The sequence below is a fragment of the Pelophylax lessonae genome (assembly GCF_965119305.1).
Source record: "Pelophylax lessonae genome assembly, chromosome: 11".
Taxonomy (NCBI): Eukaryota; Metazoa; Chordata; class Amphibia; order Anura; family Ranidae; genus Pelophylax; species Pelophylax lessonae.
The window spans coordinates 44,990,304-45,061,846 of record NC_138778.1 but is presented as its reverse complement, the minus strand read 5'-3'; the positions used below and the strand labels follow the sequence as shown (position 1 = coordinate 45,061,846).

Below are 71,543 nucleotides of genomic sequence, written 5' to 3'. Positions count from 1 at the left end.
CCTTGACATTTTTACAAAACGCGCTGAGAGATCATTTTCCAGCAATACGTTAAATTTGGAACTCATTCAGGTTTACACACCTTTTTGCATGTCGTTATTATTAATAATTTTTTTTTTTTTTTAAATTGGCCGCTAGTTGGCCTTATCGGTTTTCCGTTTGCGTGGTACAAATTGAAGACAAACCTTTTAAGGGGCAAATTTTAATGGTTTTGTACAGGTTCAGAATCCCCAACCTTTTTGCTTGTTCTGTTGAAATGTATGAATTTTATGTAGCATTTTTAATTTTTTTTTTTTTCTTGCGATTCTTACAGGTTATTTTACATTTACTAAAATGTACTGTGTGTATCTATAACCAGGCACCCCTCTCAAAATCTGAAAAATGTAAAAAAAAAAAGTATATATGTGTATAAAAGCTGATGTGTATATACAGAGGGATGTTCAATGTGTATAAAGATTAAAAAAAATTATGTGGCAAACTTCTTGTGAGTCTTATTTATAAACCTATTATAAATTTCACAATTTGCAAACTTTTGGCTGAAAACTTTGCAGGTGCATTGCTAGAAATAAGGAACAACCCATAATGTAGTGCAGAAGCCTTAGCCTTGGTCAGCTGAGTTACACCAGCCAGTATCTTAAAGTAGAGATCGACCGATTATCGGCAAAGCCGACATATCAAGGGCCGATATGCACTTTTCCCACGGTGGCCGATATTACCGATATTTCGGAAAGTGCTTGTACCGGAGTGATGCCTGCAGCTAGAGGAATCACCCCGGTACCGGCATCCATAGCCGACAGTCGGCTGTCTTGTAATGACAACCGATGCGGCTGAGAAGCTGCTCGGCTGTCATTACAAGGAGCGGGAGGGGACATCCCCCCCCCCCCCCGCCGCGGCTCGCCTGCGTCTCCCGTCCCACCTTTAGATTAGAAGGCAGGCTCTGTGAAATGTGTCACACAGCTGTGCCTACTCAATGGGTATAGTGAATACATGTCACAGAATTCAAGGAGGTAAATATGTGGAGAGCTTCACAAAGTAATTTTACGAACTTCAACTTGCTTACGCCCCCAGGAGTGCTCTCGCAAACCGCCGTGGGCAGCTGAGCCAGCCTGCTGCAGTATATCTGCGGCGGTCGTTCGCCAAGTACTTAAACTCGTAGGTTGAACCGTTTTTCATTCTTTTTTTTTTTTTTTAGGTTTTCGTGCTTTTGGATTTTCGTTCTTTCTGACAATTTTGTTTTCGTATACATTCGTCAAGAGTCTTTCTTTCATTCTGATTCTCCCGAATGAACGAATATGCCAAAATTCATCTGAAAACTAATTTGTAACTGAACTGATTGCACATGTCTACACTTTGCTGTACCACATTTCAATAATTATTTGTAGGATAACCCCCTCCAGTGCCTGGCTTTATTTCACCGCAATCACTCCCCAGTCAACAGCTGCTGAAATAAAATCTCATCCATATAAGCACAGCATTGTTTACAAGGACTAAGTTCTGACGGGCAGATCTATTCTGAGAGTGGAACAGAAAAAAATAACCTTTGTACAGTGCTAAGCAGGACTGCATGCTATAAACATTGCCCCGGGTGCGTACAATGGTTTCTTCTTATTTCAATTGTTTTAGATCTTAAAAAAATGTTGCTGAACTGCTTTTTACAAAGTAGCACTATGGCTGCACCTAATTCCAAACGCAATAATTTAGACCACCCCTAAGTTGGCGTACAGAGACAGACAGAGTGCCTGTCTCTGTACATGGTTCAGCAGAAGGCATGTTTGCCACTGCTACCCCCTTCTCTCACTAGTTGTCAAGGATGGTGTTGGTGTCACAGCTGACAGGGTCCTAGCAACCAGTGATGCTGACAGTGGGCAGAGCTCAGCTCTGGGGAAGCTGAGGGACTAGTTTCTCCATCAGGTCTCTTTTGTCACTTTTCCACTGCAAGTACCGGCTCGGCTCTACTCGGCCCTGCTTGCCTTTCCACTGCATGGTACCGCATGATATGGTGTTGGAACGGTTTGGTACGGTTTGCTTTTCCACTAAAGTAAGTGGGTGGGATAACAACGATTATCTGACCAATCAGCGGCTAGTAGTGACAAACAGTCAAGGCTGCATGCAAAGGATTGTGGGATATGGTACTGGTACGTCCCTCTTGGAACCACAACCGAGGTGGTACTGTTTAAGCGAGCCGTACCGTTCGGTTCCATGTAGTGGAAAAGCGCCGCCGTACCGTACCGAACCGTTCTTACACCGTACCATGCAGTGGAAAAGCACAAAAGCGAGCCGAACCGTTCGGTTCCATGCAGTGGAAAAGTGCCATTTGTGGCTGATGGTATGCAGTGGTTGGATTCATTAGCCAATCCAGGCTGTCTATTGACTAAGGAATCTGCCTACAGCCTGCTGTCAATCATAAGAGCAGCGGATCTGATGGGACACTAGTGTCTCTGAATCCCCAAATGGTTCTGCCCACTCAGCTACAAGTGTATGTAAACCCTACTACTATTTTTTATTATTGACTACTTACCCATTTTCTTGGTTGATTTTTTTCACCAGCTTCTTCTTCGAGATATACCACTGTGGTCACCACCCTAATTGCTGAAAAAGTGACCAGCTATTACCTCAAATGCAAGTGGAAGGTCTGCTTTAAGAACGAAAACATTTAAAAATATAAAATGTTAATTAAAAATGAAAATGTATTTAATTTTTTTTATTTTATTTTAGAATAGGAGGGTTCTAATAACTTTCTGCACTTTTTTTTTTAACTATTCAAAGACAAATTACCTCACTTTTCTACTTTGACCTTTCTCTGCAATGCATTTTTCCCAGCATCATACCACTTTTTATTGCGATCAGCAAAACTCCTCCTGCCCTCACCGTTTCCAACAAAAATATAAAAGTGCAGAAACTTTTTGAAGACCCCTCGTAATTTTATTTTATAATTACAGGCAGTCCCCGGGATACAAACATCCAACTTGCAAACAACTCCAACTTGCAAACGGAGGGAGACAACAGGAAGTGAGAGGAAATCTACCCCTAAGAAGGGAAATTCACTGCTGTAAGAGTTCTCATGGGAAAAAAAATGTCTCCACTGAAGCTTTAAGCCCCACACACACGCGTCGAAAATTGGCAGGGAATTTTCGTCCGACGACCGATCTGCCAATTTTCGGCTTGTTAGTATGATGCTTCCGACAACCAACTCTGACTTTTCGGCCGTAAAAAATCTGGTGTGCAGACTATAAAATTTGTGTTGGCCGTCAACACAACGGCCGATTTTCGTGCAGTCAGTACAGATTTCGACAGGGAAAAATCTGATGAGCAAGTCTGGGCATGCTCAGTGAAGAAAGAACACAAAGAAAGCAAACCAACACATGACATCACTTCTGAAGTAGAATTTTGTTGGGTGAGAAAATTCGTGTGCAGTCTAGGCACATTCCAACCAACAAAACACAACTCTGGACAAAAGACGGACGATCGGTCGGCCGATAATCGTTGCGTGTGTACGGGGCTTTATCACCAATCCTTGTTTCCACAACAACCCAAATTTTTTAAAATCCAGTTGTCATAGGGACAGAAAGTGAGGTGAAATCTTCTGAACAGGGGTACAGACAGCAAAACAAATGGTAAGGGGTGTTAACCCTTCCTTATGCTATCCAAAAATTCTCTTTTGGCTGGGGCTACCCTTAAAAAGTGTACCTGTTCCGACTTACAAATTCCACTTGAGAACAAACCTACAGTCCCTATCTTGTTTGTAACCCGGGGACCGCCTGTATATTAGAAATGAAAATGTAAATAGAAAATTTTAACAGAAAAAAAAAAATATATATATATATACATAATTTTTGGTGACATATCAAATAGGACAGCCAAAATATCACCTTCTGTTAAGCATGGGTTTTACTGACATAGTGTAATGTAGTTAAGAACATCATGTTTTGTGACCCTTACACTCAGGGATCGCTTTCATGTTGGACGCCGTCTCCACAGAACTCTAACAGGTCAAGTGACTGAATGAGCCTATCCCTGTAATTTTATACATGTTCTGTTACTAGAGATCATTAACCTTTCTGTAGCCCTTACCTTCACAAGCCTACTTTAACCATTGCTGTACCACACCTGTCAAAGGCCTATATGTAACAACATATGACAAAGACCAACAACGCACATTATGTCAATTATATAAATCCAGCTGTCTAGTGCAGTCACTTGCAATTAGTTGCTGTGGCTCTCCCAGGGTCCTCACACTGCCACCTGAGGAAGTCTGCCTACCAATTATCTATGCATGTATTATTATCTACCCATTTACACAGCACATAAGACTAGAAGATGAAGTTCTGACCAGGACAGGATCCAATCTGCCACTCTTGCTGTGGTAAGACCACTGATTCCTCCGTAATGGTTGATGTACATTGTGGTACTGTCTGACTGAATCTGGATCAGATGATCCTCCAGTAAGGTTGTCCAACACTAAAGAGTCAGCAAAATCATTCGGAGCTTCAGGATGTTGATCAGAAGACGTGACACAGACAAGCATGTCCTTTTTACTGATAGGATGATTGAGACTCCTCCCTAACTTGATAGGCTGGTATTGGTTGTGAGGATCCTCCAAAGATAGGATAGAAGAACTTTATAAATGCAGAGTTGGATTCCTGAGCCACCAAGCCAAGGACAAACCCGTCCTTGGCAGAAAGCAATTTGGTCTGTCCATGGACCAGAATGACTTGTCATATGATGACACAATGTTTAGTTGCAAAGGTCTAGTCTAGAGTAAAACTGAGCAAATGGGACTTGCTTTAAAGAAGGCTATCATCAGACCTAGGACTTTTATGCAAAGGTAGAGAGTTGGATGACTCCTAGACTTGATAGCTCAAATCTAAGGCCAGAAAGTCTGGGCTTTGCTGTGCCCAGGGTGAAACTCAGATACTCCAAACAATGAGTTGGTTCCATTGATAATTTCTGAAGGACCAGGATCCATTCATACCTCTGTAACATCGGGGAAGTTAAAGCCAAATTGTCCCACAGAGCTTGCAACTGTTCCTTGTCCCAGTAAACCAAATAGGGAATGTCAAAAGAGAGCAGCAGTGCTAACTAATAAGGTTTTCAGAACACCCAACGTGCAGAAAAGAGGGCAGTAAAGTGGTCGAAGAACTGGTAGTATAGGGACCCCATAGAAAAAGATGAGGACACAAAGGCACCCATCCTTAATATCTATAGGAAAGTCTCTCTGGTAGCAGATTCAAGATGGAGAGGATGCCCCCCCCCCCCTTTAGGGTGTGGAATAGTGAACAGATTTCAGTAAAATCCTTTAAATTGGTCTGTCAGAGGAACTGGGGTAATGAGACCTTGATCCAGAAGACTCAGTAGGCTCAATGGAGATCTAATCTGTGTGCTGAAACAGAAAGGTTGGAGGTGAGAAACTAAAGAGGGGACAGGAAGCAGGCCTCTAGTATGTAGCCTTGAAATACCACCTCCTGAACCCAAGAGTCACAAATGCAAGTTGGCCAGTCATTCACAAAAGTTACTAAATGTTCCTCCACTCTAGAAAGTGGAAGACTTGTCTTAGGCAAGCTTTGAATGCCAGACCTTATGGGTAGACTGGGATACAGGCTTGGAGGGCATTGACAAGAAGGTCAAGGGAGTGGAGAACAAAAGAAACATATCTTAACAGTCAGAGGAGAAGACGTTGCAGCTTGCTTCCTAGGCATCTTCTACTGAGGACGTAAGATGCTCTTGCTGCCAGTAGCACCCTATCTAATTTAGAGATGGCCCTTGAAGGCCATGCGGATTAAACACTTTTTGCATGAAGGTTCCGCAATCCAGCACTACACTTGTTCCGCCACGAGAACCATGAGAGAAAAAGCTTGCAGTAGACCATCACAAGTGAAAGTGGTTCGAAAGCCTCAAGGTTTCTTACCTAAATGCATTCTATGAATTAAGGTAAAAATATTGTGTGCTGCCAGAGCTCCCCCCCTTTATTCTTACCTGAGCCCGATCAGATCTAGCGATGTGCACAAGAGAAGCGGCTCTCCCCACTGTCTCCCTCCTCATTGGGCAGATTGATAGCAGCGGCAGCCATTGGCTCCTGCTGCTGTCAATCAAATGCTGTGGCTACCCTGGGGCTACTCACTGAAGAGAAGGGGCCTGGAGCGCTGGCAAGGGATCCCAGAAAAGGAGGATCTAGAAAGAGGATGGATCTGGAAAAAGGAGGATCTGTGCAAAACGATTGCAGAGAGCAGGTAAGTATACCATGTTTGTGTTTTTTAGTTTAAGAAAGCAAAGGCTGGATTCACAGTGGGGACAGACAACTGCTGCACAAAATCCAAACGTATAAGGCTAAAAAGCACAAAGTGTGGCCTTAGGAGTTTTAACTGATCCAAAGCTGTAAACAGCACTGGTAGAAACAACAGGTGAATATTCTAGTCTTAAGCCCTGTACACACGCTACGAATTTCCGCCGACCGGTCCTCCGTTTTTTTTGTGGCATGCTAGTCTGATGTGGAAAGTGAAGAGGTTATTTTCATACAAATTTTCCCGTACGACAGAATTCTACTTCAGAAGTGATGTCGTGTTGTATTGCTTTGTATGTGTTCTTTCGATTCTGAGCATGCCTAGTCTTGCACTTAAAATTTTTTTCCGTCGAAATCTGTACTAATGAGACGAAAATCGGACGTTGTATTATGGAAAACAAAAATTTTATAGCCTGCACATTAGGATTTTGTCAGCCGAAAAATCGGAGTCGGCTGTTGAAAGCACCATACTAACAATCCGAAAATCGACAGATCGGTCGTCGGACGAAATTTCCCTTCCGAATTTCTTATCGTGTGTACGGGGCTTAAGAGTGGTGCGCACTCCATCAATAAGAGCCATAACGGTCTTTAACGATCCCTCAATTTGGGATAACAGTACAATGTGACTCCTTAAGGGTAAGCTCAATGGTCACGACGTGAAGCAACTCTGCTGCCAATAGCTCAGAAGCTGCTAAATCATATATAAAATCTGCAAGAGAGGGTGAAAGAACCAGCTTGTTGCATTTGCTCTCAGAGTCAGCAAATAAATAGGCAATACGAGTCATAAAGTCTTGTTGGACTATAGTCAACACCAGTAGTAGGTGAGCTGCAAGCGGCTGACGAACCTTAACATGCTTTGACTACATGATGGTAGAGCAATATATAGATGTATGGCTTCGGAGTAAGAGGCATTGCCTTAGGTGGTCACAAAACCAGAACAACTGGTAGAAGGTGAGGGGCGAATAGTCAGAAGTGACCAATTTCACCCAGCAGGAATGGATCAAAAATTGAAGTTCCACAAAGCTCTTTGCAAGTAGTAGCAGGGTGATGCTTCCTCCACAGCTGGATAGGGGAGCATGTACAACACCTCCACCCAGCCTCTTATGTCAGCATTCAATTCTACTCCATTCACCCCTTCCATGGTAGAAACCCACTGGAACAGAGAATAAAGGCACAGCAACCGATAGCTCTGGATGCTCGGCCTGACTTGCCTACTTACCGAGTCTTTAAAGACAGGGCAAGTGCTGAGTCAATGCCAATGGCAGTGGCTCTGGACATAGAAAAGCGCTATATACTGAACCCAATGCCTAAAGGTCACTTCCAGCGGATCTGGGTGCAGTATTCCAAAATCCAAACTGGGGTTAACCGTGCTGGATAGTTAATTGAAGAGACCAAATTGAAGAGACCAAACTTCAGCTGCAACGTAGAGAAGAGTCTTGGCTGAAAAAAAAGAATTAAAAAAAAAAAAAAAGACCAAATTGGTTGGTCTTTCAATTCAGTGCATGGTGGTTATCCTGGGCTGGCCTAGTGTCCAATCCTCCTGTAGGCAACAGTATAAACAGAAGGTTAATGCAGAGCTCCACCCAAAAGCAGAAGCTCCACTTGTTCGCACCCTCCCCCCCTCCACTGCCACATTTGGCTCTTTTTTTTAGGGGGGGCAGGTATCTGGTTTTGACAGGTACCCGCTCCCACTTCTGGGTAAGATCGCCACTGCCAGTTTCCTTTGCTTACAATGCCGGCGCCTGCACCCGAAACCAGGTGCCGACATCAGGGGATCCCTGGAAGTGTCCTTATAATAACAGCTCCTCTTTAAAGAATTCCTGTGGCCCTTAAAGGACGAGGAATAAACAAAGCTTTTCTATACAGTAAACATTTGCCTACTGAGACGAGTTTTGCTGGGTCATAAATCTGGGTATTACTCACTCTAGTATTGATTGGTACATTGATGTAGACATCTTCAACTGCTGCTCAGGTTACCGTGGTAACATTTGTCCACAAGCATGGGAAAGTGGCACAGAAGAGACAATACTGAATCACAGCTCTTTCTCCGGGTAATTGTTTAAAGGGACACACTGACTGCTACTAAAAGGCACAGGACACAACAGGGAAAAAAACTAAACAAATCTCTGCTTAATTAAAGTAGATCTAAACACAATCACTAACATTTCACGTAGGCTTTAAAAGGTTAGTTCACATTTACCAAAAAAACTGCCTATCCAAAACTGTACGGCTTTGACTAAAGTTGGATAATGCCCTTCCTATTATAAGTGTAGGCCGTCTACTTACACTATATTGCCAAAAGTATTGGGACGCCTGCCTTTACACACATGAAATTTAATGGCATCCCAGTCTTAGTCCGTAGGGTTCAATATTGAGTTGGCACACCCTTTGGGCACTGGGCAGCATAGTACAGGAGATGCTCCCTCCCCGACAAAATTTTTTAGCTCATGCTATCTCATGTGTTGGAGAACTTGTCAGAAGTGACTAACGCTGATAACAGAGGAACGAAGCACCAGATAGAAACAACGCTTAGAGCTTTAGAGAGGGATAAGTATACACTACAGATACACTATATTACCAAACGTATTGGGATGCCTGCCTTTACACGCACATGAACTTAAAATGGCATCCCAGTCTTAGTCCGTAGGGTTCAATAATGAGTTGGCCCACCCTTTGCAGCTATAACAGCTTCAACTCTTCTGGAAAGGTTGTCCACAAGGTTTAGAAGTGTCTATGGGAATGTTTGACCATTCTTCCAGAAGCACATTTGTGAGGTCAGGCACTGACATTGGATGAGAAGGCCTGGCTCGCAGTCTCCAGTCTAATTAATCCCAAAGATGTTCTATTGAGTTGAGGTCAGGACTATGTGCAGGCCAGTCAAGTTTCTCCATCCCAAACTGGTTAATCCATGGACCTTGTTTTGTGCACTGGTGCGCAGCCATATTGGAACAGGAAGGAGCCATCCCCAAACTGTTCCCACAACGCTGGGAGCATGAAATGGTGCAAAATGTCTTGGTATGCTGACGCCTTAAGAGTTCCCGTTAATGGAACTAAGAAACCAAGCCCAACCCCTGAAGAACAACCCCACACCACAATCCCCCTCCACCAAATGATTTGGACCAGTGGTCAAAGCAAGATCTATAAAGTAATGGATGACTGAGTTTGTGGTGGAGGAACTTGACTGGCCTGACCTCAACCCGAAAGAACACATTTGGGATGATTTAGAGCGGAAACTACGAGCCAGGACTTCTTTTACAACATCAGTGCCTGACCTCACAAATACGCTTCCGAAAGCATGGTCAAACATTCCCATAGACACACTCCTAAACCTTGTGGACAGCCTTCCTAGAAGAGTTGAAGCTGTTATAGCTGCAAAGGGTGGGCTAACTAAATAATAAACTCTGCGGACTAATGCCCCATACACACGTGCAGATTATCTGCAGACTTTTGTCTGCAGACTTACCTTTTCTATGTAGTACAAGGGCCTGCCGGATTGCATACAAATTGAAAGTGTTTAGGTTTGACCTCATATTATATGGTTTTGGTAAGTCTGCAGACAAAAGTCTGCAGATAATCTGCACGTGTGTATGGGGCATAAGACTAGGATGGTATTAAAGTTCATGTTCGTGTAAAGGCGTCCCAATACTTTTGGCAATATAGTGTACCTTCTGAAGCCTGGCCAAAAACTCCCAGAAATGGCATCATCTTGTCCTGCCTTGTTGCTGGGAAGTTGCTAAGAAACTCCCAGCTGTTAATACTCACGCTCACTATTGCAGGAGAGAGCTCTCAAACTCCCACACATGCGTGGTCCTTTTATCTCCTCCTTTGCAGCATCACTGAGATCAGAGCCACTGCAACAGGGAAGATAGATTGCATGCAAGGGGGTTTGAATGAGAGAAAATATTGCTCCTGTGATAGTGGGGTAAGCAGTAACTACTGGGAGTGCCTAAGCAACATCCTAGCAACAAGGCAGAATGGGATAATGTCATCTCTAGTTTTTTTGGCTAAGCTTCAGAAGGTACAGAAATGGCCTACAGCAATAGCAAGTTCAGAGAGATAGGTGTTGGGCGCTTCTAACCAAGAAAGAAGAGGGGAGATCCACCACAACAGAAGAGCACAGGGAATGTCCCCAAGTTCTTAAAATGCACTGTCCAAATGGCCGGGTACAAGGCAGCACTGGCAGTAAACTTTGGGAATTCCGCCGGCAGGAGTAAGAGGAAAAACAGGCGCCACTGTGTTAAGCCAAAAGATTTATTGCACACAATTACAGTAGTGACTTACATTAAGGTAAAAGCCAGTCCATGTAGGAGCATCTGTTGCCGCACTATCCGGCCGTCCACCAGCCCGGAAGTGACGTTGTAGGAAGCTAGTCCGAGGAGCTGGTTTCGCCGGAAGCCGCAGTGGAACGCAGGCTACCAGAAATGACGCAACGCGTTTCAGAGCATGCGCACTCGGCTCCTTCTTCAAGCGTAAGTGGCCGCCACCTACAGTCGGGTTTATGTAGGGCAGCCTACGATCGGTTGTCATAGGGATGGTAAACAAGGCGGAGTGATACACACCGGAGATGGCTACGGAACCAGCCCATCCAATGTATACACACGGTGCTCACGATCATACAAATGGGCTGTTTAAACTGGGGCTTCTTCTTTTAAAAAAAACATACTTTAAAACTCACTATTCTACAAACATTTTCTAAGAACATACATATATATGTGTATGTATGTGCGCCATCCATGGCAGATGCTTTTTTGACATAAACATAGGAGAAATTTCCATATATATATATATATATATATATATATATATATATATATATATATATATATATATAAAAGGACTTAGTGGTGGGGGGGAACAGGTATGGGATCAATGAATTCCATACCTGTTCCTCAGACTTCGTAGTATACTGCTTGGTATGCCCATGTGGCCTGCACTACGTGGGCAGATCTATACGGGCCTTAAGAGCACGTTTTGGTCAGCATCGACGCTACATCCAGGAAGGCAAAGACCATCATAGTGTCCCCAGACAGGCCTATTTCTGACAATTGTTGTTTACAAGTTAAAATCTGCATTTTTTTTGCTAGAAAATTACATGGAACCCCCAAACATTATATACATATATTTTTATAGCAGAGACCCTAGAGAATAAAATGGAGATAGTTGTAATACTTTGTCACACCGTATATACATATATTTTTTTTAGCAGAGACCCTAGAGAATAAAATGGAGATTGTTGTAATACTTTGTCACACTGTATTTGTGCAGCGGTCTTAAAGACGAAATGTTTTTGAAAAAAATACACTTTTTTTAATTAAAAAATAAGAAAACAGTAAAGTCAGCACAATTTTTTTTCTATAATGTGAAAGATGTTACGCCGAGTAAATAGATACCCAACATGTCATGCTTCAAAATTGCGCACGCTCGTGGAATGGTGACAAACATCGGTACCGAAAAATCTCCATAGGTGACGCTTTATTAATTTCTACAGGTTACCAGTTTAGAGGTCTAGGGCTGGAATTATTGCTCTCGCTCTAACGATCGCGGCAATTTCTCAAGTGTGGTTTGAACACTTTACATATGTGGGCGCGACTTGCTTCTGCGCACGGGCTCGGAGGGGCAGGGCACTCTAAAAAATTTTTTTCTGATATATTTTACCTTTTTTATTTTAATCACTTTTATTCCTATTACAAGGAATGTAAACATCCCTTAATAGAAATAAGCAGGAAAGGGTCTCTTTAATGTGAAAAAAATGGGCCCTTTAAGGCCGTTGGGAGGAAGCGACGTAGGACGCCGCTCCGGTCCTCCACCCATAAAAGTGATTCCGGTGCTGGGACTACTTTTTTGAGAAAGAGGACCGCCCGCCCTGTAAAAAAAATACTGGGGTTATGGCAGCTATGTGCTGCCATAACCCCAGTATTTAACATCAAAAAACAAAGCAAAACTGCGGCTGGCGGTCTGTAAGTGGTTAAAGATTAACTAAGACTGGCCATAGACGGTTTGAATCTTTTCTTATATGAAACTTTTATTTAAAAAATGTAAGATGATTCTGCCATGAAGTTCCGTGTTCAGGCACTTCCCGTTGTGGCTTGATGGCTGTCTCTTGTGTTCCTGCATTGTCACCCTGTACCATGCACCCCTGGTAGAGACTACAAGTGACCTGAACTGACATACATTTCCTAGGTATGGTCCACCATTGTCAACATCAGGAATCCAGTATAGAGCAATGATGCGCAGTCAACACTGAAGTGTGAGCATGTAAACAAGAAGTGGTTGTAAAATGTTAGAGGAGATCAGTAGCACCAAGATACAAAAAGTGAAAGTCGTGTATTATGAGAAACAAAACGTGGCAATTCTTTAACATACATATTCCTTACGCAAACCAGCATCTAATTAGGATTTATTCACATTTTTAACATGAAAGTTATTTCTGCAAAGTTATTATGTGCGCCTCCCTCTTGCACATCTTCCTGAGCTCCACTGGGAGTGTTGGATATCTTCTCCCCTGCCAGCAGTGGTGTATTTAGGTTTTGTGCAGCCCTAGGCCTGGCTAAACTTGTGCACCCCCTAATTTACATATGACCCACCCCTTCCTGTAAAGGCCATGCCCTTTACTGTTTACGACCCACCCTGTCATCTGTGGACCGCAGACCACAAGTCTATCAGTGCCCATCAGCATAGCCTCATCAGTTCCCATAAGTTCAGCCTCATCAGTGCAGCCTTATCAGTGCCGCCTCATTACTGCCCATCAGTGCAGCCTCTTCACTGACCGCTTTATGGGGGTGCCAGACCAATTTGCCTCCTGGACTCTGCCCTTTGGCCCAATTCACCCCATAAGACTGGCGCTATATTAAAAAGTGTAGCGCAAGGCGGCGGAGACGCTTTTCATGCGGGAACCAGGAGGAGGCTGTTTTTTTTTTTTGCTGCCCCCCTGCAAAGTGCCGCCCTAGACCTGGGCCTTGTTGGTCTAGGCCAAGATACAGCACTGTCACAGATCAGCAGAAAGGGCAAAAGAACCGCTCCAGTGATAAGGTAATCCCAACCATCAAAATAAGGTGCAGCAAGGATCTGCAGTCCAGGCAACTGTAATGTATAGAGAGAAATAGCCGCACTCCAACTTGAAGGTGAAAAATAAAAAATCGGTTTTATTCGTATCTAAAAGATAAAATCAATTCAAAGTGTATCCATAATACAGTCATAGACAAGAGATGAACGCATAGTAGTTGACGCGTTTCACGGATAAACGTCCGCTTAGTCGTAACCATTCATCTCTTGTCTCTGACTGTATTATGGATACACTTTGAATTGATTTTATCTTTTGGATACGAATAAAACAGATTTTATATTTTTCACCTTCAAGTTGGAGTGCGGCTATTTCTATCTATACATTACAAGATACAGCACTGCCTGCTAGGCACTGTGGTTCATTCCTCTGGCCACATCGCTACTGCGCCCTCTAATGACATAGGGGGTCAGAGGAAGAAACCACACCATGCAGAGGGGGGGACCAACCATTCGGAGTAGAAGCAACAGCACATTAAGCTTCCCAGTGAATGGCGGTGCAGTGTGGGAGAGTCAGGACAAGTCTAATCATCAGAGGAGAGCACACAGAGTTCCCAGCATAGCTAGAGAACTGACCACGGTATGGTTTTCTGCTTAGTGTGGTCAGTATTTAGTAGGAAAGCAGAAGGACTGGCAGGAACACCGGGGATTTATCACACAGAGGAAGCAATACAAAGAGAACAGGAGACTTTCTCATACAAGTACATGGTACAGCAGGCACATATCAGGAATATGAAATGTTGGGGTAACAAACACTTTAAGCTGGATGGGCAGAATTACCAATCCTTTGCTGAGTAAAACAACTTCCTTATGTGAATTCCAACTTAGTATTTAGCGGTTTGCTTGTAGTTCACCTTTAACAGCAAACTAAAAAAGAAACCACTTGCAAAGACGGAATTTTTGAACCTATTTGCGAAATATGTAGCATCATCATGACTATCCACTCAAAATAATGTAAGAGAAAATAACGAGTCTCTGGTTTGCCCTCACAAATGTCTTTATTCAGGTCCCACATCCCACAAATAAATAAAATGGAGAATTTTAAACCAAATGTAAAAAAAACATTACAGTGCATACAGATACTTCTCTTAAAAAAAAAAAAAAAAGTAAGAAAAAGTATGAGGCATTTTTCAGCGGCAATGCTACTCACAGCATGTCAAAAATCCAGCAGCAGAACTAGACACTCCAGACACTGAGGGGCAATGTCACATGCCCTTATCAACCAATCACGCTCAACTCCAGCCCCCTAGGTCCCCCAATCACTGGACAGACATATCCTAATTTTTTATTCAGCTTTCTTCATCTCTAAGATTTGGGATTCCTGTAAAACAAAATCCTGTGCTCCTCCTTCATATGCCCTAAATATATGAAATTAAATATAACCGCGCTTCGGTAATCAGCTACTGTGGGGTAAATTTACTAAAACTCCCAAGTGCAAAATCTGGTGTAGCTCTGCATGGTAGCCAATCAGCTTCTAACTTCAACTTGTTTAATTAATCTTTGACAAAAAAAAAAATGGAAGCCGATTGGTTTCTATGCAGAGCTGCACCAGATTTTGCCCTCTACAGTTTTAGTAAATCAACTCCTGTGTCTCCAAACCAATACAAAATATGAAATACTAACCTCAAACCAGTGTAAATTTTCACTAAGGCCCCTTTCACACACGAAGTCCGTCAGGTAGACTCTGTTTTTCTCAGCGGGGGAATCGATCCGCCGATCACCCGCTGAGCAGGTAGATGGCAGCTGTGTCTCCGCGCTGTGTGCGGAGACACAGCTGTCAGGTCCCACTGTTCTCTATGGGGGAATCGGATGGGAATGGACCGTCTGTCCGTTCTCATCCAATCTGATCCGCTGGATGGATGGAAAATAGGGTTTCCATCCGTCCAGATTTGACAGATCGGATGTCAGCGGACATGTCTCCGCTGACATCCGATGCCCCATAGAGATACATGGGGCATCGGTTCAGATTCGCCCAAAAACCGGACAGGCGGATCTGAACGGTCCTACTGTGTGAAAGGGGCCTAAGACTCTTCAATGCTCAAATGCTATTGATCCCACATGGTGGAGGTGTTTAAAAAAGAAGAATAAATGGACTACAAGCTGCAAACATGGATGGGCAGATGATCAGTGGATGGACTCTCATTTATTGGCATTTTGGTGTTATTCAAAGTGGGATCAATAACATCCGAGTATAGTAGACCGCATTGGAAATTAGGGCAACTTCAAATTTACATTTAGATCTTCAACTACTCCTATGACCTGCCAGGTCTTTCAGGGGGCATTCACATCTCTGCATGTCAATTTGCAGCAACCTTGGTGCAGTTTGCTGCAAAACACAACTTCAACAGGGATAAGGTGTTCTACACCAAAGTCTATGGCGCCCATTCCTAAAGCAGCAGTACGACAATCAACCCCCCCCCCCACCAGGAAAACACAATAGTTCCATGGGAGGGATCCCCCCATTGACACAGACTGTGCTGATGCAACCAGTGGTTGCAAGAAAAGAAATCGCATCGTCTATGGCTGGCTTAACATCTGCTGAGGATCTTTTACGAGTACTGTGAGGATTAGCATGCCCTTGAGATCCGACAGCGGAGAATGCAATTGTTCTTTCGGCAAATCAATGCAGTACATGTTTTATCATCAAACACACCAATACTGTTAGTATAGGATGTTCCAGAGCAGGGGTGTCAAACTCAATTTCATCGCAGGCGGCATCAGTAGTACGGCTGCCCTCAAAGGGCCGGTTCTATCTGAGGTGCACTTTGTACAGAGTGCAGGGTTGCGGAGTGTGTAACATACAGAGTTTAGGATTATGCTACATGTGCAGAGTTTAGGGGTGCACTGTGTACAGTGTAGGGTTTAGGGGTGCGCTGTGCAGTGTGCAACCCCCCCAACGACCACAGGTCTTCTGTTTGACATAGGTTTTCTAGAACCAGGGAAGGGATCTTAAATGATCTATTGTTTAATGTTCCACTCTACCCAAAACTGAGATCTTGGGTATAAGAAATCCTGGTGGACCGAGACACCCACTAGCTCTTTATAAGTTCCATCATCTTTAGTAATGAGATCTTTTTGGCTCCGACAGATAAAAGCAAGTGGGTGAGTCTTTCGCCACCTGCCCAAAATGATGAAATAGAATAGACGTGTATTAACCTTTTAAAACCAAAATATATCAAAGCATGGGTAAAAATACATGGAAGCATTTGTTCATGATGAATAAAATGTAGCTAGAACTGCTTGTCCTTTTTTTTTTTAAATCTACAGGCACCGATCCAATCAGGATCCACAGCTGACCAGTTTGTGCCTACTGTTCCTCAAAATATTGTATTGCCTTTTATTCAACACTGGCTTTGAAGGACAGCTTACAGGCGATATGTAGTTTGATCAGTTGTCGTACCAGCCAAGAACATTTCAGCCACTCCTTGTACAGACATAACCTGGGCACACAGTGACTGTACAGTACCTTAGGTAAATTATTGTTTAGTCCACAATGGCAGACAGCAAAGCCATAGGCAGCAGAGCAAAAATATAATTTTAGTTATCACGGTTTGTTTATATTCTATTTTTAGCCTTTTGGCGATTTAAAGGTAAGTCCACCCTCCGGCATATAAGCAGATAAATTATGTGGCCAAGAGTTTGTAGTCCTCTATAACACCCATTCCTTGGTATTCCCCATAAGAGCCTTCACTGCTCTGGGAAGGTTTTCCATCTGTGTGAAATTGTGTCTATTTAGCCGAAGAGCACTTGTGAAGTCAGCTACTGATGATGGAAGAGAAAACCCGACTCAAAACTGATGTTCCAACTAATTCTAAGGGTATTCAATAGAGTTGAGGTCAGGGCTCTGCAGGCCACTTGAGTTTCTTCATCCCAAACTTAAACTATAGCCTCGTACACCCGTCCCGAATGTCGGCTGAACGATCGGCTGTCTTTTGTCCGGTGCTGTCCTGTCGGCAGAAAAGTGCTAAAGACTGCACAAGAATTTTGTCGGCCAACAACAGCCGACTGCAGAAGTGATGTCATGTGATGGTTAACTTTCCGTGTGTTTTTTCTTTTCTGAGCATGCCCAGTCTTGCTAATCTGCTGTTTGTCGGCCGAATTCTGTACTGACTGGCGAACAATCGGCCGTTCTGGTGATGGCCAACAAAAATTTTAAAGTCTGCACAACAGATTCTGTTCGGCCGAAAATGCGCTGTCAGCAGCATCATACTAACAAGCCTACAATCGGCCGATCGGTCGTCGGCCGAATATTTACGGCCGACAATCGGTACGTGTGTACGGGGATTATGTCTTCATGAAGTTGGCTTTGTGCACAGAGGCATAAGCATGCTGGAACCATAAAGGGCCTTCCCCAAACTTTTACAAGGGTGGAGGTGCACAATCATCTAAAATAACTTTATATGCTGTGGTATTAAAAGCAACCTGGACGTGAACTCCATTATTTGGAGGGTGTCTACATACTTTCAGTTATAGAGGTAGGTTTGATAGCCATATAGTGTAGATTTTTGCACTAGAATTTCCATCCACCTGTAGCATTTTACAAAACAGAGTGAGAAGAGTTATCTACACAAAGCTGCACTTTGTACAGTTTTAGGCAGACGGTCCTTTTCCACTGTATAGCTCTAGATCATAACAGGCTGTAAGTTTACCAATCTGATTACTAGTGACTAGCTTCTGGACCTGCAACTAGCATTAAAGCAGGGTTGGACAAGTTAATTTTGTCACATAATTTAGATACCAATTAATTTTAACAGGACTAAGCTGTATGTACACTAAAATGAAATAGCAAATGAAGAGATAAAAATTTATATTAGATTGCTGGGGTGCCTGAAAATACTTTTATCCCTATCCTTGTGTGCCTTAGAAGGCACCAGACATGGTGCTGGACTCTAAATATATAAAATTTGGCAGAGGTCTAAAGTCAGTGTTCTGGCATGTTCCTCTGTAACTGAAGTCCCTACTGATTACAATAGCCAGCGCATTCTGCAACCCTAGAGAGACCCTGTATTTATGGGCATACAGAAGGCAGAATAACCACTTAAGCCCCGGAGGATTTGGCTGCTAAACGACCAGGGGGTATTTTGCGATTCGGCACTGCGTGACTTTAACGGACAATTGCGCGGTCGTGCAACGCTGTACCTAAACAAATTTGACGTCCTTTTTTTCCCACAAACAGAGCTTTCTTTTGGTGGTATTTGATCACCTGTGCGCTTTTTACTTTTTGCGCTATAAACAAAAAAAGAGCTTAAATTTTGCAAAAATAATATTTTTCACATTTTTTTTATAGGAAATTCCCCCCCAAAAAAAAATGTAAAAATCAAAATTTTTTAACATTTTCGGCCAATTTGTTTTATGCTACATATGTTTGGGGGAAAAAAAAAAAAAAAAAAAAAAAAAAAAAAAATCGCAAAAAGCGTATTTTTATTGGTTTGCGCAAAAGTTATCGCGTTTACTAACAAAAGGGAAAGATTTTTGTCATTTTTGATGTTTTTTTTTTAACGCGTAATTAGCGGCGATCTGCAATTTTTTTTGCGGTACTGCGACATTGGGGCGGACAGATCGGACCCTTGACTGACATTTTTGGGGTTACCATTGACATTTCTACAGTAATCAGTGCTATAAATATGCACTGTTACTGTAAAAATACACTGGTAGTGAAGGGGTTAACTTTATTTGAGAGGGAGGGGCTGTGTGTGTCCCTAGGGGCGTGATTCTAACTGTGATTGGCTGTGACTTGAGGTGTAAGGACACTGATCAACGGTTCTACATAGTAGATCCGTCTGATCAGTGTTTTTACACCGAGGAGAATGACAGGCAGCTTGTTTACACAAGCCGCCTGACTTTCTCCCTCTCCCCCGACGATCGCCGAGTGACCTCACTTTGCCTGTGAGGGGCTGACCGCCGCAGTAAATTTACTTGCGGCGGTCGGCAAGCGGATAAAGTTAACCTCTATTTGCTTGTATTTAAAGTGATTCTAAAGGTGGTCTTTTTTTTTTTTTTTAAATAACAAAAATGTTATGCTTACCTGCTCTGTACAAGGGTTTTGCACAGAACAGAACCAAGCCTCTTCTGCCGACAGTCATGGGGGCCCTCCATCCCCCCCATTCACACACAGAGCGTGGCTCGGCCCCGCACCATCCGCTCTCTCCTCATTGACTCACTGGCTGTGATTGACAGCAACAGCAGCCAATGAGGAGAGAGAGAGACCCGCTGCTCTCCTGCACATCGCTGGATCGAGGTGGGGTTTAGTTAAAGCGGAGTTCTACCCAACAGTGGAACTTATTCTCTTTTGCTTCCTCCCCCCCTCTGGTGCCACATTTGGCACCTTTCAGGGGGGAGGGGGGAATGGGTACCTGTTTTTGACAGGTACCCTTCCCCACTTCCGGCATATGGCACCGTCCCTCGGAAGTTTGGCCCACTCCTCCTTCCCCCGCCACCGAGCCAATAGGATTGCGCAGCTTGCTTTGCGCATGCAAAGTAGGGACCTGCCCGTGAAGCCGCAAGGCTTCACTGCCGGGTTCCCTTATCGGTTATTGCAGCGGCAGCACACGACAGCCGGTGGAAACATCGGCTGCGGTGCCGACATCACTGGACTCCAGGACAGGTAAGTGTCCTAATATTAAAAGTCAGCAGCTACATTATGTGGACAGTATGTGTAGCTGCTGACTTTTAATTTTTGGAGGGGGTGAAGGGGAAGGCGGAACTCTGCTTTAAGTATAAAGAGGGGCTAGATGAAAGCATGCAGAAGGTTTTTTACCTTAATGCATTAGGCCCCTTTCACACATGCAGACCATTCATTTCAGCAGTTCAGTCATATCAAAATGGATGAAGTATTTATCCGTTTTTTAACAGGTTTTCATTAATGCTCATCAGTTTTTCATCCTTTTTTAATCAGTGCTCATCGGTTCTTTCCTTTACATCCACTACCAATGCAAAAAATGGATGAAAACTGACCATGTATCCATTTATCAGTTTTTTTTGTCCGCTCCCTTTTTTAACAGAAGAAAAATAGAGCTTTGATCAGTTTAAAAAAAAAAAAAAAAAAAAAAAAAAAATGGATGATGGTGGCAAATGTAAACTGATGTAAAATAGATGGTCATCCATTTACATATGTTTTTGCATAGAGATGCATTGATGTCCGTTTTTCATTCAACGGATTAATGAAAAAACAGACAGCATGTGTAAAAGGGAATTTAAATTAAAAAAAACCTTTTGCATTTAGAACCGCTTTAACTGGTATATATTTTTTAATCCCAATGCGGTTTTGTGTTCATGGGGAAACCGTTTCCAATACTCAACAAAACTGCCTATAGAGATAGATTTCAGATGCAGACATCCTACTCCTACAGTCAGCTCAGGTTAGTGCCTAGGGGTCCATTCAGACTTCTGCATTGTGGTAACATGTATTTTTGCCTCCAAGTTCACGGTCATTCATTAAAAATGGCACCCAAACATACTATAGAGTAGCAGGCAACACACCTGCACATCTATGCATTGTAGGGTAGGAAGGGGTCATAAGTGTTTCTGGCTGCACTGGCAGCCCATGAAAATAAACTTCCTTAACAGAAACATTTTAAACCCAAACACATTGGTCAGTAATGAACAATAGTGTGTAAATCTGCACTTAATGTCATGCATGTGGCAGGCCCAGCTGTAACGACAATGGCTCCCAGAATACAAATGCAATGCAATACATCAGAACACCACTGGCTCTAAGGGATGTAATTCTTTTGGCAGATTTGAGAAGGAAGGAGAGGGATATTGGGATATTAGTTGTTTTGCCAAATAAAAATTTATCATTTGACGTAAACCTGTGTTTTGCAAATGCAAGGGAAAGCAGCAGATTTACCTAATGGCAGGCCAGCAGCTGCTTCCTTCACCATGCCTTTGCTAGAAGCAAAGAAAAACATCCGCTACTTCTTCTAGATATGAAAATCATGTGGTTCGCTCCACTTCTGATCATGCGCTGGTGAATGGCTGTTCATAATGTCACATGGGGGGCAGATTGAGTCCCTAGCCTTGTGGTAAGCTCCAAGCCATGGCTCACACAGGGCTTTCTCCGGATCTTCCAGGTGGCAAGGGAAAGGTAGGAAGGCAATTACGATCAGCTGGTAAGGCCACCACAGGTGTACCTATTCTTCTCTGCATAGGCAAAGCACAGGCTCACTTTAAGAAGAAAAAAAAAGGGCTGTAACTTTCCAGAAGCATTCTCTACACCCAACTTGGTATTTGCCCATCCCTGCAATAATGCTGAGTTACCATTTCAGAGAGCATTAAATGACCAAAAAAAAAACGGGTAGTGCTGGTCTCCCCTTGGTAACAAAACTGAAATGAAAGATGGTAATCTGGCTTAGAAAAAAATCTGACGATGACATCACCAGGTGCCTCATTGCAGCAACAACTGTCCATCGGCCTTCACCCCAAACACGCTGCACTGTATTGTATCTGTAGGAATTTTCATTCATAAGCAATTTGGTACTGGGCTACACAAAACAGGCTTCATACCAGACAAAATGGAGTTGTCTGCTTTTCGACTGCCTACTTGCCCTTTTCCAATAATACCAGCTTTTTATTTATTTTTTTTCTTCATCAGTGCTTCATGCTCACCACACAATCATATTGCAACATGTTTGTTAGAAGGGGACAGGGTGAGATCCATGCTGAATAACCTTGTCAAAAATCACTGTACTGTTAAAAAGTAGTAATAAAGAGTCCTCTTGCTTGTCCTTTAAAATGTTGCGGAGGGACAGGCTTTAGCTGTGCCTCTCTGCTCCACAGGAGGGCGCTGCCCTCCATCAAGCCACTTCCCTGATCTTAACGTACAAAGTCCCTCCATGGCTTTATTTTAAGATGAGCGTGGCTTCAGTTCCATCCTTCTTGGTTAGGTAGAGGCCGTGATGGAGGTGGTATTCTCGCCGAAGGAAGGCGTAAAAGTAATCGGACACCAGGAGAATCTGAAGAGGGGGGGAAAAAAAAAAAAAAAAAAAAGTGAAAAATATTTTTTACTCCATGGTCAATGAAATTAAAGTTGAGGTGTAATCTGCCCATAGTTTGCCTTCCCTAGTTCGTCGTTCTTTCCCCCTTCGACAACATGCTAATGAAATATTAAATAAAACCCTTTCATTTAACATACAAGTCAGGACTGCACACTGAAAAAACCTGTACCTGCTGAACACTTATAGATCCATTCACATCAATCGTATTTAAACAAAGAGTAAGGCCTCTTTCACACGATTGATCCGATCAGATCCGCCTGTCAGTTTTTTAGGTGGATCTGATTGGATCCTCCATGCATCCCTATGGGGCAGCGGGTGTCAGCGGAGACATCTCTGCTGACACCCGCATCCGATCCTGTCCGTGAAATCCGGATGGATGGTAACCCTATTTTCCATCCGTCCAGGGGATCGGATTGGATGGGATCGGATGAGAGCGGACAGGCGGTCCACTCTCATCCAATTCCCCCATAGAGCGCAGCGGGGCTCTGACACCTCCCTCTCCGCACACAGCAGAGCGATCCCCGCTGAGCAGAGAACGGTCCGCACCGGACAGCGGAACGCGAGAAAGGCCCCTAAAGCCCCGTACACACGATCAGATTATCGAACGATCTGTTGTCCGTTTTTTTGTGGCATGCTAGTCTGATGTGGAAAGTGAAGAGGTTATTTTCATATGAATTTTCCCGTACGGCAGAAATTCTACTTCAGAAGTGATGTCATGTGTTGGATTGCTTTGTATGTGTTCTTTCTCTCTGAGCATGCCTAGTCTTGCTCTTAAGATTTTTTTCCGTCTAAATCTGTACTAATGAGACGAAAATCGGATGTTGTATTACGGACAACAAAAATTTTATAGCCGCACATCAGGATTTTGTCAGCCGAAAAGTCGGAGTCGGCTGTCGAAAGCACCATACTAACAATCCAAAAATCGGCAGATCGGTCGTCGGACGAATTTTCCCTACACATTTTTCTTATCGTGTGTATGGGCCTTTAGGCCCCTTACACACGAACGTTTAAAATTCAACTTTTAGCTGCAGAAAGAGGAACTTCTTTACCGCAGCTAAATGCAGACAATGCATCCCTATGGCCCTGTTCACACACCGAGTTTAGCAACATTTTCACAACATAAAGTTTTGTGCATTTAAGAAAAAAAAAGTTGACAGCGTCCAGGAGCGATGTATCGCAGCCATCTGTATATAAACGCAGATAATTGCAGTACAAAGAAAAAGTAAATATTTGCTATACAAAAGGCAAGAACTTACTACCGCAGTTAAACGCAGCCACATGTAAACGCAAGTAATCAAACATAATCGCAATGTATAAATGTGAATAATCTTTGGTGCCAGGAGTAATGGAATTTCAAAATGACAAAACATGCTTTTACCAGCGGCACAACAACCACCCATGTGAAAGGGGCCGAATAGTGCAGCGCTATGTGTGAGACTACTCAAAAATCCCAAACGTGCAAAATTTTTACCAAAGAGAAAGTGTTAAAAAGAGTCTAAAGATAGAACAAATAAATAAGGACTACTCAGCAGAAAAAAAAAAAACACACCAATTTATACTAAGCAGCTAAATCATTGGGGGCTAAGCTGGGCAATCAACATTTTTAGAAGGTGAGCAATGGAAGCCACTATTCTTTCATGTCAGGAGTAATTTAAAGAGGCGCTCCAGGCTCCTTCAGAAATGTTTAAAAAAGAAAAGAAAAAAAGAACATCTGCTAATGCTGTAGCTGCTGATTTTTAAATTTTAGGAAACGTACCTGTCCAGGAATCCAGTGGTGTTGTCACCCGAGCTAATTTTTCAATCGGCTATCGGGTGCTGCTTCCGCCATCACCACTAAGGCCCCTTTCACACATGTGGGCCGTTCATTTCATCAGCTCAGTCATGTCAAAATGGATTAAGTATTCATCTGTTTTTCATCAGTTTTTTTACTTTTACATCCACTACCAATGCAAAAACGGATGAAAAACTGACCATTCGTCAGTTTACATCCGTTCTTCATCTGATCAAAATACATCCGTTTTTTATCTGATCCTTTTTTTGACAGAAGAAAAATAAAGCTCTATTCAGCTTAAAAAAAAAATAAACACACCAAAAAAAAAACAAAACAAAAAAAAAAACAAACAGATGACGGATGCGGATGTAAACTGATGCACATGGATGATCATCCTTTTACATTCAGTTTTCCATAGAGATGCATTGATGTCCGTGTTTCAGCCATAAACAAATGAATGAAAAACTGAAAAACAGATGTGTGAAAGGGGCCTTAGGGAAACCGGCAGTGAAGCCTTGTGGATTCACAGCTGGCTCCCTACTGCGCTTGCCCGAAGCACGCTGTGCTCTGTGAATAGGCTGGCTGCAGGGGAAGGAGGAGGGGGCCGGAAGTGGGAGCGGGTACCTGTCAAAACCAGGTACCAACTCCCCCCCCCCCCCCCAAAAAGGTGTCAAATATGGCGCGGGGGGGGGGTGTAAGACAAGCAGGGCTTCCCCTGTTGGGTGGAGCCCTGCTTTAACAAACTAGGAGAATGGGGTTATAGGTAGCAATTAAATCCAGTGGGCTCTGAGAAAATCTAAGTAGTTCATTATCTGGTTTGTAAAAGATTTTTACTGGATGGGTAGAAGACATCGTCATATGGGTTCTATATCCGCTGATGAAGCATTGTGTTCTAAACCAATCTGAAACTATGAAACTTTGCTCCATGACAAGACTTACCTGGCCCACGTTAAATGAGAGTGTGATGGCATAGAAGAAGTTTGAGTTGGCACTGCCCGCATATATCCACAAGTGCCAAAGAACTGGAAAGAGTAGTGAACACACCACCAACATGCAGGAGACTATGAAGATGTTCCGCAGGACTGAGAGAAAAAAAAAAAAAACGGTACAACATTGAGATAAAACATTTATACACAATATAAACGGTTCTTTGCTCTGCAGCTGATGCATATCTTTGACAAGTGAATGTGTATAGACAGTAAGTGGGAGGATGAAGGAGATCAGCAGCACTGAAATACAACGAAGGATAAAAAGGTAGCAGTAGTAATAAAAAAAAGGTGGCCAGTGTTTTTAGGATACACAGTAATTTAACAAATTAAAGGAGTTGTAAAGTCAGAAGAAGGTTTTTTATCTTAATGAATTCTATACATTAGGATAAAAAGCCTTCTATGTGTAGCAGCCTCCCCAGCACCCCCTAATACTTACCCCGAGTCCCCTCTCTGTCCAGCGATGTTCACTAGTCCCTCAGCTGTCCTGGGACTCTCCCTGCTGATTGGCTGAGATACAGCTGCGGCGCCATTGGCTCCCGCAGATGTCAAAGTCAGTGAGCCAAATCAGGAGAGAGGGGGCAGGGCCGAACGGCAGCTCCAGGTCTTAATGGATACACGGAACTGCAGCTCGGCTTGGGTGCCCCCATAGCAAGCTGCTTGCTGTGGGGGCACTCAATAGGAGGGAGGGGCCAGGAGCAGCAACAAGGGACTCAAGAAGAGGGGAATCCGGGCTGCTCTGTGCAAAACCAACTGCACAGAGGAGGTAGGTATAACATGTTTGTTATAAAAAAAAAAAAAAAAAAAAAACTAGACTTTACAATCACTTTAATAATCACATCCAGTTAGGCTAGGTTCGCAACTGTTCCTGCGGCCACAATCACCTGCACAGAAAAACATGCTGCCGCCCAGGAGATGCAAATGGCACCCTCACGCACTGGAAAACGCAACACAGTTTCCCTGCACTGGGAACTGTACTGCACTTGTGGTTTCTGTACAGGTCGTGTTTTCAGGAAAAGGTGCAGGGACCCTTTCCCTGTTTTCTCTGGAGGCATAGCAGCCCATTCAAATGAATAGGCAGCCATACCTGCGCAAAATGTGGCACAAGTGTGAACCTAAATTGGAACTAAAGGCAAAACCTTTTTCCCTATTTTGGATAAAGGAGGGTTATAACCCCTGTCCGTTTCATTTTTTTGCCATCTGTGCATCATCAAATAGGTATCCCAGTCAGAATGAAAACTGGACATGAAAGGAAATCTTTCCAAAAAGTGAGGGAATCCCTGGTTGTCACCAGGATCGCCCAAATGAATGTCTCCATTGGAAGATTTTCCCTCTATTCCTGTTTTGGTGAAAACCCAGAATTTGAATTTTCTTTTACTTTTGGTATGAATGGTACACAGGGCGAATAGACGGGGACACAGACAGCATAAAAACCTGACAGGTGTTCTAATCCCTCTCCCCTCACAAACTAAAACAAAAACTTTTGCCTGTAGTTATACTTTAACCGCCTCCCTCCCTCTGTGTAGACAAATGACGTCAGAGCGTAGTGGCTCTTGTTCTGGGACAACATCATATGACTGCGCCCAGTGCTGCTGCGGGTGCACCACACTCCTGGGACACGGCGCGACCCCGATTTCGGCAAAGAGCCATGGCCCTTTACCCATGTGATCGATGTGTCCAATCACAGCCGATCACATGTAAACAATTGCCGTTTATAGGTGTAAGGCGAGGAGAGCTGATCAGCGGCAACTCGACGTATAAAGGTAATCGGATCACAATGCAGCCCCAACTGTGCCCCATCAGTGACGCCACTCTGTGCTGCATGCATAAGTGCCTCCTCATCAGTGCCCATCAATGTAAAAAAGAGGTGTGTGTGATCCCTGCGCTGAGGTGGCAAGAGAATCCCTGCTGCAGCACCACTGGGACTGATACTAAAACAGTAAAAAATATTGTTGTGGAAGTAGTGGTGCGCTTCAGGGGTTGACTCTTATAGATCTCTATTTAGGTTGATGAGTTAATTGTGTACAGATCTTGATCTAAAGGTGCTCGGTATGGTAAATGTGTGTATGTTTATGTATTCCAAAAAAATGTTGATAAAGGTGCAGGTGCGTAGTGCTAATCAAAGCGATATGTGTATCAATAGATAAATATTGAATAAAATATCAAAATACTTCTTTGCACATAAAAGCGTATCAATAAAATATAATATATAAATACAGTGTTAATCTTCAATCCAGTTCATAAAGGTAAATAAAATAAATGTGCTCAAATAAAGTGCTGCATGCTGGTTATAACAAACCGGTGTAGAAAAAAGCAATCTGTGAACTGCTCTGTTGCAGTCTTTAAACTAAACAATATCGTCTCAGATAGTCCAAAAATCAATAAATTTCAAAGAAAACTTGTGTAAAAGACTCTTCTTTGTGACCGTGCTTGAATAATTAAATCCAGTGACTGTGATCTCCTTCACCTTGTGTGTCACCTCTATGTGCTCTAGCCTCTCACCTTATAGGCAAGACAAATATGCCTTTCGTGTCTATCCAGATTTTTCAATGGACTCTATTTGCCTCACTCCGGATCCTTGATCCCTTTTTGGAACAGGCTTCTTGGATTCCTATGGATGTTTGTCCGGTTCGTTTTCCTAATCCCATCCTCCTTATCCGGTCTTATTGTGCCTCAGAAACAAAGATTTTTTATGGTGCAGTATATCAAGCTATTTATTTGAAGTATACAGGTTTGCACTTACATTGTAGCGAAGTAAAATCAGCATGTATTGGAAAACAACCGCCGCTGTGGAGATCGGGCTCCGTCGTAAAGTCACTTCCGGGTATAGGGCTCCTCCTACGAGTTACGTCACGAGGTCACGTGACTTCCTTACGTCGTGACCTCGTGACGTAACGCGTAGGAGGAGCCATATACCCGGAAGTGACGTTACGACGGAGCCCGATCTCCACAGCGGCGGTTGTTTTCCAATACATGCTGATTTTACTTCGCTACAATCTAAGTGGGAACCTGTATACTTCAAATAAATAGCTTGATATACTGCACCATAAAAAGTCTTTGTTTCTGAGGCACAATAAGACCGGAAAAGGAGGATAGGATTAGGAAAACGAACCGGACAAACATCCATAGGAATCCAAGAAGCCTGTTCCAAAAAGGGATCAAGGATCCGGAGTGAGGCAAATAGAGTCCATTGAAAAATCTGGATAGACACGAAAGGCATATTTGTCTTGCCTATAAGGTGAGAGGCTAGAGCACATAGAGGTGACACACAAGGTGAAGGAGATCACAGTCACTGGATTTAATTATTCAAGCACGGTCACAAAGAAGAGTCTTTTACACAAGTTTTCTTTGAAATTTATTGATTTTTGGACTATCTGAGACGATATTGTTTAGTTTAAAGACTGCAACAGAGCAGTTCACAGATTGCTTTTTTCTACACCGGTTTATTATAACCAGCATGCAGCACTTTATTTGAGCACATTTATTTTATTTACCTTTATGAACTGGATTGAAGATTAACACTGTATTTATATATTATATTATTTTATTGATACGCTTTTATGTGCAAAGAAGAAGTATTTTGATATTTTATTCAATATTTATTTATCTATTGATACACATATCGCTTTGATTAGCACTACGCACCTGCACCTTTATCAACATTTTTTTGGAATACATAAACATACACACATTTACCATACCGAGCACCTTTAGATCAAGATCTGTACACAATTAACTCATCAACCTAAATAGAGATCTATAAGTCAACCCCTGAAGCGCACCACTACTTCCACAACAGTGCCCATCAATGAGACCCCATCAGCGCAGGAGAAAAATTACTTATTTGCAAAATTTTCTGACAAACTAGGAAAAAAAATATTTTTTCTTCTTTCAAATTTTTGGTCTTTTTTTGTTTTGTTTTTTTGCAAAAAAAAAAAAAAATAAACCCAGTGGTGATTAAATGCCAAAAAAAAAAAAAATGGATTTTTGTAAGAACTTACCGTAAAATCCTTTTCTCTTAAGCTCATTGACAGACGTAGTCTTCTTGATTCTCAAGAGCTGGGTTATGTTGTCTCCGCAGGAGTAGGACTAGGCAGAATGACAAAAACGTTCTGGCTCCACCCTAGGGGGCAGTCCCTGAGGGTATATCCTCCCTCTCTCTGCTACAGGGAATCAGTTCTGTTTAAAGCAGTACAGAGAAATTAACCCAACCCAACTCAATGATAGAGGGGCGGGTACTACGTCTGTCAATGAGCTTAAGAGAAAAGGATTTTACGGTAAGTTCTTACAAAAATCCATTTTTCTCTATCGCTCATTGACAGACGTAGTCTTCTTGATTCTCAAGAGCTGGGACATCCAGAAGCAGTGCCACAAATGAGGGGTGGGATTGACAAAATCAAATCCAATCTAGTAGGCCCAACCGGTGCCAAACTAGAAGTTTTAAAGGCTCATTATAAACAAAGAATGAGACTAAAGAAAAATTTTCCAACGGAAAAAAACCCTCGAGGTAGACCACTGGTCTCCTCAAATTGCGGCCTGCAAAACCTTGCGGCCAAATGAGGCATCAGACGATGCCATTACATCAATTTTATAATGTTTGGAGAAGGTATGCACCGACGACCAGGTAGCCGCCTTGCACACCTGGACCACTGACGCCTGATGGCGAAAGGCCCATGACGCACTAAGTGCCCGAGTGGAGTGCGCCTTAACAGGGAACGGGGGCTCCCGACCCTTAATAGAATAAGCCTGCACTATCGTCTGTCTGATCCATCTGGAAATGGTCGCGGCAGATGCAGGCAACCCCTTTTTGGGTCCATCTGGGATCACAAAAAGTGAATCCGTCTTGCGAAACGAGTCTGTCGTTTTCAAGTATACCCTGATCGCCCGGACCACATCCAAGGAGTGCAAAGCAAATTCCCGAGGATGACTGGGCTTAGGACACAGGGAAGGTAATACAATTTCTTCATTCAGATGAAATTCTGAAACTACTTTTGGTAGGAAGGATGGATTCGGACGAAGAACCACCTTATCTCTATGAACCACCAGATATGGTGAACGACAAGATAATGCGGCCAGTTCTGACACCCTGCGTGCAGAAGTAATAGCCACCAAGAAGGCCACCTTCTGGGACAACGTGGGTAGAGGAATCTCCCTAATATCTTCAAAGGGAGGTTTCTGAAGAACCGACAACACTAAATTAAGATCCCAGGGGGGTAACGGCGTGCGCACTGGCGGAGCCAGATGTCGCACCCCCTGGATGAAATTCCGCACCAAGGAATGAGTAGCCAAAGGCTTCTGAAAGAAGATGGCTAATGCTGAGACCTGACCCTTGATAGTACTCAAGGCCAGTTTCTGCTCAACCCCTTGTTGCAGAAAAGCCAATATTCGACTAATCGAATAAGACCGAGGACGGAACCCCAAAGGTTCACACCATGCAATGTAGGACTTCCATGTGCGATGATAAATCTTTCTGGAAGTCGCTTTCCTTGCTTCAACTAGAGTAGGAATAACTGAAGCTGACAAACCTTTGTCTTTCAGCACCTGGGTCTCAATAGCCAGGCCGTTAAAGCCAGCGATCGTAAAGCAGGATGGAAGATCGGTCCCTGAGACAGTAGATCCTCTCTGAGAGGAAGTCTCCACGGGACGTCCGCCACCAGTCTGACCATGTCGGCGTACCAAGCTCGACGAGGCCAGTCCGGAGCTACCAGGATTACTGGGATTCCTTCCTCCTCTACCCTGCGAAGAAGTCTTGGCAGTAACGCGAGAGGAGGGAAGGCATATATTAGCTGGTATTGCCCCCACGGGGCGATCAGTGCGTCTGCGGTTTCTGCTAGAGGATCGCGGGAGCGAGCCACGAATCTCTGAACTTTCCTGTTGAATCGTGATGCCAACAGATCCACATCCGGGGTGCCCCACCGTAGGCACAACTGGTGGAAAACGTCTGGATGGAGGGACCATTCCCCCTGATCCAGGGTCTGACGGCTGAGATAATCTGCCTGCCAATTCTCCACCCCCGGAATGAACACCGCAGAGATTGCTGGAACAAATCGTTCCGCCCAGCGAAGAATGCAAGCCACTTCTTTGGCCGCTCGGACACTCTTGGTGCCCCCCTGGTGATTGACATAAGCCACGGCCGTGGCATTGTCCGACTGGATCCGAACCGGGCTGCCCTGGAGCTGCTCGGTCCAGTGAATCAGACAAAGTCTGATCGCTCTCAGTTCCAATACATTTATCGGTAATCTGGATTCTTCCGGGGACCAAAGTCCCTGGACAGATAATTGACCGAGAATTCCTCCCCATCCGGATAGACTGGCATCCGTGGTCACTATCGTCCAATATATTGGCAGAAATGACTTTCCCTGGCTGAGCATTGGAGACCGAAGCCACCAAACCAGAGACTCTCTGGTCTGTTTGCTCAATCGTATCTGATTGTCCAGGGATTCCGGATTCCGATTCCATCTGAGGAGAATCTCTTGCTGAAGAATTCGGGTATGGGACTGGGCAAATGGGACTGCTTCGAATGAAGCCACCATCAACCCCAGAACCCTCATGCAAGTCCGAAGGGAAGACCAGCTGTTGGACAGTAACAACTGGACTGCTGATTGAATCTTTCGAAGTTTCCCTACCGGAAGAAACACTCTTGTCCTGACTGTGTCTAGAATTAGACCCAGATATTCGAGCCTCTGGGTGGGAACCAGAAAGGACTTTTGCTGGTTCACCAGCCACCCGAATTCCTGTAAAGAAATCATAGTAATTTCTATGTTTTGTAGCAAGGTCTGAGGAGACTCTGCATGAAGCAGAAGATCGTCTAGGTAACCTAGAATCGATATACCTTTTTGGCGCAGAAGTGCCAACATTGGGGCCAACACTTTTGTGAAGACCCGCGGAGCCGTGGCGAGACCGAAAGGTAACGCCACAAACTGATAGTGGTTCTCCTCTACGGAAAAGCGTAGAAAACGCTGATGTCCTGCGAAAATGGGAATGTGAAGATAGGCGTCCTTGATGTCTATGGACGCTAGGACATCCCCTGGATGCAGGAAGGCTGCTACCGTGCGAATGGACTCCATTCTGAATCTTCTTATGTTGACGAAAGAATTGAGTGCTCTTAAGTCCAGAATTGGACGCACTTTGCCCTCTTTCCTGGGTATTGTAAACAGGTTTGAATAAAACCCTTGAAACCGTTCTGTCCAAGGAACGTGGACTACCACTCCTTGTTGTAGTAGATCTGTGACTGCTCTCCGCAGATCTTCTAGACGATCCGGAGATAGTCGGATATTGGAAGGGAAGAATCGCGCCGGTGGGAGAGATCGAAACTCGATCTTGTACCCTGACTTTATGACTTCGCAAACCCATTTGTCCGGGATTCTGGAAAGCCATGGATCCGGGAACCGGCGAAGACGTCCCCCCACCCCAGTTATGGGTGGGGGCGCACCTTCAGGCTTTGGATGGTTTATCTTCAGGTCTGGGGGGGGCGGGCTTTTGCTTGCCCGACCAACGACCCCTGATGCCTCCTGCAGGAGGCTTGGAGGACTTAGTTTTTTCACCCGCTGGACGAAAAAACCTCTTGTGAGCAGAAAAAGAAGGCCCTCGTCTTTGACGAGTTCCTCTACCTTTAAAATTTTGCGGTAAAAAAGGTGCTTTTTCCGCCGGTGAGATCCTTAATGATCTCATCTAAGTTGGCTCCAAATAGACGTTCTCCTGAAAAGGGGATATTAGCCAATGCTTTCTTGGAACCTTGGTCGGCTATCCAACCTTTTAGCCACAGTGTGCGCCTGAGAACCACTGCTGAGACTGATGCTCGCGCCATTAATGGAGTGGCGTCTAACGCCGCATCACATACAAACTGTAACCCCTGTATCATTTGTTCCAACAAATCTGATACCGCCTGAGGGACTTCTTCTAAGTCCCGGCGTAACCACTTGGTCCATTCAGTTACAGCCTGCGAAACCAGACCAATAGCAATTATTGGCCTGAAAGCTGATCCAATCAATGAAAACATGGTGCGAGACATAGCTTCTATCTTGCGATCCACTGGATCTTTAAAAGACGGAGCGTCTTCCAAAGGAATAACCGTGGCTTTATTCAATCTAGCAATTGGTGAATCCACCACAGGTGGTTCTGTCCATTTCTTAATAAGGGTTTCCTCAAACGGATAACGCCTGTCAATGCGTTTGGAAATATTAAAAGTGCGTTTTGGCAGACGCCATTCTTCATCGATTGGATTGCCAAAACATTTGGGCAATGGAAAAACCTTTGCCACTTTGATGCGCTTTTTAGTCCCAAAAGGGATCTCAGTTTCAGCTATTTCTGATGGAATACCCTGTAACCTTAAAGTCTCTTGAACAGATACAATGAGTGCGTTTACCAACGCTTCCTCTCGGGCTATGGCTGATGCCGAAACATCCTCCTCACTGTCTGAAGAGACAGGACCCGAGACACCAATACCAGATGAAGTACCTGCAACTGCAGAAATAGGCTCAGAGTCTGAATCCGAGGTTTCAGATAATAAGGGGTTAGGCGGGGGTCGCTTTCTTGCGCCCTGTCCCTGACAAGCCACTTCCACCCGGGACACAAAAGTTTCCATAATGGCTGACAAAGATTCAATTGTCAATGGGGTGCTGGAGGATCCCGCAGACCCCTCGAGGGGATCCGGAGGAGATACATGAGTGGCAGGGTCCATGTTAATACAGAACACTTTTGCCAGCAATAAACAAAAAACTTCTTTTTTTTTTTTTTTTTTTTGTGTGTCTCCCCCTAGCGCAATAGCGCCCCTCAGAGTACCTGCTTCTCGATCCCAGAGAGAGAGAGAGGGACCCCCAAGGCTCACCAACCGATGCAGAGCAGTTTCCAACAAATTGCAGCCAGCGTCTGTCTTACACAGACTGGAAGGAGCTGTTTGCTTTTTCCCGGGCAGAAGGCGTGGCTCCGCCCCCTGTGTACGCCTTCCGGCGTTCCCAGCCCTCCACGAGGACGCTGGGCTCACAAAACATGGCCGCCCCCATAGAAGAGACATAAGACTCCAAAAACATGGCGGCCGGCGTGACCTGAGGACATACATGCATTCGGTCTACGGCAAAATGGCGGCGGACCGCCGATATCGTCTTCCCAGCACATCCACCTGCACTCTGCTGAGAGGTGACATATGGATCTACAGAGATACACTGCACATAAGGTAGTATTATACCTCCTATGTTTGCTGTAATGTTACAGTCTGCTGGGTAGAGTGCTAGCTCTTGAACCAAGTCCACTTCCCACAAACACATGCTGTATTACAAGGGGGACTTGTAAGTGTCAGATATATACTGACCATATATGGAGGGGCCCATAATATATACTGCCTCATAAATGAGGAAAAAAGGGAACGTTTTACTCACCATACCGAACCGACAGGCACCCTCTCTTCATAATACCCTCTCCACCGAGGTGGGGGTTTGTGGACGCCTCGACTCTCTGGTCCTGGCGTCCAAGCGAGCTTTTAACTCGCAAAGTCAGTCCCTTAACTGGGACTCTGTCGCGGCCGACTCAGCGCACTGGTCTGCACGCGCTTTTTAGGCAGAGACCGGGGTGACCACTGGATCTCACATCCAGCCCGTCGCCCGGCCCCGCATACTTACTTGAATATGTCGCGGCCGACCAAGCGCAATGCCTGGTCTGCACGCGCTCGTAGGCCGGCTGGGGTGACCACAAGTGTCGCCCAGTCCGGCATCTTTGCTTGAAGATCTCACAGGAAAAAAACACTGGAGAAAAACTACCTAAAAAATGTCTTTTTCTTAAAGAAAAAAAGTCTTGCCAGGACCAAAAGATCCCAGCAAGGAACTTAGGTCCTTACTCCTGACTAGACAGAAAAAAACTGATTCCCTGTAGCAGAGAGAGGGAGGATATACCCTCAGGGACTGCCCCCTAGGGTGGAGCCAGAACGTTTTTGTCATTCTGCCTAGTCCTACTCCTGCGGAGACAACATAACCCAGCTCTTGAGAATCAAGAAGACTACGTCTGTCAATGAGCGATAGAGAAAAAAGCTCTATTTGTGTGAAGAAAAGTGTTGCATGACTGCGAAATTGTCAAAGTGCAACAGCAATGAAAGCTGAAAATTGGCCTGTGCAAGATGGGGGTTAAAGTAGAATGTTTGCTAGAACAAATTGATATTTTGTTGCAGCTGCAAGAAGATTCTCATTTGATGTAGTGTCGAAATTTGTGATTTAGGCTTTGCGTCAAGGTTTGCTGGGCCCTGGTGTTCAAGAAAAACATCTTTGTTGGTCTACTACTACTACTACTAAACAGATTTAAAGCTGAACTCCAATTGATTACTACTAGCGGTTATAGCCACTGGCAATAATCTCAGGCTAGAAACCAACATGCTGGTTGTACCAAAGTTGATCGGATGGATCGACTTGAGTACATTCAGCCTGCCCATAGATGGATCGAATCTCAGCCGGCTCTAGCTGGCTTTAGCAGACAGACAAAAATATTTTCCCCTGCCAAACAGGGCTGTGTTGTGTGTGAGAGTTGTGAAAATCTCAGGAAAGAGATGGAAAGAAATACAAAATCTCCTGCAGGTAAAACTACCATATATGCATTTTATCAGTGTATTTAGTAGTTTGCCTGGAGTTAAACTTTAAAGTGGAACTTCACCCCCTAAAGGGAAGCTCCGCTTTTCAACACTTTATTTGGGTGGGGGTACCTGGTTTCAACAGATACCAGCTCCCACGGCTGCCTTGATTGTCTAGTTTACACCCCCCTGACAGCAGCCTCTTAGGACACATCACAGGTCCAAGAAGGCTGCAGGATTATGCCTTCTCCCTCACTGCTGTTTTGAACACTTTATTTTCTTGGGTGGGGGTACCTGGTTTCAACAGGTACCCATTCCCACTGCTGCCTAGATTGTCTAGCTCACGCCCCCCTGACAGCAGCCTGGTTTCAACAGGTACCCACCACTCCCACTGCTGCCTAGATTGTCTAGTTCGCACCCTCCTGACAGCAGCCTCTTAGGACACATCACAGGTCCAAGGAGGCTGCAGGATCATTCACAGGGTGCAGCACGACCGGCGCTTGTGCAGTGGGGAGCCAGCTATGAAATGACAAGGAGTCACAGCCGGCTTCCCACAGTTAGCAAGCTAGTGCCGGGGACAGGAAGAACATAAAAAAAAAACAATCCAAGTGAGGACAGAGCTGGATCCATGGACAGGTATTTGTAGCTGCTGACTTTTTTTTTTTTTGGGATAGAACATTGCAACAACAAGCTTGTAAGAGACTTACATCTGGACAGGTGGGCCCACATAGGAAGCAGAGACATGTAGAGTGCCACATCTCCCACTGTAGGGTATGACTTGAAGATGCAGATAATGGCCAGCTGTACAAATATCAGGAACATGGGATGCTCTCTAAAAAAAAAAAAAAAAAAAAAACAATTGTAAAAAATCAATTTGCAAAGTTGTAAATAGTCTACATCGACCACTCAAGAGGTCATGAAAGAGACTGTGTTCTAATTGAACAAGATTCAAAATGTTTGTGGTGAGCAAACCGGGTTTACCTTGGCTCTAAACTGTCAAAAATTAGTAATTTGTCAGCAACTTACTTTAACTTGATGGTCAGAGGCACAGTGTAAAAGAACACATTGATCTGGAAGACACATACGAAGAACAAGCTGAAGTGTTCAAACATCTCTGCGACAAAGTACCAAAACAAGCCAATATTTGGAGTCAAATCTGGGACAGAAAGTCTAAAAAGGTAGACAGAAGAGACAAAGATCACATGTAAAAGGTCTCCTGTATTTGCCATCGTTCTCTACAACAAGCTGACCATGAACACTATATGGTGGTCAGATGTACAGACAAGATTAGACCACACTAGGTCATCTATACCTTTAACTCTAAACATTCATGGTTATATCCTGTGCACAATTTTGCATGTATGCCATTGCAAATTCTAAATTCAGAATCTCCTAAAGCAGAACAAAACCCTCCTATCCTTCAGCTAAGTTATCATTCACAGCATGCCTTGGATTTAATGGCTTTTTGAAACTGTTAAATTGATGGGTTTAGTTCCGCTTTAAACAACACCTGTACTGTTAGAAAAACATAAATTCATAAAAAGGGAACTAAACCCTCCTATCGTTTTCAGCCAAGGAAGCGGCCATCTTGGCTTCTGTTTGATCTGCAACTGCCATGATTCTGCACATGTGATCAGTTATGACACCAACCATCTGATGGTTTGACAGTTTGGTTGAGAGCACAAGCAAATGTGACAGTAAGCAATCCCGACATGCCGGGAATGTAAATTTTGAAACAGATAAATGAGTTCCACTTTACCCGTTTCCCAAAACAGTTAAATTCAAGGCATACTGTGAGAGATAATTGTTAGATTTGCCTTCAACTGTTTTGTCCAGTCAGACTGGTTTCAAAACTGATCACATTTGCAGCACCATGGCAGCAGCAGACCAAACAGAGGCCTTGGTGGCAGCCTCCATGTCAGTCAAGTATAGAAGGGTTTCTTGCCTCTTTTAGTACAGTAAATATTGCATAGACAAACAAAAATATGATGCTCACATGAAGCCATAAATGGAGTGGATGAAGTCCCAAGAGTTTAACAAGAAGAAGGAATGGCAAACTAAAACCGTAAGGCAGCCCAGGTACAGCGATGAATACTGAAAAGTAAAAAGCCAGAAATCCCTACAGGACATCTTCACTGGAATGAACTGTCTCTAAAATAAAACAAACATGTTAGTACCAGCTTAATCTGCTTGTGTTACTATGGGTATAAAAATATTAGTGGGTACCTGCAGTAGATAGAGGAGTGCTGGAGTAAACAGTGTGATTGGGTACAGGGACTGGTATGTAGCCAATGATAGGAACACAGCGCTGAGAAGCGGACTACCTAATGAAAACCAGACAAAAAAGTTAGTAACCTTTTAGCGCATAAAGAAAATTAAAGTAGTAAAATCTAAACACTAAAATGTAGTATAGACTGCCCCGGTCTACCTTTGTGACGATGTTTTATTGTACATCCATATTTAGGGAGTATTAATAAATATGGTCACATTCCCCAACTTTCAAAACTGCCCCCCACTTACCTGAATAGCAAGGTGCCTCTCATACAACCTTTTTTGAGTTTAAATTTGGTAGGGGTGGCTCCACCCACAGTCGCACCGTCTATTTAGAAATTCATTCACAGGAATATGGGAATGGAAAGACTACAAGTCCCATCTTCTACTGTAGCAGAGAGACTCACAGATCTCAATGGAACACAAGTGCGGGGATGTCACCACACTAGCCGTCCACTAATTACTTCCACCAGCCCAAAAAATAGTAGGTCTGTACCACCATACAGACCTGGGGTTAGGATGTAAACAATGCAAAAGCCTGTGCAATCCACCTACGATGATCTGTAGATCTTCTATGAAAATATTTTATTTAACAAATGCACATTTTTCTTTTGTTTTTTTAACCTGGAAAAGGTTTATTACAAACTCAGCATACAATGCAAACATACACTACAATACAGAGAGTCAGTTCACAGAAAAAACTGTAAGCATGTTTAACATCAATACGCATATCTACAAAGTATATCAAAAGTATATATATATTTATATTACACACACACACACACACACACATAACTGCGCTGCTGCACCCACAACCCACGTGTTCAAAATATAATGCAGACTAAGCAGCCCTCAAATTTTCCACTCTCCTGCTCGCATTTTGCGAGTGGAAAATAATTGAGGGAAAGTGTGGGGCTGCCTCGGGAGCTGTTCTTCCAGCGATTGCCCAGGGGAAGAGAGAGGAGAGGAAAGCCAGGCCGGATCATCACAGAGCGGGGATCGCCCCACTGTAACACCTTTCATTTGAATTGCCGGGCGCTCGCCGTCACACACAGCACTGCTTCATGGCCTGGTTCTTTTGATAGACAGAACACAAGTCCAATGCCGGGACATGTGACGTCTATCATAGGAGCCAATCCAAGAGGCAGGACTGTGTGTGACAGCGAGCGCCCGGCAATTCAAATGTAAGCTGTTACAGAAGGGTGATCCCCACTCGGATGAGCCGGCTGGCTTTCCTCTTTCTTCCCCTGCACTGGGGAGGCGGCATTGATGGGCACTGGCGAGGTGGCACTGATAAAGTTATTAAATATTAATTTTTGTAACTTCTGCATTCATGCGGTGTCATTTTATGAGAGAATTTATGAGGGCATGTTTAGGGGCAGAATTAAGGGCGGGGCAGGGATTGGGTGGGGCAACTGGTGGCGAGTAACCCTTAAGGCCTGGCTAGTAGCTAAGGACTAGAAATTTTGAGCCCCGATTATAGGATAACTCTCACCTGCACCGCCTCCCCATAGTACAAGATTTCACTTCTATGAACCCCTTGAAGTTACAGTAGTAATCTGCCCAGTATTAAATCTACTGGAGCAAAACCTGGTGTGGCCAACCAATCTCCCCACACGGTTTCAAATTTAGATGGGTTACCCCTGTGTTGATATATCAAATGCTCATATTCTAAGCATTACTCCCGTATGGTCAATCCACATCTAAGATGTGGGAGAGGACTGCGAAATCCAATTCAGTAGGAAAAGTTTATAGGCCTGGAAAATGGCTCTTGACTAGACACTGCCTCTCCGACATAAATGTCCTGCACTACATCATCAAGAATGCTAGGAACACATGGTTTGGGATCAGCAGGTACAGTCACTCGAAAAATACTATTAATGGTAGTAACAATGAAATCCCAGTACCTGTGGAGCTTTGGGCACCTCCACAGTAAATATATGAGATCACCCATGCCTCTGCAACACCATGCACATAATGGGTCAGGACGTAGACCAAAGAGAATAATTTAAAAAGGAGTGCAATATACTCTCAATAATGTATAGAGTTGTGATCATCTTTGTGTCACATTCAGAGAACAGCACATTATGTGAAACTTGCCTGAAAACAAAGCCCTGGTTGTCACTGCTGGAGACTTCATCCATCTTTGCCCATCTCCCTTCTGGGTCCACGGACTACGGCTGTGTGACTGGCCCAAGCAGCATGATGTCACTCCCGCGTATGCACGCAGTCATGGCACAGGGCTCTGAAGAAACGGCAGAGCCCTGTGCCTTCAGAGTGCATGCGCCGATGAGGTCATCAGCTGGATATGCAGTAAATAGCTCCTAAACAGTCGCGTTTAGGAGATATTTACAGTACCTATAGGTAAGCCTTATTATAGGCTTACCTATACGTACAAACAAATCAATTGAAGTTTACTTCCACTTTGAGAGTAGCTTTGTCTTGCAGCTAAAAGGTCTCATACAGTGCCTTGAAAGTATTCATACCCCTTGAAATTTTCCACATGTTACAACCAAAAACTTAAATGTATTTTATTGGATATATGATAGACCAACACAAAGTGGCACAAAATTGTGAAGTGGAAGGAAAATTATAAATGGTTTTTAACATTTCTTTTTACAAATATCTGAAAAGTGCGATGTGCATTTGTATTCAGCCCCCGAGTCAATACTTTGTAGAACCAACTTTCACTGCAATTACAGCTGCAAGTCCTTTTGGGGATGTCTCCACATCTAGAGAGTGACATTTTGCCCATTATTCTTTGTAAAATAGCTCAAGCTCTGTCAGATTGGATGTAGAGCATCTGAGAACAGCAATCTTTAAGTCTTGCCACAGATTGTCAATTGGATTTAGGTCTCGACTTTGACTGAGCCATTCTAACACATGAATAGGCTTTGATCTAAACCATTCCATTGTAGCTCTAGCAGTATATTTATGGTCGCCCTGCTGAAAGGTGAACCTCCAGCCTGATCTCAAGTCTTTTGCAGACTCAAATAGGTTTTCTTCTAAGATTGCCCTGTATTTGGCTCCATCCATTTTCCCATCAACTTCATGTTACTAAAGCTGGCCAGAGACAGATTGACATTCAGCCAGTTTTAGCAGGGGACCGGCTAAATTTCAATCCATCTATGGCTCTTCCCACTGATGAGAAGTTAATCTATTGATTACTTTCTCATAAACGTGCTTGATGGAAAATTGTGCTTTGATCAGCTGCAGCACTGATCAGTGTAGTCCTGCTATTAAAATACAATGACACAGCAGTATAGATTCCCCCATCCACCTTGAATGTCTGAATGAGGGAAATCAGTTCCATCTTTTGTTATTTTTGTTCAGTCTGCTGGCTGAACAAAAAAAACAGAGCCATGTATGGTCAGCTTAGTAGTAGCCAACTACCCCCCTGTAGTATTTTTTATTACAATATATATATATATATATATATATATATATATATATATATATATACACACACATACACTAAACAGTGCAGAAAGAGAGACTCCTACTGTTATATTATGAAGAATGAGACTTTCTTGTAAGGTGGGGGGGGGGGGGATCTACAATGGGAGAGCCTGTAAAAGGAGTCCCCAAAAAAATAAAATAGTGATTTAATAGGTCTACATCAAGAAGTACAATTATGTTTTAGTGGCTTGACACTTTGAAAATCAAGGTGTGGGTTATGGCTTAGCTAAAAATATAACCTATGAACAATTATTCAACCGTCATGTAGGCAGTTCAGATTTGTAAAAGGAAAACAGATTCTAAAAAGTTTTTATTCCAACATCAGCCCTCAAAGTTAAATCTATACAAAAACGAGACTCACCTTTCACGGTAGCCAAGATAAACAAGGCAATGATTGCATTATTGATGGCACAGGTAGATTTGGCCACGCAGGATAAAATAGTATATGGATTCAACAAATAGCTGCAAGAAAACAAAACTTGTATTAACTTTGTTTCATCTTTTTCACTGGTAAAGCTTTCAAAATAGATACAGGGCAACCTCACGAACCTCTGGCCTCTACCCCCATGGTAGCCACATTTTCTTTTACAAAGATATTTATTAAGGTTTTTCAAATATTTTAAACAGCACAAGATAACAGTGCAAAAAAACGGGAGTACAAATGAGGAGGTGAAAATGGAGTGGACAAGTAGGCCAGAGATATCGAAGGCAAATCAAAATAAGGAAGTCACTGTCACAATAATATCAGATAGACTGAGTATAGCCAGATTGTAGGAATGCATATGCCAAGGGAACAGCCCTACTACACAGGGTCTGTGCCTCCAATTTAACAAGGACAGCCCACAATCAAGGGGAGGAGAGGACTTAAGCACCACTTATCGAGCAAGCAAACAAAAGTGACTGAAGGAGCTGAAAGATGAAAAGGAGAACAGAGCAAATAGAGAAAAGGAAGGAGGGGAAGTGAACAGGATACATCAACATGTCCACAGCTGAAAGCTGCATGAAGTTCATCAAGTCATAAGTAAGAAGTGGTCCAGGTTCAAACTGTCATTATAATGGCACTTTTCCACTGCAAGTACTGGCTCGGCTCTACTCGGCCCGGTTTGCTTTTCCACTGCTGGTACCGCATGGTACGGTGTTGGAACGGTTCGGTATGGTTTGCTTTTCCACTAAAGTAGTACTAAAGTTAAGTGGGTGGGATAACAACAGGGTGGTTTTCTCTGACCAATCAGTGGCTAGTAGTGACTGCATGCAAGGGCTTGTGGGATATGGTACCTCTTGGAACCACAATCGAGGTGGTACTGTTTTAGAGAGCCGTACCGTTCGGTTCCACGCAGTGGAAAAGCGCCGCCGTACCGTACCGAACCGTTCCTACACCGTACCATGCAGTACCAGCAGTGGAAAAGCACAAAAGCGAGCAGAACCGTTCAGTTCCATGCAGTGGAAAAGCGCCATAAGTGATCCATGGTTCCCATGCCCTCACAAATTTAGCATGTGTGTCATTCAGAATAGAGAAGAGCTTCTCATGCACCATAGTCCCCTTGAGTCGTCATTTAACCTCAGCTAGGTTGAGAAAATGTTGCCAGGCCTTGGCCAGTGTCTGCCGATCCCCCAAGAAAACAAAACTCACTAATCTCCTTTGGTTCCTAGAGCTATGATAGGTTGTGTATGGGTTACAGGTTAGGGATATGCTCAGTACAGCTCTAATCATAGTGTACACCTGGGTCCAAAAGCGTTAATGCCTTAAGGCAGGTCCACCAAATGTGGAGTAAAGTACAACGTTTTCTATAGCTCCGAAAGCAAATTAGAGGGTGGTCAAATGTTCTAAAAAGGTTGCCAGGCCTTGACAAGTGTCTGGCGAGCCGCCAAGAAAACAAAATCCACTAATCGCCCCTGGTTCTTAGAAAGAGCTGTGATAAGCTTGTGTATGGGCTAGGGATATGCTCAGTACAGTTCTAATCATAGCTGTGTCCAAAAGGGGATCACCTTGGGGTAGGTCCAAATGTAGAGTAAGGAACCATGCGCTCTACAGCCCTAAAAGCACATTAGAGGGTAGTCAAATGTTCTAAAAAGGAATTACCTAGCAAAAACAGGTATGTGAGAACTCATAGACCACCTATACGCAGGGGTGTCCAAACTTTTTTTAAAGAGGGCCAGATTTGATGAAGTGAACATGCGTGAGGGCCGACCATTTTGCCAGACATTCTTTGGACCATTAAAACTAAATGCAAATTAACTATTTTATGCAAAGTTTATTGCAAACGGCATACTTTTCCATTTCGTCACATAGATGACAAATCTAAACAGGTGTTATGCCAGTTATCATGGAGAGGGCGCTGGTTCTGTTATACTAGCGCCAAATTTATTTGAGTTTTTTAGTGCTCCCTTATCAGGTTAAGTCTGAGGCCATATTGAGCAAGGGATATAAAGCTAGTGGTGACGGGCGGTGGGTGTTAACAACAGTGTATTCAAAAGTAAGATGGGCGTTGAAAAACCCAGAGATCCCAGTGGTCCTGAGCAGCACTCGGGGTTTTACAGGGGCCACAACAAAAGATTTTTCAAAATTACCTGTGGGGCCGTATTAAAGCAGCCTTGGGGGCCGCAATTGGCCTGCGGGCCGGACTTTAGACATGCCTGACCTATAGCTAGAAAAATTATAATAATGGTCATTATCTGATCCTTCCTAGGCTCTGCTGCTCAACTATATAAACAGGCTGAAGGTGTCTCTTCCAATTAGGCTATAACAGACAACCCTAGACAAAAGTATTTCCTTACCTTTTAACTATTGGACTGGATATATTAGTGGGTAGAGCAGGATTCACCTTTTAAATAAACCAGATTTCCAAAATTTAAAGATAACCTATCATTTTAAAAAGATTTCGGTCAGGATACATGAATATAATCAGCTAAATCAGAACTAAGCCCTCCTAACCTTTACAGCCAAGGAAGATGCAATCTTGGCCTCTGTTTTATCTGCAGCTGCTATGGTGCTGCACGTGAATAGTTATGACACCAGCCATTTGATGGCTTGACAATTCTTTTGATAGCCCAAACAGCTGTGACCTTTATCGTTCACAGCATGCCTTGGATTTAATGGCTTTGTGAATGCGTTAAATTAATGGGTTTAGTTATGCTTTAAACAAGACCTGTTCTGTTAGGAAAACAAATTCAAATAAAGGGGAACTAAACCCTCCTATCGTTTTTAGCCAAGGAAGCTGCCATCTTGAGAGAGGGCCCAATTAGGAAGGTTTTTAAGGCAAAGTCTGGAGGATTGTCACTAGTCAGAAACCTCACTTGCTTTTAATGTGTAGTTAGAGTTTGTTTAGCGGTCTTAGCAGTGTAGATGCATTTCCCTTTTGTAGTAGAGCTTCTACTACTGCCCAGCTATATTAAAAATTTACCCCGGTATGCCTAAGGCCCCTTTCACACTTGTGCGACTCGGGACTGCAAAGTCGCATGGCAAGTTGTACTCCATGATTTCCAATGAGTATCGTTCATATCTGTGTCACTTCATGTCGCAGCGACTTCAAAGTAGTCCCTGCACTACTTTGGTCCAACTTGGATGAGTTTTGAGGTCCATCGATCTCAAGATTACACAGGCATTGCTTTAAGTCCAGTCAAAATCATGGCAAAAAGAAGCGGCTAGGCCGCACAAGTGTGAAAGGGACCTTATACAGTCTACCTGACTTAAAAAATAAAAATAAAATACCTGCCCACAATGTACTGCAGACAAGCAAGCAAAGTGACATACCCATACGTCACTGCCTGCTTCCAGGTTTAGGGTGCGCTCATGGTGATGTCAGTCAGTTGCCCCCCATCGTCAGATTGCCCACCACAGTATTGCAGTCTCATTGTATGTCACTGATCACCGCAATTAGTAGTATGCAGAAAAGTACATGAAAATTCTAATATACAGGTGCATCTCATCAAAAAGTTATTTTAAGTAATTCAATTTAAAAAAAAATTAAACTCATATTTTATATAGATGGATTACACAGTGATATTTCAAGCATTTTTTTTCTTTTACTTTTGAGGATTATGGCTTACAGCTAGTAATAACCCAAAATTCAGTATCTCAGAAAATTAGATTACATAAGGCCAATAAAAAAAATAAATAAAAAAAAAAAAAAAAAAGTGATTTGTAAATACAGAAATGTTGGCTAACTGAAAAGTATGTCCATGTACAGTATAGTATGCACTCAATACTTGGCCGGGGCTCTTTTTGCATGTGGCCTGTGGCACAGCTGAGGTGTTATGGAAACCCAGGTTGTTTTGATAGTGGCCTTCAGCTCATCTACATTGTTGGGTCTGGTGTCTCTCACCTTCCTCTTGACAACACCCCGCAGATTCTCTATGGGGTTTAGGTCAAGCAAGTTTGCTGGCCAATCAAGCACAGTGATACCATGATCATCAAACCAGATATTGGTACTTTTGGCAGTGTGGGCAGATGCCAAGTCCTGCTGGAAAATTAAATTAGCATCTCCATGAAGTTGGTCAGCAGTGGGAAGCATGAAGTGCTCTAGAATTTCCTGGCAGAGGGCTGAGCTGACTATGGACATGATAAAACACAGTGGACCAACACCAGCAGATGACATCGTTCCCCAAATACTCAATGACTCTGGAAACATTCCCGCTGGACTTTATGCAACTTGGATTCTGTGCCTCTCCACTCTTCCTCCAGACTCTGAGACCTTGATTTCCGAATGATATGCAAAATTGCCCACAGTCCGTGATGATTTGGGGAGCCATGTCACCGGCTGGTGTTGGTCCACTGTGTTTTAGCAAGTCCTAAGTCAGCGCAGCCCTCTACCAGGAAACTCTAGAGCATTTCTTGCTTCCCTCTGCTGACCAGCTTTATGTAGATGCCGATTTCATTTTCCAGCAGGACTTGGCATCTGCCCACACCTTTACAGAGCGATGAACCAGAGCTCCAGATGAAGCATATCTGGGAAACATGTCAGTCTGGCTCACACTCCATCTACCTCTGACAATCCTATTTACAGATCCCTGGGATGTGGTATCTCTACGCCTCCCTTTGGGGAATATTTACCTTATGGTTTATGTCACAGAGTCTTGGTATATTTACATGTTTATTGTATAATGTGGTAGTTTGGAATTACCTGTTTTCTGTATTTTCTTTTTCCCCCCCTTTTCTTTTTGATTATTTGTATGTGTTGGCAATTGTTTGCCATTTACTTGTTTAACATTTTAATCTGCCAACAATAAATGCTATATTTTATATACCTGTGCCAGTAAAGTCCATGTTTTCCCAATCCCATTCTGTAAACTGGGCAATTATGCCTGGGGGGGGGGGGGGGGGGGTCTGCAATCGGCTGCCACAGTGGTCACATGATCAGGAGCCTGTCCTGACTCCAGAACATTATTAGAGATCTGGTGACATCTTTGACAAATCGTACTGAGATAATATGTTCATTGGCTCCCACTGCTTTCAATCACAGCCAGTAAGAAGGGGGTGGGGCAGAGCCGCACTCTCTGTGTCTCATGGACACACAGGAGGAGTGAGCACACACGTTGCCCCTAGAGCCAGCAGTTTGCTACAGGAGGGGGGGCGGGAACGGAGAAGAGAAAAGTATGAACCTTTACAAACCCTTTAAAGTGTAAAGCAGTGGGTCAGGTCAGCATATATAAAAGAAAAAGACTTACAATATTGCCACTTTTAGTGGAATATAGTACATTTCAGTCGGTACTCTGAGGATTTCTACGGCTCCTGGTGAATACTTCTTAAGTTCCAAGTACAGTTTCTGCTGCTTGAACTGTGAATAAAATAACAATTATTAACATTAATCATGACCATAAAACTGGGTTCACATTGATGCGGTGCAGGAACCACAGCAATTCCTGTGCGGCTCCCCCAATCGCATCAGAATCGCAGGCAGTTCACACTGTGCTCTGTGAACCACTGCAGGTGTCAAAGTTAATGACACCCCGAAATCAGTTTACAGAACGTAGTGTGAACTGTGGAATCAGATCATATGGGTCCAGTACATGGGTACTTTAAATGCAATTTTACTTACTACCTTTCTTTTGCAGACTCCTCTATATGACCAGTCCCCTAAAACCACTTTTCTTTGGGGAGCCATCTGTTGGTTGCTCTCTGATGTCATCACGTACAATGCAGGGCCAGCAGTAGTGCATTGTAGGTGAGGATGCCATGAGCCCACACAGAACCAGAAGTGTCAGAGGGAAGAAGAGAGCACAGGCTGTCCAGGAAGCGAGTAATATGGAAAGTAGAAGTGCTTTTTATTGTTCTCCAAGACAAAAAAAGTTAGCATTTATCCCTGGCAGTTCAGCTTTAATTAAACTTCTAGGCAGCTTGTGTAAAATCTCCTTTAGTGTATGTACAGCCAGTTATTTTAGTTTTGGGTGGAGCGGTGAAGGATTCGAATCCTGGTCAGATTTAACTGCAATCCAGGGGTTCATTAGAGAGATTTTTTCCTTTTTCGCTGCCCCTGGTGACAACCTTTTTCATGGCAAAAGAAGTGAAGGAAACTCTCCAATCACAACACAGACAGAAGTAAAACATTTTTTTTTTAGTCCTGTTACTCCTGTAAGGCAGTGGTCCTCAGGGCCCACTAACAGGCCAGATTTTAAGTATTACCTTGGGGAGATGCAGACTAGAATACTGCAATCACTGAGCAGCAAATGAGATCACCTGTGATGTAATTTAGTTATCTTGCAAACCTGGAATGTTAGTGGGCCCCGAGGACCGGAGTTGAGGACCACTGCTGTAAGGTACTAATAGAGTCCCTGTCAGCTTTTTATTGTTGTTTGTTTCTCTGGTGTAGATTTTCCCTCACTTCCTATCTGGTAAGAAGTTGTGCCCAAAACAGTAATTAAAAATCTTTCCAATGGGGGCCCCAGATACCAATAGAACCAAAAAGGAGTTCTGATACTTTCCCACTCTATACAAGATTCCACCCGAGAGTTGAACTTCCGCTCATCTGCTTACTCCCCCCCCCCCCTCCGGTGCAACATTTGGCACCTTTCGGGGAGGAGGGGGGCACGGGTACCTGTTTTTGACAGGTACCCTTCCCCACTTGCGGGAGACAGCACCGTGGCACCGTCCCTTTTCTCCTTCCCCCGTCCGAGTCAATTAGAATGCGCAGCGCGCTTCGTGCATGCACAGTAAGGAATTGGCTGTGAAGACGCAAGGCTTCACTGCCGGTTTCCCTTAGAACAAATGGCGGTGGCAGCACCCGGGAGCTGATCAGAAAATCGGCTGGGGTGCTGACATCGCGGGCTCCCTGCACAGGTAAGTGTCTATATAATAAAAGTCAGCAGCTACACTATTTGTAGCTGCTGACTTTTCATTTTTTTCCCCAGCTGGAACATCTCTTTAAAGGCTCATTCACACTAGTGTTGGTCTTTAAAGAGCAATCTGCACTTAGATTACTCTTCAGAGAGCATTTGACAGGCAGTGAGGAGGCATTGGGAGAAGTTGCAGGAAGGAGGCGCCTACTTTAACCCCTTGAACCCCACACTAAGGCCCCTTTCAGACAGGGGAGTCCGTCAGCGGACACCGTTTTTCTCAGCGGGGGGGGGGGGGAGGGGGGGATCTATCCGCTGATCCCCCACTGAGAAGGCGGATGGGCAGCTGTGTCTCCGCGCTGTGTGCGGAGACAGAGCTGTCAGGTCCCGCTGTTCTCTATGGGGAAATCAGATGGGAACGGACCGTCTGTCCGTTCTCATCCGATCCACTGGACGGATAGAAAATAGGGTTTCCATCCGTCCAGATTTGACGGATTGGATCGGATGTCAGAGGACATGTCTCCGCTGACATCCAATGCCCCATAGAGATGCATGGGACATCCGTTCAGATCTGCCAGAAAAACCGACAAGCGGATCTGAACGGTCCGCCTGTATGAAAGGGGCCTAATGCTCCGCAAACCATGTGCATTGCACGTGATTGTGGAGCGCTTGCAGAGGGGCCCCTTTTCACTTGAATGGGTCGCGCTCAGCAAGCGCAACACCCGCCAAAAGCAACAGGGGGTAGAATTCTTGCCCCGACATATGTGCACCCCCAGCTACTGCCTCTGCTGCTAAAGGGCGTATTGGTTGGGAGGTGGTAAACGTGCGTTTCAATGGTGGGATTCACCAGCCCGCCCCCCCATAGATGTGAATGAGCCTTGAAGCTGGAAACCAAGGAATAATAAAAGCATAATTTGGTGCAGCTGTGTAATTCTCAGATTTAAGTGCATTTTCACATACAACTAGCATAAGTACCTGAATCCGTCCTGATTTTAGCTTCTGTCATCTCCCCACACAGCAGCACCCAGACTCGGAGAGGGAAGAACAATATTAGAAGCTGCATGTGCTGACAGGATGACTTAGTATCCTGCATCTCCTCCACAGGCTCGGGGTGTGGGAAGGTGACATCACTGAATTCCTGATCTCTTATGCCTCTCGTACACAATTATTTTTACTGCCCCCAACCACAAAGGCAGCGGATGGGGATGTACACACGTTGTGGTCGCAATGCTTTGTGCGGCATTTACTGGATTAAAAACAGGCTGTGAGGAAGTGACATACTGCCTCCTCACTGCCTGTCAAAGGCCTCTGAAAAGCAATCCAATCACAGATCGCTTCTCAGAAGCATGGCAGTCGTTGCCACAAGTGTAAACAAGCCCTAACAGAAACTTGGGATATTCTCCAGACTGCACCGAGGTGTTCGGAATCACAAAAATGACTGGAAAGCCTTAAAGTAACCCTGAATCCAATAGACTTACCCCTTAATACTGTATTATGTATAGGCTCATTCTCCCGTGCAGCAGCCCTTGCTACAAGATTACAACACACCCCTATACACTTAAATTGGTAGCTTACGGGAATGTAACCCACCAAATGAGACATGCTGCTTAATTGTGGCAGCGCCTGCAAAGCATCAGCCCCATGAAGCTGCATCTCCTTGTTCAAGTTCAGGCAATCTTGAAGCTATTAAAGCATTACTAAACTCATAACAGTAAAATCAGTCTGTATATGCAGTGATGCACGCTTGTTATACTCACTGTAGAACCCAAGGAATTAATCCTCTGCATTGTGTAAAAAGGCTGTTTGATCCTGTCTTCTCTGATCCTCCACTGTCCCCAATCCATCTGCTGATAGCACAGAGCCCTAGGAAGCACCCTGCACATGCTCAGTTTGGTGTGTATTGCTAGAGAGTTTTTTTTTTTTTCTTGGGAGGATGCATGTGATTAGCACAGGGCAAATCAGCACTGTCCAGACAGAGGATCAGGGGCCACATAGGACAGTCAGAAGAGAATGGAAACTCCTCCTACAAGCTTTAACCAGACACTCATAGAAGTCAGAAGACTGCTATACAGTGCTGATGAGAAAAGGTATTTAGTAGTTTATATTTACTAAAATAATTTAATTTCCATGTTCTGTGTACTGTGGGAGAGCAGATATAGTGAATGCAGGGTTCTGGGTTTAGTGACACTTTAACCATTCATATGCTGTAAAACATTAATGTCAAGGTAGTACAGTCCATAAAACAAAGGATACCAATTATAAAATCTCTTACCGATACTTTGTTATATTCTTGAACAGCCAAATAAAGTGCAAAAGCTGTAAGTGCATCTGTAAACTGAGGAGAAGCAAATCAGTCAATTAACATTCCATGTACAAAAATAATGCTTGATTACAAAATACTAAAAGATATCAGATACTACATTAAGATGCACACTGAACACCGTAGAAAACAGGATGCGGCTGAATGCTGGTAAACACAGATCACAGTACAGGTACAGATTTACGCCCATTACACAGATCTGTACTTGCATGCATATATATGCTCGGATCTGCTCTTTCCAACATACAGCCGCATTCTGCTGTTGGTTTGCAATACCTGTACCTCTTGGGCAGAGAAATCGGTTTTTGTTTTTTTTTTTTTTGCACAGCCCTCTGTGCCTATGTGCATGAGGCTTTATATACACCGCTCAAAAAAATTAAAGGAACACTTTTTAATCAGAGTATAGCATCAAGTCCAGTAAACTCCTGGGATATTGATCTGGTCAGTTAAGTAGCAGAGGGGGTTACATAGTTACATAGTAGTTGAGGTTGAATAAAGACAATAGTCCATTCAGTTCAACCTGTGTAGGTGTGTGTGGCCGTAATCATCTCTCATACCCCTGAATGTTCTGATCAATGAGATGTACGTCCAAGAGTCTTTTGAAAGTAGCCATACTTCCCGCAGAAACCACCTGCGGTGGTAGAGAATTCCACAGTCTTGTGGCCCTAACAGTAAAGAACCCCCTGCGTTGCCTGAGGTTAAAATGCTTCTCCTTTAATCGCATTGTATGTCCTCATGCAGTCCTTTCGACTGAATAGCTTTTTTTTTATGCTGAGTGACGAAATCTCGCATTATTACACCGGCACCAGCTGTACTCGGATGTATTGCATTGAGTCTGTGCTCCACCCCGCCTCCTCTCAGTGAGCTCTACGGGATGTATTGGTTTGAGTCCTCGCTCCGCCCCGCCTCCTCTCAGTGAGCTCTACGGGATGTATTGCTTTGAGTCTACACTCTGCCCCGCCTCCTCTCAGTGAGCTCTACGGGATGTATTGGTTTGAGTTCGCGCTCCGCCCTGCCTCCTCTCAGTGAGCTCTACGGGATGTATTGCTTTGAGTCTACACTCTGCCCCGCCTCCTCTCAGTGAGCTCTACGGGATGTATTGGTTTGAGTTCGCGCTCCGCCCCGCCTCCTCTCAGTGAGCTCTACGGGATGTATTGCTTTGAGTCTACACTCCGCCCCGCCTCCTCTCAGTGAGCGCGGACTGAAAGCATTACATCCCGTAGAGCTCACTGAGAGGAGGCGGGGCGGAACACGGACTCAATCCAATACATCAGAGTACAGCTGGTGCCGGTGTAATAATTTCATCAATAGGCAATTCGCAAGGGCTGCTGGGATACATCCCAGCAGCCCTTGCGAATCGCCTAGTGACGCAATCGTCTATAGGCGGCCGGACCTGGAAGTGCGGATGAATAAAGAAGACAAAAAAATAAATAGTTTCCATTGGTAAAAGTATTTTTAAAGGGGATTACATAATCTAAACTTATGAAAATGGGTGGAACTCCACTTTAAACAATACAAGATCACGGTGGCTGCTGATATACATAAGTCAACCATTGCACGAACATCATGTGTCATAAAGAAAATGCAACTACTGCACCCTTATTCTACGGGTCTCTGCTTTCAGAAAATATATAATTTAGGAAGAAAAACAAGCAACTGTTATGGCAGCAAAAGGGATAAAGCCAAGAGCTCACTTACCATATACACGATTTCTACATAGTCTACAAGGAAATGGAAGAGATAGATGATGAGAGGAGTCTGTAGGAGAAAAGACAATTCAGAGTATTTAAAAACCATATGGGTTTTCCTCATGACAAACAAATAATTAAAACAAAGAATACAGAGACTGTAGCCCCTAGTAAGTACTTCCTAAAAATAGTACCTAGTATGTATTGGCTTTTTTTTTTGTGCTTCCAGTTCATGTTTCAGATAAAAGAAGGCAAGTTATATACTGGGCTGTATTTCTTAAAGAGACGCCCTCACCAGACAAGTATTAGGCTGAATGCAGGAGTGTGGCTGCCAGTTGCAGCTTCAGACCTCTGTGGTTGGGAGCAGCCCTCCCACATTCACCTTTGCAATGTCAATTATATCTGTCAGTGTCCAGGGAAAGAGCAGCCAAAATGTTTTAGATCCCTTTTCCCAGTCTCCTATTCAAAAATGCAAAATGTTACCCCTTCACACAGGCACCCAGTGGCCCTTTATTCAGGCTTTAATGCCTAGGAAGCAGCACGGCTTCTTTACCATATGACCACTGTGATTGGCTCTAGCGGTCACATGATTGGGAACCTACCCCACTGACTCCTGATCAGAAGCGGTGACAGCTCAGTCAGTTTGCTGGAAGCGCGCAGTGAGCTCTCAGCAAACAACCACAGGCCGCCGTGGATGCATATGGGCATTAAAGTCCACTTTTCCTGCTGCCACATATACAGTATCTCACAAAAAAGTCAGTACACCCCTCACATTTTTGTAAATATTTTATATCTTTTTATGTGACAACACTGAAGAAATGACACTTTGCTACAATGTAAAGTAGTGAGTGTACAGCTTGTATAACAGTGTAAATTTGCTGTCCCCTTAAAATAACTCAACACACAGCCATTAATGTCTAAACCGCTGGAAACAAAAGTGAGTACACCCCTAAGTGAAAATATCCAAATTGGGCCCAATCGGCCATTTTCCCTCCCTGGTGTCATGTGACTCGTTAGTGTAAAGCCCCGTACACACGCATCGATTATTGGCAGGGAATTTTCGGCCAACGTCCGATCTGCCAATTTTCGGCTTGTTAGTATGATGCTTCCGACAACCAACTCCGACTTTTCGGCCAAAAAAAAATCTGGTGTGCAGACTATAAAATTTTTGTTGGCCGTCGACACAACGGCCGATTTTCGCGCAGTCAGTACCGATTTCGACAGGGAAAAATCTGATGAGCAAGTCTGGGCATGCTCAGAGAAGAAAGAACACAAAGAAAGCAAACCAACACATGACATCACTTCTGAAGTAGAATTTTGTTGGCCGAGAAAATTCGTGTGCAGTCTAGGCACATTCCAACCAACAAAACACCACTCGGATAAAAGTCTGACGATCGGCCGATAATCGTTGCGTGTGTACGGGGCTTTAGTTAGTGAGACTTGTGGTCTTTCCATTCACACATCCCTCTGAACAGATATTTGAATGAATGACAGAGCTGCAGACAGAGCCATGCACAGCCAAGCTAAATTAGGAAGAAGAAAAAAAAAAAAAAAAAAGGGGGAGAAGCACCCTGTAATTCAGATAAGTGGGAGGGTGGTGGGTTGGGGAATGTGATCAGGTTTCAAATACGGGTGTCATTTGAAACAAAGTCGGAAAGGTGAACTTAGCCTTTAATTGTGCACCCTGAAAGATCATTCTATGGCTTTTGAGCTGCGTTTCTCTGGAGGTCCTACTGAGATCTGTTAATGCTCCAGGAAGAAGCAACCCAAACACCCCTAATGTATTTGCATAGCACAAACGCCTAGTGCATTACCCAAGATTATAAAAGAAAAAAAAAAAAAAAAGACAAATAGCCAATTGAATACTCACAAAAGAAACATGCATAATAACGCGTTTCGAGGACACATCCCCTTCCTCAGATCTCAGAAAGGGGATGCAGTTTCAGATTTAAACTTACATGTCCAGCAACAGGAGACTGGCATCAGTGACCTACAACCCAGAAGCATTTGTGGGAGAACTGAAAAATATTAATGTTACAGATACTCACTTCATGAAAGACATCTCCTGAGTATGGTGACACGCCAAGATCCAACAAGGCCATCCCCTCCACAACTGTAGAAGAAAGGGTACAATAAGGAACTGTAATACAGACTAAACTTACACTGTAACTGTTTATATGGTTTACTTATATCGGTCTGCATCCTATCAGTCTGGGTGGAATCTCTGAAAGATTTGTGGTCATTGTATGCTGCCTTCTCCTGTCCTGTTAACCCAAAACTCCAAATTCTTGATGTGTCTGCTGTGCCATGTATTTGTATGAGAAAGTATTCTGTTCCCTTTGCATTGCTTCCTTTGTGTGAAATCCCTGGTGTTCCTGCCAGTCCCCTTGTTTTCCTATTTAAAAACTCGCCTCACTAAGCAGGAGAAAACAGCTTGGTCAATTCGCTAGCTGTGCTGGGAACTCAATGTGCTTGTCCTGACATGCCCGCGCTGCACAGCCATTCACTGGGAAGCTCAGTGTACTGCTGCTTCTCCTCTCCCTAGCTCTTATGCAGCTGAGAATAAAGGGAATGTGATCACTTATTAAAAAATAAATGTATTTTTATATCTATACAAAAATGTTTTGCCTTTCAGTATTTTACACTGAATGGGTAATTTTACAAGGTGATCGTTTACAATCACTTTAACCACTTGCCGACTGCCTAACGCCGATCTACGTCGGCAGTCAGCCCCTCACAGGCAAAGTGACGTAGGGCTACGTCACTAGCTTGTGAGGGTCTAGGGAGCGAGCGCGCGCCCCCGGAGGCGCGCTCCCGCGTGGTCACGGACCCCCCCCGCGCGTGTGACCAGCGGACCCGATGTCCCCCGGTCACTCGGCGATCGGCGGGGGAGAGGGAGAATGTCAGGCAGCTTGTGTAAACAAGTCACCTGTCATTCTCCTCGCTGTAAAGACACTGATCAAACGGATCTAGTATGTAGATCCGTTGATCAGTGTCCTTACAGCTCAAGCCACAGCCAATCACAGTAGAAAGCACGCCCCTAGGGATACACACAGCCCCTCCCTCCCAAATAAAGTTAACCCCTTCACAACCAGTGTATTTTTACAGTAACAGTGCATATGTATAGCACTGATTACTGTAGAAAGTTCACTGGTAACCCCAAAAGTGTCACAAATGTCAGTCAAGGGTCCGATCTGTCCGCCCCAATGTCGCAGTACCGCAAAAAAAAAAAAAATCTCAGATCGCCGCCATTACGCGTTAAAAAAAAAAAACAACAAAAATGACAAAAATCTTTCCCTTTGTTAGTAAACGCGATAACTTTTGCGCAAACCAATCAAAATACGCCTTTTGCGATTTTTTTTACCAAACATATGTAGCATAAAACAAATTGGCCGAAAATTTTAAAAATTTTGATTTTTACTTTTTTTTTGGGGGGGAATTTCATATAAAAAAATGTGAAAAATATTGCTATTTTTGCAAAATTGACGCTCTTTTTTTGTTTATAGCGCGTGATCAAAAAAAAAAATCGCACAGGTGATCAAATACCACCAAAAGAAAGCTCTGTTTGTGAGAAAAAAAGGACGTCAAATTCGTTTAGGTACAGCGTCGCACGACCGCGCAATTGTCTGTTAAAGTCACGCAGTGCCGAATCGCAAAATACCCCCTGGTCAGGAAGGGGGTAAAATCTTCCGGGGCTTAAGTGGTTAAGGACCAACTGTGTCAGTGGTATGCGTCTTGGCCAAGGTCACCATTTATAGGACAATCCCTGGTTCTGTGGAATATATGTACATGAAGTTTGTGGTAATCTTTCAGAACATGCTCTATTTGTGTTGCCCAGATTTGTGATAGATGGATTTCCTTTAAGCAGACAAATCTTACCAGTGTCACTGCAACAAATGAAAGCAGGTGCTGTTTCAGTACTTGAGGCACACGGACTCTAAGGCCAGCCATAGACAGAGATTGTTTTCTTTCCTGCAAGAAAGATCGCTTGATTCCCCCATCTACACAGTTAGTATTGATGGGGGAATCCCTCCCACAGAGCCATTGAGTTCTCCTGGCGGGGATGGCTTCTCCTAGGGGCTAGAACAGCTGCTAGCAATAATGGCATGTAAAATCCGACAGGTTGGTTGCACCAAAGTTGAAGCGTGCAACCAGCAAGCCCATACATGGTTTGAATCTCAGCCAGTTCCTCCTGAACCGGCCAAGATTCACACCATCTATGGCTGGCTTTAAGGAGGAATTTAAAGCATGTTTTAATGGATCCTATATAGAACCCACCTTAACCACTTTACCGCTGCTCACTAGAGCTCTACTGCGGCAAAGTGGCTCTTGTAGGTCTGACGATGTAGACCTACGTCGCCAGACATTCCCCTCTCTCTGCGGTGCGCACGCGCCGCCGGAGGCTCGCTCCCGCTGTATTCAGTCACAGCGGGAGTCGGGCCAGGGGAGGAGAGGCGGTGATCACCGCCGCTCTTCCCCGATCGTCGGGGAATCAAGTGTGGAGATCCGCCCGCTTTTGTAAACAAAGCGGGCGGATCTCCTAAGTGACAGGCAGGGTCAGATTGCAGGATTCAGCGTAGCTGAACCTGCGATCTGTCCCTGTGTCACATAGTCCCCTCCCCCCACACACGTTAGTAAGCACCAGGCATACAGTAACCCCTTGATCACCAATAAAAATTAACCCCTTCCATGCCAGTGTCATTTTTACAGTAACAGTGCATATTTATAGCACTGATTACTGTAGTAATGTCACTGGTACCCCCAAAAGTGTCAAAAATGTCAGTTAGGGGTCCGATCTGTCCGCCGCAATGTCACAGTCCCGCAAAAAAAAAAAAAAAAAAAAAAAAAAAAACGCAGATCGCCGCCATCACTCGTTAAAAAAAAAAAAACAAAAAAAAAAAAACAACAAAAAATGACAGAAATCTTTCCCTTAGTTAGTAAACGCAATAGCTTTTGCGCAAACCAGTCAAAATACGCTTATTGCGATTTTTTTTACCAAAAATATGTAGCAGAAAACAAATTGGCCTAAAATGATAAAAAATTTTTGATTTTTACATTTTTTTGGGGGGAATTTCATATAAAAAAATGTGAAAAATATTATTTTTTCAAAATTGTCGCTCTTTTTTTGTTTATAGCGCAAAAAGTAAAAATCGCACAGGTGATCAAATACCACCAAAAGAAAGCTCTATTTGTGGGGAAAAAAGGACGTAAATTTCATTTGGGTACAGCGTTGCATGACCGTGCAATTGTCAGTTAAAGTCGCACAGTTCCGAATCGCAAAAAGTGGCCTGGACGTAAGACAGCAAAATCCTCCGGTGGTAAAGTGGTTAAAAATTACCCAGTGTGAAGTTTCAAGAGAAGCTAGAGGAGGCCAAACAAATCCGTCCCACTTTCCTGTGTTTGGCCCAAGCACCCCCATGGTTACCAGAACATCTATTGTACACTGTGCAAACTAATACAGAAGCCCATCCAAAACCGATTTCACTTCTGTCTCGGTACCGAGTGGTTAAGTGACCAACTAGCTTATGTCTCTGAGGTTCCAAGGGCACGATTTGCCAACCCGAGGCGGTATCTGCCCCTTTGCACTAAACCATGAAGAAGCTGAACTGCAGCTGAATTCCCTATTGGTTTACTCTAGAATCCTATGAAGAATCCTTCAGGGGGGACATAAAGTTGTCAATAAAGTTGTCAATGTGTAAACTACAATATCAGACGTGCCAACCCATAGCAACCAAGACTTTCTGATCCCAAATCAGGGATAAGAAAAACAAAAAATATGATGAATAGAAGAGGCTGGCCATAGGAAAAATATATGCAACTCCCATCTTTCGTTTTTAGCATCGCCCCCAGGCATCATCCTTTGCAATCTCCTATGTTCAGCATCTTCTCTGCAGTCCCAAGTACCTATCCCCCCTACTCATGACTCAACATCTACCCTACTGTATCCAGAATCCTCCTCTGCCCCCCCCCCCATCTTACATAGCTGGTAAGGTTTCATAAAAACACTGATCTATCCAGTTCAACCTGAGTGTGTATATCTTCTCCAACACTCCTCTCGCTGTCACCCTTCTCATGTCACGCTCTTCTCCTAAGCATCACTGCCTCCCTGTCCCTCTACCCCACACTCTCTTCCTCAGCCTTCCTGTCCTCTCCCACACTTCCCAGCATCCTCCTCCATCCACACCTGTTTTCCACTTGTTGCCACCTCCTGGCTTTCCCTACACAGCATCCTCCCTGATGGCCCCAGCAAACTCCCTTCCTAAACCGGTCTCCTTAAAATGCCTCTCTCTGGATCCTCCCCCTATGTTTATGCCCCCATTCTTCACTCAATCCTTCCGCTCTTCTACCCAAATACACCCAACCAGCTTCTTTACTGTCTATACTCCCTCACTTCTCCCTGAATTCATCTCTTCTGTTTCTGTCCTCCGCTGTGCTGGATCCAGCCTTGTCCTCTGCTTCCCTTCACCTTATCCTGAGCATCTCACCCCACATTCCTGAACAAAAGTCCTCTCCAGCATCCTCCTATTGTCTGTCCCCAGGGCTCACTCCTGCCACCCTTATCACCCCCCCCCCCGCAGCTTTACAGTCATCCTTGCTATAGTGCCCAATAGCCTCCCTGCCCAAATCTCTACATCCACCCCCCTCATATACTAGTCCTCATCATCTGCCCTGCCTACAACCAAGACCTTCAATTCTCTTCTTAAGCATCCTGGTCACCCTTCCCCTTACAATAGGGATCCTCCCTTGCTTGCCATTATACCCAGTATATAAACGTGTGTCCTAAACGTCCTCCCTGCACACATACATGTCTCCAGGATATTCCTGATATTTTCTGACCCCAGAATTCCTTCTCGTCCCCCAGAAGCAGCATCCCTCCCCATTGTCCTCCTGACCAAATCGCAACACAATCTATCTAGCATTCACCCCCCCATTATGCACCCCTAGCTTCTTCTCTCCATCACCTTCATATTCCCTACTGCTCCCCAGATTTCCCCCAGCACGTAATCCAAGAAACTATCCCCCCCACACACACTCCATTGTTTCTTCCTCATCTTCCCTGTCACCCACTGTCGCCATCCTCCATGTCCCCCCCCCCGGCGCCATCCTCCATGTCAACCCCCGGCGTCCGGCGCCATCCTCCATGTCACCCCCCCTCGCGCCATCCTCCATGTCACCCCTCCCCGCGCCACCCTCCATGTCACCCCTCCCCGCGCCACCCTCCATGTCACCCCTTCCCGAGCCATCCTCCATGTCACCCCTCGCCGCGCCATCCTCCATGTCACCCCCCCTCGCGCCATCCTCCATGTCACCCCTCCCCGCGCCATCCTCCATGTCACTTCTCCCCGCGCCATCCTCCATGTAACCCCTTCCCGCGCCATCCTACATGTCAACCCCTCCCCGCTCCATCCTCCATGTTACCCCCTCCCCGCTCCATCCTCCATGTTACCCCCTCCCCGCTCCATCCTCCATGTCACCCCCTCCATCCTCCATGTCACCCCCTCCATCCTCCATGTCACCCCCTCCCCGCTCCATCCTCCATGTCACCCCCTCCATGTCACACCCTCCCGGCTCCATCCTCCATGTCACACCCTCCCGGCTCCATCCTCCATGTCACACCCTCCCGGCTCCATCCTCCATGTCACCCCTCCCCGCTCCATCCTCCATGTCACCCCCTCCCCGCGCCATCCTCCATGTCACCCCCTCCCCGCGCCATCCTCCATGTCACCCCCCCACACCATCCTCCATGTCACCCCTCGCCATCCTCCATGTCACCCCTCCCCGCGCCATCCTCCATGTCACCCCCCCCCTTGTGCCATCCTCCATGTAACCCCTTCCCGCGCCATCCTCCATGTCACCCCGCGCCATCCTCCATGTCACCCCTTCCCGCGCCATCCTCCATGTCACCCACTGCCACCATCCTCCAGGTCTCCACCCATCATCCCCCCCATCAGATTTCATGTCATCCTTCCTCCATGATGTTTCCTGTCGTCCTCCCTGCCCACCATTTCTCCCTATGTCTGTCCCTTGTCCTCCCCCCTACACCTGTCCGCACTCCCCCCCTGCTCACACCCCTCCCCAGCACACCTGTCCCAGCATCCTCCTCACCTCTCTTCCATGAGTTGAGCGGGGACACAACCTCCACCCGCTCAGAGATGAAGGCGGCCAGGCTGGAGCGGAACAGAACAGCCCTGATTGTCACCGCCACTAACATCACCAGCACCAAAGGCGCCGCCATCTTCCCCAGCCCAGCCTGGCCAGGTCGCGTAGAGGCTCACGGGAGAACATGGGAATTGTAGTTCTATGAGCCGCCCCAATGACAGAGGAGGCGGGAGGGAGGACTACACTTCCCAGAGTGCACCGCGGGACGCCAGCGCTCTCTTCCGGGATTGGCAGGAGAAGCTGAGGTACGGCGGCCGAGATGGGACAAGACGGTGTTCTGCCAAAAACTCAAATTTGCCGAGATGTTTATAGACGGTGAGTGAGGGAACGTCCTCCCTCCTCTCATAGAACATGACTGGCCGGTGTTCTGACAGATTGTGTGGCCGAAATCTCCAATTATTCCTGGTGTACAGTACCCGGAAATAACGTCCTTGGAGTTTTTGGCAGAACACCGGTGATACTGAGGAGGAGGAAACCTGTGAGAGAGGCAGGCCACCATTGTTAACCCTTTCACTGGCAAAGCTGTTCTTCCACGCATGGTAAAAGACACGTTTTAGGCCGGAAGATTAGGTAAACCCCCAAACGTAAATGTTTTCTGAAAGCAGAGACCCTGGAGAGTAAAATGGCGGTAGTTGCTATTTGTGATATCACATGGTATTGGCACAAATGTTCATCACACTCATATTTTCAGTAAAAAACACACTTAAATTAACATCAGTGCACACAAATACAATCTAACACCCAATTTATCTGGTAAAATATAATAGATGAGGTCACAGCGAGTACATAGATACCAAACATCAAGAATTGTACGCTTCTGTAAAATGGCATCAAGCTGCAGTACCCATAACTGTCCTTAGGAGGCGCTTTAACATTGTTGCTGCCAGTGCGGTCCCTGTGTTTTTATGCACACACGTTTCTAAAAAAAATTATTTTAGGCCTGAAGATTAGTTAAAACTAGTGATCGACCGATTATCGGCAAAGCCGATATATGGAGGGCCGATCTGCACTTTCCCCGATATATTGGAATCGGCCACCAAGGTTACCGATATTGACGATATTTCGGGAAAGTGCTGTACCTGAGTAATGCCTGCAGCTAGAGGAATCACCCCGGTACCGGCGTCCATAGCCGACGGTCAGCTGTCTAGTAATGACAACAGAAGCCACTCAACTGTCATTACAGGGAATGGGAGGGGAAGTCCCTCCCCTCCCGCGGCTCGCCTGGGTCTCCTGTCCCGCCGCCGAAGACCTGATCAAAGCCGCATTCGGCTCTGATTGGGTCTCCATGTAAAAACCCGGAAGTAATGTCATGACGTCATTTCCGGGTCCTGGCGCCAGATTAAAAAAAATACAGCATTCAAAACAGCCAAACTTGGCGTTTGGAATGGTTTTAAGTGCAGAGGAGGGGTTTGGGGTCTTTTAGACCCCCAGATCCCTCCACAAGAGTACCTGTCAAATGAAAAAAATATATATATTTTTTTAACTGCTTGCCGACCGCCGCACGACTATTTACTGCGGCGGTCAGCCCCTCACAGGCAAAGCGACGTAGGGCTACGTCGCTAGCCTGTGAGGGTCTAGGGAGCAAGCGCGCGCACCCGGAGGCGCGCTCCCGATCCCGCGCGGTCACGGACCCCCCCGCGCGTGTGCCTGGCAGACCCGATGTCCGCCAGGCACTCGCGATCGTCCGTGACACCCGTAGAAAGGCAGGCGGCTAATGTAAACAAAGCCGCCTGTCATTCTTCCCTGTGTAAAAGCACTGATCATACGGTCCTGCTATGTAGGACCGTTGATCTGTGCTGTTACACACACAGCCACATCCAATCACAGTTAGAAGCACACCCCTAGGGACACACTTAACCCTTCCCTCTCAAAAAAGTTAACCCCTTCACTGCCAGTGTCATTTTTACAGTAACAGTGCATATGTATAGCACTGATTACTGTAGTAATGTCACTGGTAACCCCAAAAGTGTCAAAAATGTCAGTCAAGGGTCCGATCTGTCCGCCGCAATGTCGCAGTCCCGCAAAAAAATTGCAGATCGCCGCCATTACTCATTAAAAAAAAACAACAAAAATGACAAAAATCTTTCCCTTAGTTAGTAAACGCAATAACTTTTGCGCAAACCAATCAAAATACGCTTTTTGCGATTTTTTTTTTACCAAACATATGTAGCATAAAACAAATTGGCCTAAAATGTTAAAAAATTTAGATTTTTACATTTTTTTGGGGGAATTTCATATAAAAAATGTGAAAAATATTGTTATTTTTGCAAAATTGTCGCTATTTTTTTGTTTATAGCGCATGATCAAAAAATCGCACAGGTGATCAAACACCACCAAAAGACAGCTCTGTTTGTGGGAAAAAAAAGACGTCAAATTTGTTTAGGTACAGCGTCGCATGACCGCGCAATTGCCTGTTAAAGTCACGCAGTGCCGAATCGTAAAATAGGCCCTGGTCAGGAAGGGGGTAAAATCTTCCGGGGCTTAAGTGGTTAAATGTACGAAATTATCGGCCCATATCAACTGATACGCGATTACAAAAATATCGGTATCGGTATCAGCAATGAAAAAACAATATCGGTCGACCCCTAGTTAAAACCCCCAAATTTTATATTTTCTTAAAGCAGAGACCCTGGAGAATAAAATAGCGGTAGTGCAAATTTTTTTATGTAACAGAATATTTGTGATATTTGTTTCTCAAATGCAAAATTTCAGTAAAAAAAAAAAAAATATATATATTTATTATTTTATTTACCGTATTTATTTCAGGTACTTATATAGTGCCATCAATTTATGCAGCGCTTTACACATTTATACAGTGCATCACTTTTTCCACATTTTCTTATGTTACAGCCTTATTCCAAAATGGATTCTATTCATTATTTTCCTCAAAATTCTACAAACAATATCCCATAATGACAACGTGAAAGAAGTTTTTTTGAAATCTTTGCAAATTTATTAAAAATAAGAAACAAAAAAAATCTCATGTACATAAGTATTCACAGCCTTTGCTCAATACTTTGTTGAAGCTCCTTTGGCACCAATTACAGCCTCAAGTCTTTTTGAGTATGATGCTACAAGCCTGGCACACCTATTTTTGGGCAGTTTCTCCAATTATTCTTTGCAGGACCTCTCAAGCTCCATCAGGTTGGATGGGGAGCGTCGGTGCACAGCCATTTTCACTTCTCTCCAGAGATGTTCAGTCGGGTTCAAGTCTGGATCACTCAAGGACATGCACAGAGTTGTCCTGTAGCCACTCCTTTGTTATCTTGGCTGTGTGCTTAGGGTCGTTCTCCTGTTGGAAGATGAACCTTCGCCCCAGTCTGAGGGCCAGAGCGCTCTGAAACAGGTTTTCATCAAGGATGTCTCTGTACATTGCTGCATTCATCTTCCCCTCGATCCTGACTGGTCTCCCAGATCCTGCCACTGAAAACATCCCCACAGCATGAGGCTGCCACCACCATGCTTCACTGTAGGGATGGTATTGGCCAGGTGATGAGCGGTGCCTGGTTTCCTCCGGACATGACACTTGCCATTCAGGCCAAAGAGTTCAATCTTTGTTTCATCAGACCAGAGAATTTTGTTTCTCATGGTCTGAGAGTCCTTTAGGTGCCTTTTGGGAAACCCCAGGTGGGATGTCATGTATCTTTTACTGTGGAGTGGCTTCCATCTGGCCACTCTACCATACAGGCCTAAATGGTGGAGTGCTGTAGATATGGTTGTTCTTCTGGAAGGTTCTCCTCTCTCCACAGAGAAATGCTGGAGCTCTTTCAGAGTGACCATTGGGTTCTTGGTCACCTCCCTGACTAAGGCCCTTCTCCCCCGATCGCTCAGTTTGGCCGGACCGATCGCTCTAGGAAAAGTCCTGGTGGTTCCAAATTTCTTCCACTTACGGATGATGGAGGCCACTGTGCTCATTGGGACCTTCAATGCAGCAGACATTTTTCTGTGCCCTTCCTCAGATCTGTGCCTTGATACAATCCTGTCTCAGAGGTCTCCAGACAATTCCTTGGACTTCATGGCTTGGTTTGTGCTCTGATGTGCACTGTTAACTGTGGAACTTTTTACAATTCAAACGGTTCCTTTATTGAAAAACTTGGAGAGACACATACAAAAAGTTGGACAGCAAATAAACAGTATAAACAGCCAGTAGATTACATAAGCAGTAACGTCAGCAAGAACAGCAGTAACATCATAAAACAGGGTATGTCAAGCAAACCGTCCCACACCCCCAGGCCCAGGAGCACCAACAATAAAAGCGAGCGGTCAGTCCCGGTTAGCCCGAGGGGGCCAACCACGGCTGCCACACCCGATCAAACTTTTTAGGGCAATTGCGCAGAATGTAAGTCATTTTATATAATGGTAAAACCTCATCAATAGAGTGCTCCCAGGAAACCACCGAGGGGGGGGAAGGAGCAATCCACTTAAGAACGATTTCCCGCTTAGCATAATACAGTAAATACGCAATCAGTAGTTTAGTGGGTCTGGGTCTCTGGTCGTCATCCAGAATGCCCAGCAGGGCCAGGATCGGCGAGACCTGGAGAGTCAAACCCAACCTATGGTTGATGGTATCAAACACTTGTACCCAGAATTCGGCCACCTTGGGGCAGTCCCAAAACATATGCATAAAGGTGCCCACCCCGATAAGGCATCGCGGACAGTACTGAGATCTCTGAGGGAAAATCCTGTGCAACTTCTGAGGAGTATAGTAGACCCTGTGCAAAAATTTGGTCTGAATCAGACGGTCCCTGGCAGAGACCATCATCTTAGTGCCAGCCTCAAAACAGTCCTCCCAATCATCCCTTTCAAGGTCAGGAAGGTCCTCCTTCCACACGTCCCACAACTTATCCATTCTAGGCGAATGGGTGCACTGTAGAGTAAGATACAGAGAAGAGAGCGGCTTGGCCAACAACTCATGGGCAAGCAGCTCCTCCACAGGGTCCATCTCCAGAGTGATGGCGACAGGGAACTGGGCCCGGAGTGCATGTCGCAACTGCAGGTATCTGAAGTACATCCATCCAGGTAGACCCCTCGCCCTCCGAAGGTCAGGAAAGGGGAGGACGGAGCCCCCGGGGCACACATCCCGGAGGGTCCGCACGCCATACCGCGCCCACAACTGAGGATCCGGCAAGGACACCAGATGCCCCAGATTAGGATTACCCCATAGGGGGCACACCGGTGACCACCGGGTGGGAGACAGAAATCTGCGTCTCGCCGCCCCCCACACCCGCAGCGTCACCCTGGTAGATTGTAGGGCAGGAGGACAAGCCCGAAGACCCCGATAAACCAGGTTACTAAGGCCCTGCAATGAACCCACCAGAGCAGCCTCCAGGCAGACCGCCGCATTATCTCGAGACTGCGCGTACCACCAGCCAACGGTGACCAGCACCGCCGCCCAGTAGTATGTTCGGTAATCAGGTAGCGCAAGACCACCACAGCCCGACGGCAGGCACAGAGTAGATCTAGCCAAACGAGGAGACTTACCCGCCCAGATAAAGGAACTCACACAGCTATCGATAGCCTTGAAAAAGGAAACCGGCAACCAGACAGGACAGTTGCGAAAAAAATATAAGAATTTAGGCAAAAAAATCATCTTAAGCAAATTAATTCTACCCATGAGATTCAAGGGTAACGCTTCCCAGAGGGCACACCTATCCCGGAGGTGAGCCACCAGGGGATCAAGGTTTAGAGATCTAAAGGAAGTCGGGTCCCGTCGCACCTCGATACCCAGATACCGAAATTGGTCCACCCAGCGCAGGGGGGTCGAGGCCGCCGCCACCCTAGCCCCCGGGTCCAGAGGGAACAAGATCGATTTCGACCAATTGATACGCACCCCGGAGAAACGACCAAACTCATCGAATAGTTCAAGGGCCGCCTGCAGAGAACCATTAGCATCATGCAGATACAGCAACGCGTCGTCCGCATAAAGGGAAATTTTTTCTTCAAGGGGACCCACCCGCAGACCCACCACCGAGGGAGAACCCCGGAGCAGAATCGCCAAAGGCTCTATAGCCAGGGCAAATAAGGACGGCGACAGGGGGCAACCCTGGCGGGTGCCCCTCTGCAGGGGGAAAGAATCCGAGACCCCACCAGAGGTGCGAACCCGAGCCATGGGCAGATGATAAAGCATGGTCAGCCAAGTGAGAAATTTGGGCCCAAAGCCAAACCGCCGGAGAACCTCCCACAAAAACCCCCACTCAACTGAGTCAAAAGCCTTCTCGGCGTCGAGAGAGGCTATGACTCGCTGCCCAGGGTCGACATGGTCCGCCACTAAATTCAGAAATAGCCTCCGCAAGTTAATATCAGTTCCCTTACCCGGCATAAACCCCGTCTGATCCGCCTGCACCAACACATCCAGTACTCCCGCCACCCTGCGGGCCAACACCTTAGCCAGAATTTTGGCATCGACATTTAGTAAGGAGATCGGCCTGTACGAGGCACAATCTTCCGGGTCCTTCCCGGGCTTGGGGACCAATACGATCACCGCCTCCCGCATAGACTCCGGGAGAGAGCCCTGGGCAAAACTATGTGCAAACAGGGAGACCAGACGGGGGGCCAGAATTTCTTGATAACCCACATAGACCTCCGAGGGGATGCCATCAGCTCCAGGGGTCTTACCAGCCTGCAGTAGGCCAAGAGCCTCCTGCACCTCCTCCAACTTAATATCAGCCTCCAAAGCATTCCCAACCTCGGCGTCCAGCACCGGGAAGTCCACGCGATCCAGATAGGAGCCCAGCTCATCAGCTGTGTAGTCCACCCTGGATGAGTAGAGCGTTTCATAAAAAGACCGAAATCGGGCAGTGATTTCCCCCGGAGATCGAAGGAGTCCCCCATCCAGAGCTCTAATTCCACTAATATGAACCGACGGGGTAAACCCTTTAGCCAGCCAAGCCAGGAGCTTCCCATTAACTGTGGAACTTTATATAGACAGGTGTGTGCCTTTCCAAATCATGCCCAGTCAACTGAATTTACCACAGGTGGACTCCAATCAAGTTGTAGAAACATCTCAAGGATGATCAGTGGAAACAGAATGCACCTGAGCTCAATTTTAAGGAGTCATGGCAAAGGCTGTGAATACTTATGTACATGGGATTTTTTTAATTTTTTATTGAAAATGGAAAGTAGGTGCTGAGCTTGCTGCTTCCAACACCGCTCAGCAATAAAGATTCTAGTGGTTTCCATCTCCAAGCGGGTCCTTGTGCATCCAGTCCTTAGTCGCTGCACATTTCACCACCGGCCATGGAACAGGCAAATGCAGTTCTTCATTAGCTGGGGCAGGTGCCTACTAATACTTCTAAACACTCCACCAATGAGTGGGTTTTGTTTTTGTGTGCGCACTTTGATTTGGTTATCCTTGCCCTGAAATCATGAATCAGTGAATGCTATCAATTAGACATGTGCAGAACAGAAAACTTCCTTTCGTCTCATTTCCGATAGATTCAGTATGTTATTCATTTTGTTTCGTTGATTTGTTTTGGAAATTAGTTTCGCTTAGTTTCGGGTTAATTCAATTTTATTTAGTGTATTAATTTTCTAACGGATTTCAAATTTTCGGAACAATTAGAATTCGGATCGGTTGAATAAATGATCGACTGATAAGAATTATGTGTAAAGAATAGCTGGTTGTTAAGCAGCAAGCTGGGAAGTCGGCCACCGCGTCCTTAACAACCAATGACTCTTCAGCTGTCAGCGGGCTTCCCCACTGAGAGCTGAAATGTAAACAAAAGAATACGAGCAATAGAACATTCAGAAAAAAAAAAAAAAAACAGCAAAATCCATACCAGACCCTTAGCCAAGCATGCAGCCTGGCAGGTCAGGAAATAAAGGGGGGGGGGGTTTAGGGCAAGCAAGCACCTCCCCTCCTGAACCATACCAGGCCACATGCCCTCAACATGGGGGGGCTCTAGGCAATGGTTGTTGGAGTCTGTGGGCGGGGGGGCTTATCGGAATTTGGAAGGACTCCAGTCCCCACTCCTCAAACTTACCCTACCAGCACAATTCTCCTTCTTCCCTATCCCAGCACAAATCTCCACCCCCTTTAATTCCCCCCCATGGAAATACGCTCCCCCCAATCGCCCCTTCCAAAATAAATGCTCTTCCACCCTCAAATCCTCCCTTCCAGCACAACCCCAATACCAGTACAAATCCCCCCAGCACAAATCCTCCTTACCCCTGATACAATCTCCCAGAACCACAAATCACCCCTCCCCCCCAAATTCCTCTCCCCAGCAAAAATTCTCTTCAAGCACAAATCCCCCCAATCCCCCTTTTAGCATAAATCCTCCCCTCCCAACTTAAAATCTTTTCCCCACTTCAAGCACAAATCCTCTCCCCAGTATCTCCCCTCCCAGCACAAATTTTCTTCAACGCCCCCAAATTACCCCTCCCAGCACAACTCCTGATCCCGGTACAAATCTCCCCAGCACAAATCCTCCTTACCCCAAATCCCCCCTTATAGCACAAATCCTCTCCCCACTTCTAGCACAAATCTTACCCCCTCTCATCCCGGCACAAACCTTTTTATCCCCCTCTTTAAATCCTCCCAGCACAAATCCTCCTTACCCCCAATACTCCCTCCCAGAACCATAAATCACCCCCCCCCCCCAAATTTCTTTCCCCAGCACAAATCCTCCTTCCCCTAGTTCCTTCTCCCCCATCATGAATAAAGGAAAGGTTTGGGACTTTGAATGAGGTGGAGACCAGAATGGGTAATAAAAACATTTTATTACTGTACACCATCAATAGACAAAGTACAACATGTAAAATAGCAATTCATGTATAAACAGCATATTACAAACATATGGGTCAGTCTGATGCATTTGCAGGTACACAAAATATGCATAAAGAGTATAGGGACTATGGCACTTCGTATTGGCCACACAGTCCAAAATTGCTACATTATTGCCATACTGTAGGCGGTCTGCAGGGTGCACCATAGTAATGAATGTTGAATCAAAAACTTGCTGCAGCAGTCATGGACCTAATATATATCATGTGTTGAATCACACAAAATTGCAATATACGTTCAATAGGTAAGGTCGCCCCAAAGAAGCTCCGGACCCTTTTTCTAAGTCGGAGCGACTTGTGTCGCTCCTATTAGAACGGGTCCACAGCTACTCTATGGCAGGCGACCTGTCAGGCGACCAGGTCGCCTGACAGGTCGCCCCAGTGTGAACGGGGTCTTAGTGTGAACCGACTATGAAGAGATTTGTTTAGAGACTTGGAAGAGACTTGGAAGAGACTTGTGCACTACTTTGAAGAGACTTAAATGACAGGCGACTTTGTCTGTGGAGAATGCCCGGCTAATCTTTTTCTTCTTCCTGGAAAGTCTGATAACATGTCGCTTAAAAATAGATAAGGATCCGACTTAGAGGCGACTCCCATTGCAGTCTATGTGCACAAGTCGGATACAGGTCGCCTTGAAGTAGTACAGGAACCTTTTCTGAAGTCGGAGCGACTTCAGTAGTGCATATTAAGAGCACTGGGGAACGAGGGCAATTAAAAAAACTTTTTTACATAGTTTATTTAATTTTTTATTTTTTTACCCCCTTTATTGTTATCACAGGAAATATAAATATCCATGTGATAGCAATAGGCAGTGACAGGTACTCTATATTGAGAGATCTGGGGTCTGTTAGACCCCAGATCTCTCCTCTGACCTTAAAAGCATCGGATCGTACCAAGATTAATATGATCCAATGCTTTTTTCAAATCACTGTTTGTTTACAACCGCGAAACTGGAAATGAATAAATGTTCATCGCTTGCGGTTTCTTAGACTATAGAGATGATCGGTGCTGTTCTGGTCACCTTTCAGCTCTATGGTCAGAACTTCCGGCTGCACTCTTTCATTCCATGGTGGAATGGGAAATCCTGAGTGAGCCGCAGAAGGAATGGGGGGGGGAGTGGAGGCAACTCCCACTTCTGCTGCTTGTAAAAGAAATTCAGCTGTTAGGACTAATTTTACAAGAAAGCCAAAACCGTCGGCTGAAAAACACAATAATGGAATGATGCCTGCATCATCCCGGTATAACCAAAGTCCAGACACGTACCGGTACATCAATGGCTGTCAAGTAGTTAAACGATCACATCACAGCAAAGAAAGGTTTCATAGATCACATTCCTGATAAAGGGGCCCTGCGTGGCTGTGAAACGTTGTTGTTCTTTGCTGTGATCTGATTGTTCAATAAGATGTTGGACCCTTTATAGAGTTCCCTGCTGTGCTGGCGACTTATCCTTTGTTTAGAGTTGTTCCAGTCTCCAGCCGGCGGTTGCTTCAGCTCCCACTTATGCCCCATACACACGTGCAGATTATCTGCAGACTTTTGTCTGCAGACTTACCAAAACCATATAATATGAGGTCAAACCTAAACACTTTCAATTTGTATGCAATCTGGCAGGCCCTTGCACTACATAGAAAAGGTAAGTCTGCAGACAAAAGTCTGCAGATAATCTGCACGTGTGTATGGGGCATAACTCTACACTACAGCCTCTTACAGGAACGTGAGCTTCGGGAATATTGTTCTGGAAGGGAAATCAGGTGCATTGCTGGAATAGAAATGCATCCATGATTGTTGTTAACACACACGGCATTTGAAAATACTGTTGCATTTGACTACAGAAAATACTGAAAGGCTGTAGGTGGCGCCATTTCTCTCTTGGCATAAACCTGCCTAGTAGTAGAAGACAGTTTTTTATTATGAGAGTCAGATATGTGTAATGACATATTTATCTATAGATGTCAT

The 71,543-nt window shown here is 44.8% G+C and overlaps 1 protein-coding gene across 1 annotated transcript; it reads right to left on the bottom strand.

Annotated features, from left to right (window-relative positions):
* Nucleotides 1-21,860: 21,860 nt before the first annotated feature.
* PIGU (phosphatidylinositol glycan anchor biosynthesis class U) lies at nt 21,861-60,897 on the bottom strand. Its single transcript, XM_082271691.1, has 12 exons — nt 60,750-60,897; nt 54,692-54,756; nt 52,654-52,713; nt 50,908-50,970; nt 47,031-47,140; nt 41,728-41,828; nt 37,863-37,960; nt 37,633-37,787; nt 36,663-36,806; nt 36,344-36,468; nt 25,041-25,183; nt 21,861-22,288 (listed from the first exon to the last, which is right to left on the bottom strand). The coding sequence occupies exons 1-12, from the start codon at nt 60,877-60,879 to the stop codon at nt 22,175-22,177; spliced, it is 1,308 nt and encodes a 435-aa protein (XP_082127817.1). The 5' UTR covers nt 60,880-60,897; the 3' UTR covers nt 21,861-22,174.
* Between the last annotated feature and the right edge of the window lie 10,646 nt (nt 60,898-71,543).

What these genes read in the sequence shown, in the direction of transcription:
- PIGU (XM_082271691.1), bottom strand. Translation starts at nt 60,879, where the DNA reads ATGGCGGCGCCTTTGGTGCTGGTGATGTTAGTGGCGGTGACAATCAGG. An exon ending in GCTCAACTCATGGAAGAGAG is followed by an intron (nt 54,757 to 60,749) that starts GTGAGGAGGATG and finishes TTTCTTCTACAG; the next exon opens with TTGTGGAGGGGATGGCCTTG. An exon ending in GTGGGCCCACCTGTCCAGAT is followed by an intron (nt 25,184 to 36,343) that starts GTAAGTCTCTTA and finishes TTTTTCTCTCAG; the next exon opens with TCCTGCGGAACATCTTCATA.